At 45.0% G+C, this 72,089-nt stretch overlaps 1 protein-coding gene across 2 annotated transcripts; it reads left to right on the top strand.

Annotated features, from left to right (window-relative positions):
- Window positions 1-30,862: 30,862 nt before the first annotated feature.
- On the top strand, window positions 30,863-68,463 carry RHAG (Rh associated glycoprotein). Of its 2 annotated transcripts, XM_074991395.1 has the most exons (10): window positions 30,863-31,010; window positions 48,506-48,689; window positions 52,006-52,156; window positions 53,999-54,146; window positions 55,653-55,819; window positions 57,278-57,415; window positions 60,642-60,763; window positions 62,360-62,445; window positions 63,080-63,153; window positions 65,937-68,463. In XM_074991395.1, the coding sequence occupies exons 1-10, from the start codon at window positions 30,863-30,865 to the stop codon at window positions 66,009-66,011; spliced, it is 1,293 nt and encodes a 430-aa protein (XP_074847496.1). In that variant the 3' UTR covers window positions 66,012-68,463. The 2 variants fall into 2 exon arrangements, with proteins under 2 accessions (XP_074847496.1, XP_074847495.1); XM_074991394.1 differs by lacking the exon at window positions 65,937-68,463 and having other exon boundaries at window positions 63,080-63,546.
- Window positions 68,464-72,089: the final 3,626 nt, after the last annotated feature.

Here is a 72,089-nt window from a genome sequence, read left to right as displayed (position 1 = left end):
TCCAACCCCGCCTGGGGGACCCTAGGTTCCACTCCACCCATCCCCAGGGATGGGGCATGGCGCTATCCTGCTGGGGGGCAGCGGCTGATGGACTCTTCTGAGGGACATGCCACTGCTGTCCTCAGGGCCATGGTCATCTGGGTGTGTGGAGGGCCCTGGTCATGTCTCTTGTCCCCGACCCTTAACCCCAGGGGTGTGCACCAGGGGGGTATATACCTGACGCTCCGCTGCCACGGTTGGGGGACACCCATCGGGTAGACGCCCTGCTGGAGCTGCGGGAGGGGAGATCGATTTGCAGCCCTCTGGCGCCGGAGGCCCCCTCCTCCTCCTCCAGTATCCCAGGGGTGGGCTCCTGGGGGGGCCCCTGGGGTGCAGGGATGGGCTCCGGGGCAGACTCCGTCTGCAGGGCCTGCTGGGGCTCGTCAGCCGATGTGTCAAGGGTGGCCAGGGGGAAGGAGGTGCACCAGGTGCCCAGGAAGGCCCTGAGCTCCCTGTAAAAGGGGCAAGCAGCGGGGGCGGTCCCAGATCGGCTGGTCGTGTCCCGGGCCCAGGCGTAACCCTGCCACAGCTCCTTTACCTTACTCCTGACGTGGTCAGGAGTGCGAGCAGGGTGACCCCGGGCAGCCAGGTCCTCAGCCAGCCAAGCGAATGCATCCGCGTTCCACTTCTTGCTCCCCATTACCTGGAGCACCTTCTTCTCACCCCAGAGCCCCAGCAGGTCCCAGATCTCGGCCTCCATCCAGGAGGGGCCCCGCTGCCTCTTCCCCTGCTGGCTGGCAGGCTGGGAGCCCTGGGTCCCTGGGGGGGGGGTGCCCTGTGGGCGCCTGGGGGGCTTGCTGGATGCCATGGAGTGCAGGGTGGTGGGCTGGGGCTGCAGAGGGACGTGCAGGCTGGGCACGTGGCTGTGCTGCTGCCTGAACGCGCTCTCAGCTTCCTGCACAGGAAATAAGGGGGCATGGAGCTTTAAGGGGCTGCTGCAAGCAGCGACCATAGAGCTCAGGGGCTGGAGAGAGTGTCTCTCAACTCCTCAGCTGATGGCCGCCATGGAGGACCCCGCTATTTCGATGTTGCGGGACGCGGATTGTCTACACGTGCCTTACTTCGATGTTCAACGTCGAAGTAAGGCACTGTTCCCATCTCCTGATGAGAATAGCAACTTCGACGTCTCACCGCCTTATGTCGATTTCAACTTCAAAATAGCGCTCGGCGAGTGTAGACGCGGCAGGCGCTATTTCGAAGTTGGCACAGCTACTTCAAAATAGCCGGCTAGTGTGGACGCAGCTAATGAATGGTAACATACAAAGCATCCTTTGCAAACTAAAATTTGTGCAAAAATCCCCTAAAAATCCCATGAAAATATGTTTCCCTGACTCAGTTATAATGAAACAAATACAAAAATATCCAGGCAGGTGTTTCATCTCCAATGCATTCTCTATGCCAGTATTCTGAGATTCCTATTCCAAACGCCAGGGGCCAGTGACAGAGAGATAGCCATGTTAGTCTGTATTCTATCAAAACAAAAAGCAGTCATGTAGCACTTTAGACTAACAAAATAATTTATCAGGTGTTGAGCTTTCATGGGACAAACCTACTTCTTCAGATCTACAGCCTGACCAGAACAGACTCAATATATAAAGCACAGAGGTCCAAAAATTATCAAGGTTGGCAAATCAGATAGAAGAGCAGAGAGAGTAGGGTGTGGGGTGGGGAGGTCAAACATCAAAGTATGTGAAAGAGTCCTTGTAATGGGTCAGGTGATTGCTGTCCCTGTTTAAACCACGTGTTAATGTGTTGAGTTTGAATATGAATGTTAGTTCTGAACATTCTTTCTGTAGACAGTTGTTAAAGTCTCTTTTCTGCAGAACACAAACTCTCACGTTTTTTAACAGAATGGTCCACTCCATTAAAGTGCTGGCAGACATATTTGTTTATTGAACCTTGTTGGAATTCCTGACTTTTATATCTTAAGGAAGGCCCTTCCTCTTGTTTGGAATTGAAGTTTTTGGTTCTGTTGCTACTTGATTATAACACTTAGTTGCATTGAATTGCTTGATTAAAACGAGCAACGAAGGGTCCTGTGGCACCTTATAGACTAACAGAAAAGTTTAGAGCATGAGCTATGCTCTAAACTTTTCTGTTAGTCTATAAGGTGCCACAGGACCCTTCGTTGCTCTACAGATCCAGACTAACACGGCTACCCCTCTGATACTTGATTAAAACGATGTAAGTACAGAATAATCAAATTAGTGAGGGATCCTTTGTTCCATCTCATTCTTTTCATCCCCTCTAGTTGATCAAATTTATCTATTTTGAAGCTAATGTGTATTCTTGAAGTCCATTGACTTTGTCCGGAAAAGACTGTACTCTACTTGTTAGACAATGCTGCTTACACTTAATAGCAAGCATCAGAAGTCCTGTTGGAGCTTTGGGGCGCCTGTGCAAGAATCTAGTTTCTGTATTTAATTGCAGCTAGCAAGGCTTATTTAGGAGTGTCAATGGTGATGTAAAGATATTCACATTATAGTTTTTATTTTACTGTGTGCAGAGGGCCAATATGGAGTATGGAAGCATGGTACTGTCATGTCATATGAGTCCTAACTGGGACTTTTGCACATGAATCATGGTATTCTGAACAGTAGGCTCCTATATGTTTTTTCATGAAAGTTTCTGCCTTGTATATATTTTTATGTGGAGTGAAACAACAGAAGCTAATCCCCTCCACAAAGTGAAAAACTTCTGCCAAAAAGAACCTTGTTTTTCTTTGCAAAGTCCCTTCAGAACTGTCAGACAGTATTCCAGATGGTTTGATTCCTGATAACTTTCAAGAGTACTATGTGTAATCATCTCTGTTGGTAAAAGGGCTCTGGTACTTCCTTCCCAGAAGAATGCTTTAGGATGCGACTTTTAACTTCTTATGACAACTGAGCCAGAAAACAATTCAGGCCATACCTAGCTCATCTCTCATTTTCTCTGACTTGTATCACTTTACAGCTTCTACAATTTATGACTTTTTTCCCTTCCAACTGCTTTGGGGATGTGTGTGTGTGTTATCTACAAGACAAAAAAAAGCCTAATTATTGGGAAAAGTTAATACCAAAATGTCCTATGTACTTATTTTTGCCATGAAATGTTTAGCATTTTCGTTTTGAAGCAGCATTATGTTTTGAATGTGTTTTTTTTTAACCTTATCAGTCACTGTAGTGCCCTAATATTTCTTTGATGACTTCTAAAATGTATGGCTTTAACTCTCCAAGCTCTGTAGTTTTTTGATCTTCTGTCTGGACTCTTTAATATAGTATTTCATTTTCATGACCTAATGACAAAATGTGATCCAGGTGGAGCTCTGGTTTTTTACCTTTCCTTTCCTTTGGATTGTGACTTCACTATTATGGATGGGCTAAAGCTGTAAACATCAGAAATCCCCTGCCTTCAGAGGTATCCAGATTCAGCTTTGTGGTTTGATCTGTTACGGAGACAGGGGCACAACTGTGAAATTTGGATACGAACATTCTCACAAACTCAAAAAGCACCTGTATTGTTTCTTCATCAAAATTATGTATGAGAGCATTCAATTCAGTATTGCTACCTGCCTGAATGCATTGTCAAATCAAAGAAAGTTGGCAAAGGAGGTTGTTAAGAGACCCAGGAAAGGTAAATGATGAACCCGCTTCACAGGACCCTTGGGTGGGAAATCAAGAACCTACCTGGCTTGACCCACAATTAGGGTTTTTATTTTTCCCAATACTGAGTCTGAGAGAACCAGACCCTGAGTGGTTGAAAAGGTGCTCCAGGCAGGAAGGGAGGCAGGAAATTGTCACCTCAGCTGGAAACTGACAGTGACACAAGGTCAGCCTTCAGGGGGAATGGCACATAGACTGGCTGACTGAGAATCAGGTTTGGAAGCTAGCATACTGTAACTTCAAAACTAAGTCATGTCTGAGAGGGGACTGGACGGAACTGCCCCTACTTCTAGCAACTATGAATCTGAGTTGTCTGTAAGCAGGTGCAGTTAAAAAAATATAATAAAATAATTGAAACATTGTATCCAGTATAGTATTTTTAGAAATGGATTACCAGGACTTTCTTCTCTATTCACTGTTTACTAGAATATATATTTTATCTATTTGCCTTCTAAATAACTACATGCATGTCAAGTATCGGAGGGGTAGCCGTGTTAGTCTGGATCTGTAACAGCAACGAAGGGTCCTGTGGCACCTTATAGACTAACAGAAAAGTTTTGAGCATGAGCTTTCGTGAGCACAGACTCACTTCATCAGATCACATCTGATGAAGTGAGTCTGTGCTCACGAAAGCTCATGCTCATAACTTTTCTGTTAGTCTATAAGGTGCCACAGGACCCTTCGTTGTTGTTACATGCATGTCATTTTCCAGTGTGGATCTTTGATGTATTCATTAGTATGTATCAAGATTACAATACATAATTCTGTCTGCTTTCAGATGCTGACTCAATAGAAAAATTAATAGCACCCAGACTTTCCTTTCTAGTTCTGTTTGTACTTCAACAGGCACATGCTGAGAGATAACAGCAAGTATGGTAGAAAAGTAAGGCTTATCTGTGATAGCTTATGTAAGTGTGTTTAAGTTTTGTGGGCCCTCAAACTAAGTAAGCAAGGCATTTAAAGGATCAGTATTTTATTTCTCAAGTTTTGAACATATGCCTTAAAGTAATTTACCAGTCTGATGGTTTATGCTCAATTAGGAGCATTTTGAATTTTTGAAATACACCAAGGACTGTACCAACTCCCCTCCCAAAAAAACAGGCAAGCAGAAAACTCAGAGAAAGGAAATGACAGAGGGTTGTTTTTTTTTTTTGTTTTGTTTTTTGAATTGTCCAACACAAGTTTTCCAATCCCAGGTTTGGGAGACAGGAAATACTGTGTTATATTGTGTCTAATGGTTCACAGCACACTTTTGGGTGGTGCCGAGATATCTATGTTTAAGAAATAAAGCCATGATTTTGTCCACATCAGCACCTGCTTACTCCCCACTGTCACTGAAGAGATTGTAAACAAAGTGCCACAACTGTACGCTAACTCACCCACTGACCTCAACATATCATCGGTTACCATATATCATACCTCAGAGTGCTCATAAATCTCTACTTTGAGCACACTTTGGTAGACAATAGAGCTGATGAAACATCAGTAATACCATGTATGGGTAACACCAACTGAGCCAGGTCATCAGCAAGAGGGATTAAACCTACAACTGTAATGGCTAAAGCACTCTACTCTACCACATGAGCTAAAGGCCAGCTGGCTCTCAGTTAAGGCTGTGTAGCAGAGATTCCATTCTCCCGAGTACACAGCCTGAGTGCCTCTGGGGTTACACATGTTCTGTTGGAATATGCACGTCTGTTGAAGTCAAACTTGACGGGACTCTCTGGATGGATAAGTAATTAAAATATTTAAATGAGTCCCTGAATAAGGGAGCAGACTCACTGTGCATTCGATGCTGGGACCCAGATCAAATCCCTGCTACGAAACCCAGCCCAGATAACGCCCACCCAGGTAAGCCTCTGGACTCTGCCCTGAGCCTCCTGGAAAGGAGTGGCTAGCAGGAACAATGAGACTAGGACAAGGGTGGAAGGTTAAAAACAAAGTAACTAAAAATTTTATTCAGGAACACAACAAGATTAAAACTATAACAAGTAACAGTTTCTTAAATGCAGACTTTCTTATGCTCTATTGATACGTACATTTACTTTGGTAACTGTATCCATTTGGTAACTTGTTCTCAGATCTTGAATTGATTTTATTTTACGGCAAGATAAAAGGTTTTGGTTACTGGAATAAGGGGGGAAGGAAAGAGGGATTTAGGGATGAGGGTTGTCAGGTTTTTAGAAATCCCTGCTGTCTCCTTCCAGAGCCAGGGTGGGGGTGCTAAACCCCACCTCCGTGTGGGGTCAGGTTGCTAGCCCGACCCAGGAGGTTGGTACCCGAAGGCCAGTTGGGACTGTCCCTTTATGTTGTGGGGGTCCCTGGTACCCTCTTAGTGGGCCCAACTAAGTGATCCTGAGAGGCTTATGTTCTTCCTCAGGTCACTGGGGTAGGATTGACAGTTAGGGAGGCAGGGTGGCAGCGCCTTCTGCTGCAGTTTATTAAGAGGGGGTGAGCAAGGATAAGGGGAAAAGGACAGAAGGGGAAAGGGTTAGTCAGAGCTTCTACCTTATCGTTAAAACATTGAGGGTAAAACAACTATAACATTTATAACAACTTAAACTTAATAATAAACATTAATTATTAATTATATGTGCCGATGTTTGGCTACAATCTGCCTGGGATGTCCAGGCCCAGCCTCAGGGGGTCGGGCCCCCGGGCATTTCCCTCCCCTCGTCAGGGAAGGGAACAACGAAGGAGCAACCCTCCGTTCCCTTGTAGAGGGTCCCAAGTTTCCAGGTGGGAGTGGATATAGATAAAAAAGTAAAGCAGGTTTACGTGTCCAGTCCGGTTATGCTAAGTCCAGTCCAGTTAAAGTCCAGTCCGGTGAAGCGATGACAAGATGGCGGGCGGCGAGAGCGTAGGTGCTGCAGTGGTGGCAGGCTCTGAGCTTCAACTGGTGAGCGCGCAGTACCTCACCCTAAGGGTGAGGCCAGTTCGCCGCTCACCAGATCCGCCTTCGAGCTGCTTGTTGGCGGCGAGGTCAAAGGTGCCGCTGTGATGGCAGGCTCTGGGCTCTAACAGGCAAGCGCGCAGTACCTCACCCTAGGGGTGAGGCCAGTTCGCCGCTTGCCTGATTTACCTCAGAGCTGCCTTTGCTCTTTTAGTGCTGAGGTACAGTTATCACCACAGCAGGCAGGCCCTGCTGGGCGAAGATGGTGTTGTCTTAAAGAATCTTCGCAAAGGCTTCTTAGCCGGAGCGCTTTGCAAAGGCTTCGCCTTTGAGGCAGCTAGCCTAGGGGCTGGTGGACGCCTCAGGAGCCAGCACCTCCCCGTGCAGGTGGCGAAGTCGTATCCGCGCCAAGGGCTGGCAAGCGCTGTGCAGCGCCGCCTTATATTCTGTGATCTTATACATAATTCATGAGGCTATTTACATATGAGAGTTCTAAGTGCATGCTTTCAAACAGGTCCTCTGGGCCAGGGAAGCCTCTAGAAGCCGCCTCACCTGAATCCAATGAGGAGCCTGGATTTCAAATTCATGATTCTGAGGTGTTTGTGAGTTCAGGTTACCGGGGAAACCAACTGACACAGAGTGACCGTTACAGGGGGCTGCTAACTGGCAGCCTATGTACCTTTTAAGCCGTGTCTACACGTGCACGCTACTTCGAAGTAGTGGCACTAATTTCGAAATAGCGCCCGTCATGGCTGCACATGTCGGGCGCTATTTCGAAGTTAACATCGACGTTAGGCGGCGAGACGTTGAAGCTGCTAACCCCATGAGGAGATGGGAATAGCGCCCTACTTCGACGTTGAACGTCGAAGTAGGGAACGTGTAGTCGTTGCGCGTCCCGCAACATTGAAATTGCGGGGTCCTCCGTGGCGGCCATCAGCTGAGGGGTTGAGAAACACTCTCTCTCCAGCCCCTGCGGGGCTCTATGGTCATCGTGTGCAGCAGCCCTTAGCCCAGGGCTTCTGGCTGCTGCTGCCGCAGCTGGGGATCCATACTGCGTGCACAGGGTCTGCAACCACTTGTCGGCTCTGTGGATCTTGTGCTGTTTAGTGCAACTGTGTCTGGGAGGGGCCCTTTAAGGGAGCGGCTTGCTGTTGAGTCTGCCCTGTGACCCTGTCTGCAGCTGTGCCTGGCACCCTTATTTCGATGTGTGCTACTTTGGCCTGTAGACGTTCCCTCGCTGCGCCTATTTTGATGTGGTGCTGCGCAACGTCGAAGTTGAACATCGACGTTGCCAGCCCTGGAGGACGTGTAGACGTTATTCATCGAAATAGGCTATTTTGATGTCGCTACATCAAAATAAGCTACTTCGAAGTAGGCTTCACGTGTAGACGTAGCCTTAGAGTCTACCTGCCCCTGTAATGATGTTCAATGGCCAAAGGCTTGTTTCCCCTGGCCCACGGGGACGATTATGCCCGAGGGATAAAAAATCCCTGACAAAAATGTTTTATAATATCAAATCAGTTTGCCAGAAGTTTGTTTTAAAAAGAGGGAGTGTGGGAGCTAGACCTGCAGAGCAGTGTTGAAAGTGTCCCAGTCCATCTTTTTCGAAATGTCATATTGAATTTTTTCAGCTACTCTTCATATTGAATTTTGCTGTTTTATGCCACATCCTACAGGCTGAACCTCTCCAGTCTGGCACTGTATCATCCAGCAACATCCATAATCCAGCCTGATTTCATTTAGCTGGACAACCATTTATCCTGGGTTTGGCCAAAGCAGTCCCATAAAGTTTTTTACCACCAGAAGTCCTGGCTGTTAGTGTTATGTGCTGTTATTTAGGACCCTAAAGAGAGGTTCAACCTGTATTACAATATGATAACACTAAATATAAAAATCAAAACAAAATTTTTTTTGTTTTTGTCAAAAGAAATGTGATGCCAGTAGTGGGGCTGACAGCCCTGCCAGATGCATGAGCAAGATGAGATGGCCATGCTCAGGCGGAAGAAGTGGGGCTGGGCTAGCTTCCCCTAGGAAGCCCTCAGCCCCAGCTGCAACATGCCACACCTACCCACGACAGCCCTCAGAGGTACTCAGACCTTGCCAAGCATGGCTCCTATGTTGATTTAAACAGCCCATGGCTGCAACCACTGCTACTGCTGCACTAGCAGTACTAGCAGCTGGAAGCCCTGGGCTCTTTTGAATCACCAGGTCCCCAAGAAGTTGCTCTTTGCCCTGCTTCCCCCACCCCCCATTGGCAGGCCTGAATCCCAAATAAATTTATAATTGGAGATACACATATCTCCTAGAACTGGAAGGGACGTCAAGAGGTCATCTGGGCCAGTGGTCTGCCCTCTTGGCAGAACCTAGCACTGTTTCTGATATTTATTTGCCCCAACTCCTAAATGGTCTTCTTAAGGGTTGAACTCACAACCCCCCAGTTCAGCAAGCTGTTACTCAAACCACCAAGCTATCCCTCCCCTAATAGAGGTGGGAAGTTCTTTCATGGAGAATTTTGAAGTTTTTGGTTTTCCCTCTGGTTTGGCGCTAAACCAAACTTTAAAATTTTGCAATCCTTTGCAAAACAGAACTGTAATAATGTGGTACCTGTATACTAGAAGTGTGCAATCAGGGAACAAACTCCTGGCCTGTGATAGCAGCAGGATAGACCAGTGAGACAAATGCCTGGATTTCAAGGGTGAATGAGGTGAGCCTAGGCAGACTGACATTACAAATTCTGGCATCCTCCAGGAGAAAGATTCCACCTAAAACATGCAACAAGGCAAAATGTACAAAATTGGAGAATAAAGCCACCTTATCTAAATATATGCTCAAATATTGTGTCTGTGCTCTCAAACGACTCCTTAATTTACTATCTCTACCTTCAATGGAACCTGTTTTTTATACTGAATTTTAATAGGATAAACTCAGAGTACCATAAAAGTCTAGTATTGTTCCACTATGCAACACACAAACTATTTTTCTGGGTAGAATGCAGTTGCTCTGCAAAAAGATTTCTGTAAGATGGTTTAATTATGGATTTAAAAAAATACAAGTAATGAGACCAACTTCATGTGATGTAGAAATATGAACCTATTATCCTCCACACATTCTTGAGTAGTAGTTATAATATTTTTATGGGATAGTCAATGAGACTCATACCTGCTTTAGTAAATTTAAAATCCATGACATCATAACAACCATTTATTGACAAGAAACAGACAAAAGTAATAGTGCACTGCTGAACAGCAACAGTCTCAAGGGTTTTACATAGTATTCAGGAGAAAGAACTTATGTGCTGAAGGCTGAATGTAGACTAAAGGATGACATCTCCTAAAACAGTTTGTCTATCATTACCCATGATCACCCAGATTCAAGAATGCTGTCCCTCTCAGGAGGGAAAGGTTCTGGATACCCCTTGTGGGGAGCAGATTTCCCTCAGATACAGCATTAACAAAACAAAAAAGCAGTTCAGTAGCACTTTAAAGACTAACAAAATAATTTATTAGGTGATGAGCTTTTGTGGGACAGACCCACTTATTCAGATCATAGCCATGCCAGAACAGACTCAGTATTTAGGGCACAGAGAACCAAAAATAGTAATCAAGGTTGACAAATCAGAAAAATTGCTATCAAGAGCTACGTCTACACGTGACGCCTACATCAAAGTAGCCTATTTCAATGTGGAGACATCGAAATAGGCTATTTCGATGAATAACGTCTACACGTCCTCCAGGGCTGGCAACGTCGATGTTCAACATCGACGTTGCGCAGCACCACATCGAAATAGGCGCAGCAAGGGAACGTCTACACGCCAAAGTAGCACACATCGAAATAAGGGTGCCAGGCACAGCTGCAGACAGGATCACAGGGCGGACTCAACAGCAAGCCGCTCCCTTAAAGGGCCCCTCCCAGACACAGTTGCACTAAACAACACAAGATCCACAGAGCCGACAACTGGTTGCAGACCCTGTGCACGCAGTATGGATCCCCAGCTGCAGCAGCAGCAGCCAGAATCCCTGGGCTAAGGACTGCTGCACATGGTGACCATAGAGCCCCGCAGGGGCTGGAGAGAGCGTCTCTCAACCCCTCAGCTGATGGCCACCATGGAGGACCCCGCAATTTCGATGTTGCGGGACGCGCAACAACTACACGTTCCCTACTTCGAAGTTGAACGTCGAAGTAGGGCGCTATTCCCGTCCCCTCATGGGGTTAGTGACTTCGACGTCTCGCCGCCTAACGTCGATGTTAACATCGAAATAGCGCCCAACACGTGTAGCCGTGACAGGCGCTATTTCGAAGTTAGTGCCGCTACTTCGAAGTAGCATGCACGTGTAGACATGGCTAAGGTGAGCAAATCATAGATCAGAGGGGCACAAGGAGAGTGGAAGAGTCAAGAATTAGATAAAGTAAAGTATGTAAAAGAGTCCTTATAATGACACACATAATTGCCATCCCAGTTCAACTTCCCCCCGCCCTGCCTTCTGCCCCTCTGCTCTCTGATTTGCCCACCTTGATAAGCATTTTTCTGATTTGTCAACCTTGATTACTATTTTTGGTTCTTTGTGCCTTAAATATTGAGTCTGTTCTGGTATGGCTATGGTCTGAAGAAGTGGGTCTGTCCCACGAAAGGTCATCACGTAATTAATTATTCTATTAATCTTTTAAGTGCTAGTGGACTGCTTTTTTGTTTTGATAGTATATAGACTAGCACGGCTTTCTCTCTGTTACTATTCAGCATTGACAAAGTAAGCCTCCCAAAATTCTTCACATGACAGAGGGCGGCAAAGAGAGAGCTCTGGCCACATCCACACATGGCAGTGGTATACCGTGGAATGCTTAAAACAGAGGAATAGCCAGAGCCACAGTTCTCTACCTCAGCCTGGGCCTCAGCCTGAGGGCTTGTCTTTTCTTTCCTCCCCAGTCATCTTTTAAGTTCAGCCTCGTCCCTGTATATCAGGTAGACATCCTATTGTGATGGGCAGTTTACATGTGAGTTGGAGAAGAGGTTAAATAATTTTGACAAATGTCAGAGCCAGGGTTAGAACTAAAATGCTCCCCACAGCTAGTCCTGCTCACTAGGCTATGCTACCGAGGCACCTTTTTAAATAAAATGAATCCTTAGTGTGAGGAACATGGGCTAATTGTAAAATAGTAGCCAGGAGTCGTTTAACCTCTCTGCATCACTCTCCAGCTGTAACACAGAGATAAAGTGACACACCCTCGGGCAATGAAAGTTAATTGCTGAATATATGGGAGGATCCCTAGGTGCTGAGTGCTTTTCATTCTAATGTCATGTTTTGTAACCACACCTCCAGTACAATTATAACTCCCTTTAACTGCCAGTAAAGAAAACACTGGATACAAGAAGACAGAAGTAAGGAAATATCATGCAGCATCCACATTATGCAATGGTGTTTGAAAGTTCACTCAAGAGCAGTTTGGGTGAGGCTACCAAGCTCTCAGGGGACACTGTGGCCCTGTGGAGCATAAGAGCTACCTAGGTGGTGTTCAGCGCTAACAAAAGCCTTCTTAACTTGGATGTCAACAGCAAACTTTGTCAAGACATAATTTTGGGCCAGCTGAGTTAATAAATTGGATGGAAACATTCTAGGGCACCTGCGTGGAATTGCCAAATTCAGATACTCATTTTTATTGAATAGATTTTTTTAAAAAAAAGCATTGTTTTTAAATGGGAAATGTAATTGCTTTTATTTAGTTTTTTTTTTCAATTAAACCCATCAAATTTATAATTTCCGTTCATATTTAATTTTTTTGTTTTGTTTCCTCTTTGTATCAGGCCACAAGGACTTCCTGGCCACTGCTCCCTGCAGCTTCCCTCAGCCAGAAACAGTGACCCACAGCCAGTGGGAGCTGCAGGAGGCCATACCTGTGGATGCCAGATAAATAACCTGTCTGGCAGTCTGAGAGCAGCTTATCCGGACAAACTGTGTGCAGCCCAGGGACCACAGGTTGCGCACCACTGCCCCAGCCTAGTCTCATTGAAATCACCGGACGCTTTAACTTCAGAAGAAGCTGAGTTAGATCTACCAGTATAATTAAGAGTCTCCATCTGAGACTGAAATCTCTTTTATACTAGGCACTGTACAAACTCATAGCAAAACATAAAACCATACAGTGCAACTGGTCTTGAACTGCCATTCAAGGACCCAACAACTACTAGTCGATGCTCTTCTAGTAAAGAAAAAAACAAAAAAGCAGTCAAGTAGCACTTTAAAGACTAACAAAATAATTCATTAGGTGAGCTTTCGTGGGACAGACCCACTTCTTCAGACCACAGCCAGACCAGAACAGACTCAATATTTAAGGCACAGAGAAACAAAAACAATAATCAAGGAGGACAAATCAGAAAAAAATTGATCAAGGTGAGCAAATCAGAGAGTAGAGGGGTAGAAGGGAGGGGAGGTCAAGAATTAGATTAAGCCAAGTACGCAAATGAGCCCCTATAGTGACTCAGAAAATTCCCATCCAGGTTCAAACCATGTGTTCAAAGAAAGAGTGCTAAGTGCAGAGCCAGTCCTGCTCCCAGGCAAGTTCATGGAAAACTGCCACAGACTTTGGTAGCTGCGAGACTGGATCCTAAGCTTAGGGACTTCTTGTGAAGAGCTGCTAAAGTATCTGTTTGCCCTCTTACAAGGCCTCTTCTATCCTCCAGATGCCCAAGCTAAGTGGATTGATCAAACTAATAAACAACACTAAGCAGTGTCCTATAACCTTTACTAATCACTGTACTAGCAATCAGGCCATCCAAGACATAATCTTTTTGGACTTTCTGGGGGGTGTTGACAGACCTCATTAGGATTTATAAAGGAACTGGAAGAAGAGGGAACGGCTGGTAAATAGGTTGTAGTCTCTCAATTTGGAGGCTACAGAGATGCGTACCTTGCAGCTGTCCCCTGATAGGAAGGAGCGGTGAAGCTGGCAAACTGTGGGGAATCATAGGATGGAGGACAGGGCTAAGGGAAAGGCAGTAAGGCCCAGGAACAGACCTTTACTACTGACTAACAGGCTCCTGATCTCACCTGCAGTGCTCTGAGTCAGGGATGCTGTAGGAATGGTGAGTGCCATTTTACCCCCACCTGAAAATGCAACAGTCCCTGCTTTGACTGCTTCTCCTCCTACTCACTGGACTCTCTGGAAGGTTCCCTCTTTGCAGGCACCGTCTGGGTTGTATTTCCCCATATTATCAATACAATTAAAGTTGTCACTGAGGATTGGACTCTGAGATTTACCTCATAGGTAAAGATGTGACCCTTAAGGACCACATCTACCTCCTGGCTGTACCACGTTTTGTTGTTGTTGTTTGTCTTGTGCATATCACGCATCTGTTAAGTGAAATGAAAGGGTATTTTGCAAGAGGAAGAATGGCAAGATTTACCCTGTATCTCTTTAAATCTGCAGCAGTTCTGATATCATGTACCATGAAATGTTTCCCCCTCCTGTGAACTTCCTGAGCAATAAACTAATATGATGGATGAAGCTTTATTGTGTGAGAGATAATTGGCTGGTTATCAAGAAGCCTTTCTGAGACAGGAGCACTTCCAAACAAACCAGAGGTCACAGCCTGAACTGGAGAATTGGATAAGCCTTAAGTAAATAAATAAAACCACACACAAGGCAATTAACACCACAGAGCAAAAAGAATAATCAACTCAGCAGAAAAAGGAGTATATCTGGGGCAAGGAAGCAACACATGCCACTACTAATGGGCTGTCTGATAAAACAGGTTTTGATTAGAGTTTGTAGTCAGGAGGTTGGGGCACCCTGAAACAAGGAAATAAGAATGCAAGGGAAGCTGCAGGACCCCCGGGTTTCGCACACAGCTTCCCCTCACCCAGGGGCTGGACCTACTGTGGACCCACCACCAGGTCTGCCAGATCAAGGGCCCACCACCCTCAGGTCCTGCCACTTAGGCTATTTCTACACTATCCCCCACCTTTCAAAAGGGGGATGCTAATGAGGCACTTCAGCAGGTGCTAATGAGGAGCTGCCATGAATATGCAGCACCTCATTAGCATAATGCCAGCTGCAGTGATTTGAAAGTGCCATTTTCGAATCGCACGCTGCCCGTGTAGATGGGGGCCTTTTGATAAAACTATTTGGTTTTAGGAAAAAGGGGCTTTCAAAGACTGGGGGGTCCTTTCAAATGGCCCCATCTACATGGGCGGTGCACAATTCGAAAGTGGCACTTTCGAATCGCCGCAGCTGGCATTATGCTAATTAGGTGCTGCATATTCATGGCAGCACCTCAGTAGCACCTGCCAATGTGTTTCATTAGCCTCCCCCTTTTGAAAGGCAGGGGCTATTGTACACAGAACCTTATAGTCCACAGTGAGACAAACAGTTTGGGAGGGCAGGGTTGGGGGGGCTGCAGCCGTGCTTTCAAGGATGAGGCTTATTTTTCTTCCTCTTCTACTCACTGTCAGGGAGTGAGGGGAAAGTACACAGCTTGTGAGTATTCCTCTTACTCCCCAGCTGGTTAGGGAAGTGAGCAGAAGAGTAATTTATGAAAGTTGTATACTTTCCCCTTGCTCCCTGATCAGGGTGGGAACTGGGAGAAGAGCAAGCATCACAGTACAGGCAGCTGAAGCTTCTCTGCCCTCTGGAAATGGCCCACGGTCTCTGCAGCCCACCATCTCTGGAGTCCACTGCCTCTTGAGATCTCATCACCGGCCTGGGGCTCTGCAGCTGCCTCTAGCATTGTGTAGGGTTGACAGCTCTGCCAGACTAGACACAATTTGCAGCAATAGTGTCTATCCAGGAGAGATGGTAACCCTATCTGTGACCCAGCCTGGGGTAATGAGGCAGACAGAGACAATGGCATGGGGGTGACTCAGCACTCCATCATAAATACTTCTACCACCTGCCCTGAAACCACCCTCTTCTGCTGGCTCTGAGTTTTCTAGGAATACAGGGAGCCATTAAATTGTCTTTGGCTACGTCTACACTAGCCAAAAGCTTCAAAATGGCCATGCAAATGGCCACTTCGAAGTTTACTAATGAAGCACTGAAATACAGATTCAGCATCTCATTAGCATGTGGGTGGCCACGTCACTTCGAAATCGATGCAGCTCGCTGCCGCGCGGCTTGTCCAGATGGGGCTCCTTTTTTAAAGGACCCTGCCTACTTCGAAGTCCCCTTATTCCTATGAGCAGATGGGAATAAGGGGATTTCGAAGTAGGCGGGGTCCTTTCGAAAAGGTGCCCCATCTGGACCAGCCATGTGGCGGCAAGTCACATCAATTTCGAAGTGCGGCGGCCACCCGCATGCTAATGAGGCGCTGAATATGTATTTCAGCGCTTCATTAGTAAACTTCAAAATGGCCATTTGCATGGCCATTTCGAAGTTTTTGGCTAGTGTAGACATGGCCTTTTTGTTTTCATTTTGAGTATCTATGCACAAGAGATCCTAACAGCTGTTATTTTGGAATAACTTTGCTAGTGTCTACACAACTGCTATTTCAAAATAATTTTGAAATAGTGGTTGGCTTATTTCAAAGCAAGTAACCCTCATTCCACAAGAAATAGCGCCTATCTTAAAAGAGCTGTTTTGAAATATGGATTGTTAAGACAGAATGGAGCCTCTTTTGAAACAGGCCATAGTGAGTCCAATAGCTCTATTTCAAAACTGGCTTTACTGTGTAGACACTGTATTTTGAAATATCTAAGGACTATTTTGAAAAGCGTGTTTTGTGTAACAGCATTATTTCAAAATAAGCTAGTCTGGAAAACCTCTTCCGCCATGTCTACACTAGCAAAACTCTTCAAAATAGCCATGCTAACGGCCATATCAAAGATTGCTAATGAGGCGCTGAACTGGCTATTCAGTGCCTACTTAGCATTTGCATGCTTCCAGCCACAGCACTTTGAAAGCGCCGCTTCTGAACGCGTGCATCTCAGCACTCCTACACGGGGGTCCTTTTCAAAAGGATCCAACACATTTTGAAGTGTGGGACATCCTCACACAGCTGAGAGGAATAAGGGGATTTCGAAATGTATGGGGTCCGTTCAAAGAGGACCCCCGTGTAGCCGCACTGAGCCACAGGCATTCGAAAGCAGCGCTTTCGAAGCCCTGTGGATGGAAGCATGTGAATGCTAATGAGGCGCTGAATAGCCAGTTCAGCACCTCATTAGTAATCTTTGAAATGGCTATTAGCGTGGCTATTTTGAAGATTTGTGCCAGTGTAGACACAGCCTTCCAGAATAGCTTATTTTGAAATAACACTGCTGTGTAGACATACCCTTAGGCCACATCTAAACGACAACTTGCTTTCAGAATGGGTATGTAAATGCAGCAGATTGAAAATGCTAATGAGGCACTGATATGAATATCAGTGTTTCGAAATGAAAACTAACTGTGTAGGCAAAAGGACACCCCAATTTTAAAAGCATCCTTCCTAATTTTTTTTCAGGAAGAAGGGTGCTTTCAAAAACAGGGCTTCCTTTTGAAGGAATTCTGTCTATACAGTTAGTTTGCATTATGAAAGCAGCACTTTTGACACAGCGAGTGTCTCTCATTATGCAAATGAGGTGTTGAATATTCATACAAGTACCTTATTAGCATTTTCCATCCACTGTATTTACATGCCCCTTCTGAAAGGGAGGGGTAGCACAGCTAGTGTGTGCCATGTTGGCTTTTTAGAGCTCTAGTTTTTTTAATCAGATGCCTTACGAGCTCCTATGTTTAGTAAATCAGCAATATGCCTTTTATCATACAAATCTGTAGTCTCAGATCATTGGGCCATATGCGTTCTTGGCCATCAGGTACATGGGACTAGAGTAAAGTCTGATTATTTATTTTGCTCCAGTTCCACTGCTATCCCAGGCTGGTAACAAGACTAAGGATGTTTGCTGTGTTCAGAGTGTACATGAAGCTGCCTCACTTCTTTTTTTGTAATTTCCTACAGAAAGTGCACGTGATCAACAGAGTGGTTTCAGCTACTGTGCTTTACTCAACTGACTTAATTATGGCTGCACAGAAACATGTTTGTAGGAAGGTCAGACACGCTGGAGTGAGGGGAGGACAGTTGCCCCGGGTCCACATTTCAAAAGGGCCCGGAGCTCCAGACACCCACCACTGCCAAAGTAACAGCGATGATGGCCAGAGCTCAGGTCCCCCTTGAAGTACCACAGAGCACTGTGCTGCGACTCTGAGGGAATATAGGAAGGGCCCCATGGCTGACTGTCCTAAGCCCCACCTCTTCTGTGCTTGGCCCCACCCCTTCTGTGGGTGAGGATTCCAGGACCTTCTATCTTTCCCCTGTGCCCACAGTGGCTGTGGGTGCTGCTAAGCAGGGTGTAGGCAGAATAGAAGTCAAGGCAATCTACAAAATATATTTAGAACACTTTTCTTAATTACCAGGAAGTACACATTAAATCATGGACTATCTAGCAGTGTGGCACAATGCTTTTGAACCGACTAAACAAATTTATTACTTCCTTGCAAAGAGTCAGACAAAAATTCCATGCAAGAATGCAATCCAATATAATAACTAAAAGAGAGACCCTTTTTCAACCCAAGTGAGACTGGAGGTACTTGAAGCAATTAACTCCTTCATCCAACATGCAACTATTATTGTTTTTGAGGATGCCTGATTCACAAGAACACATATATAGAAGTTTTAAAGTTTATGTTGGAGATTTGTTTTGGGATCTGTTTTTAACATTCTGAAATTTCTGTAAATGATGCCAGAATTATTAATAATATTTGTGCAGAATATTTTAGTCACAATCCTTGAAGGTTATAGAAAACAGTATAGGACACCCACAGTTTGAGTCTCTCTTCAGAAAAAAGTTGGCATGGAATCTTTTAGTTTATATCAGGTCTCCAGGAAACTCTACAGAAATGGGGAGAGGATTGTAAATCTAACCATAACCTGAAAACTTTTCTATTTATCTTTAACCTCGTTGCTTTACCTGCAATACAGCTATTCAGAATTTTCCTACACTAAGCTGGCATGTATAGAACAGATTAAAACATATCTTGGAATGTTAAGATAAACAGCAGAAAGCATAGTCTGCATTTTCTTGTGTGTGGGTATCTGTGTCTCTAGCCCTATGCTAGTTACAACAGTATTTCAAGGACCAGTTGGTTTTGTGAACAGGTTGCACCAGTCTGTGAAAGATACAAAGTTCCCATTCCATATCACCTCAGATAGGGTGTGTCTACACTACAGCTCTGTTTCGAAAGAACATCTTCCGAAAGAGAACATCGAAAGATGCTCTTTTGAAACGGATTGTCCACACAAGTCAGCGGGGACCAAAGTTCCCATCTGTTATTTCGAAAGACCCCCCAGCACAATTTCGAAAGAGAGCGTCCACACACTCCAGGGTGCTCTTTCAAAAGAGAAGGGGCAGAAAGCGCCATGGGCAGGGTGGTATGGTGGATGAGCCCTTCCAGGATTGCCGCCCGCCGCCCCCTTAAAGACCCGCCCCCCCAGGTCTGTATCCAGGCAGAGAAGAGAGAGAGAGGGGAGAGAGAGTGAGAGAGAGAGAGCGTGGAGCAGGAATCCCGGGCCCTCATGGACCCCAAGCAGTGGCACCCCAGAATCGAGGCCATGGCCAGCACACTGGCCACAGTCCTGGCCGCTGTGCTCTAGCGGCTCTGGGTGGCCAGTCTGCTACCCGCACTCCCAGAGGCCGTCCTCAGGACAAAATGTCCCCAGCCTGTCCCCTGGGTCACCCGCCGCTTGTGGAGCTTCCTCACAAGCAGTGACTGGTGGGACTAGCTCATGCTGGAGGCCTGGAATGATGACTGGTGGCTACAGAACTTCAGGATGACCTAGGGGACATTCCTAGAGCTGTGCCATTGGCTCGCCCCAGTGCTCCAGCACCATGACACACGCATGAGGCCAGCAGTCCCCCTACAGAAAAGAGTGGCATTCGCCCTATGAAAGCTGGCCACCCCAAACAGTTACTGATCCGTCAGCCACCAGTTAGGGGTGGGCAAAGCCTCCATCAGGGCTGTCCTCATTGAGGTAAGCTATGGCTGGGTCACAATCACACTACATGTGGGGAACTGGGGGCAGGGGGAGCCCCAGCAAGGGGCCCTATCAGAGAGTGGTGGGGCATCCCCCACCGGGGGCAGGGGTGGGGAGTAGTGGGGGGTGGTTGTGGAGGATGTAGCCCAGGCCACGCTGATAAGCTTACCTCCTCATCGACCCGCAGGTTGTCCGTGCCATCAACAAGGTGCTCCTGCGGCAGTTGATCAGCATCAGGGACCTGGATGACACCATGCAGGGCTTCCAGGAGCTGGGCTTCCCCAACTGCTTTGGGGCCCTGGACAGCAACCACATCGCCATCAGAGCCCTGGAGTGCAGTCTTGGGCCTATGTGAACCAGAAGGGCTACCACTCCGTGGTCCTGCAGGTGCTCGTTGATGCCAACGGACGGTTCCAGGACATCTCCGTGGGGCTGGTCTGGCTGTGTCCATGATGCCAGGGTTTTCAGGAGCTCAGGACTGGATGCAGCATGGCTGAGGTGACCTTCCTCCCCCAGCAGGAGCTGTCCGTCGGGAACACAACAATGCCACTGTGTATCGTGGTGGATGTGGCCTACCCCCTGCAGCCCTGGCTCATGAGGCCATACATGGGGCACACCCAGCCAAGCCAGGACTGTTTTAATGAGCGGCTGAACCGGGCACACAATATCATGGAGCAGGCGTTCGGCCGCATCAAGGAGCGCTTCAGGTGTCTCCACACAAGACTAGAAGTGGGCCTGGCCAATGTCCCAACAGTGGTCAGGGCCTGTTGCACCCTACATAACCTCATGGAGGCCAAGAACAAGCCCTACATACAGGGGTGGGCTGCCCAGCTGGGGCACAGGTATGAGCAGCCCCCTGCCACCCCATGCTGCCTGGCCCAGCAGGATGGGGTGCAAATCTGGGAGGCCCTGTGCCAGGCTTTTGAGCAGGGCGCATGGTGAGCCCCGCCACCCTGCACACACACACCACTATCCTGCACACACACACATACCACCACACTTCACACTCCCCCCCCCACCACCACACATGCACAAGAGACAGGGTGGAACACAGAAATAAACATTTTATGTAAATAACGCAAGTCCTTGACAACTATTTATGGGGGGGGTGGAATGGCTGGTGGGGGCAGGGGGTAACTATTTACAGGGGTGGAGAGGCCCCAGGCAGGCAGGATCCCAGGAGGGGGGCAGCTTAGTCCCCCAGAGGTTCAAAGGGCATATTCTCTTTTGCCCATGCCCTGCCCCTCCCCCCCCCAGTGTCCAGGGACCCCATCCGGGTTGGGCTGGTGCTGGTGCCATGGGCAGGTAGGGGTGCACCTGGGGCAAGGTCTCTGCGGGCTGTGCAGAGTTGGCATGGGGGGAGCAGAGAGTAGGGGCCGCGGCCTCCCCCATCAAGAAGCATGTGGGCCAGGTGGATGAGGTCGACCAGGGGCAGGTGGGTCAGGATCAGGGCAGTGAGGTCGGGCATTTGGGGTGGTTCACTGCAGGTGGTGGGGTCGGAGGGTGGACCATGGAGTGGAGGGAGGTTGGAAGCGGGGAGGCAGAGCAGGGTACAGGGGAGGTAGGAGCATGGGAGGTGGGGGAGCGGGTGGGTGATGGGTGGATGGGGGATGGTGGGGTGGGGGCAGGAGGGGCAGCTGTGGGAGCGGGTGGCCAGGTGGCCAGCCATGGCCTTGGTCAGGGTGTCGAGGTTGGATGCCACCTGGCCCCTGGCCTGTTGCTCCATCTCCAGCCACTCCCTCAGCACACTGGCAAGGTCCCATAGTGGTGCAGTGTGGGCAGCCTCCCCTGTCTCCTCCTCCCCACCCAGGTGGCGCTGGTGGATGGCTTGGCGGCAGGCCTGCTCAGGGACAGGGCGGGGTCTGGGTAGCTCCCCCTTGCCCTCGGTGGTGGGGCTGGTCTGGCCACTGGCTACAGGAGCTGTGGAGACAAAAGAGGAGAGTGGGGGGAGGCAGGGCCATGAGTCGCACTGAACCTTGTCCCCTCCCCCCACTGGGTGCCCTGTGATGCCCAAGTCCCAGGGTTCCCTGCATGGGTGCCAAGGGCACAGGCTATCCCATGCTGCCCCCCCCAGTCCCTTCACAGCCACCGGTCTGTGCGCTGTCCCACCCCTGTGAGGCTGAGCGCCATGTGTCGCCTCCCCATCTGGGCCAAGGGAACGCGACAGTCTGGAGTCCACAGGCCCCGGGGTGGTGGGCATGTGGTGGGGGGGGGGCTGCAGTAACCCTGGGCAAGACTGGATGCCCCCTCCTTAGTCCTGAGGTGGCTGGTGTGTGGGCCACCTACCTGTGGGTCCCTCTAGGAAGTCAGGTGAGGTACGGACTGATGGGGCCCGGCTGGACGGCACAGATGGGATGTCGATGACAAGGGCCCCCTCACTTGAGCCCTTGTCATCGGTGGTGGTGTCCACCCTCTGTGGGCACCTGGTGCTGGACAGGGGTCCAGGATGGTCCTCCTCTGTCCCCATCTCCCGCTCCAAGCCCAGGACCTTTGTGTCCAGCAGCATGGCCAGCGGTCCTGCCTCCTCGAGCCCAAGGAGGTGGTCCAGGTCTTCATACTAGGGGCAGCTGGTGGGCGCTGCCCCGACCACCCAGCCGTGTCCCAGGCCCTACAATATCCCTGGCGCAGCTCCTTCACCTTAGACCTCACCTGGTCCGGGCTCTGGGTGGGGTGATCCTGGCCAGTGAGGCCTGTGGCGAGGCGCTGGAATGCCACCGCTTTCCTGTGCTGGATGCCAGTCTGGTGCAGGATGGCTTCATCTGTCCAGAGGACAAGAAGATCCTGCACCTTGGCATCAGTCCAGGAGGATGCCTGGTGCTTGGGGGGGTTAGATCCCCTCCTGGGATGAGCAGGGATGAGCAGGGGTCGGGGGTGCTGGCCATGGTGCCGAGGGGGACTTAGGGCTGGCTGGAGCATCGTGGCAAGGAATGGCTGTGCAACAGCATGCGCTGCCTGCTGCCTGCACACTCTCAGCTTCCTGCCTGAGGGCTTCTGGGAGCCTGCATTCTGGAACGCAGCCGGACACTGGAGCCATAGAGCTCCGCTTGGGCTGGAAGCAGTGCTGCCGCTTGCCAGCTGATCGCAGCCATGGAGGACCCGCTCTTTCGAAAGAGCAGGCTGCGGACTGTCTACACATGCGCTCTTTCGAGGGAGGACGCTCTTCCCATCCCGGGAAGGGAGGACCGACTTCAAAAGAATGGGGGAGTTCTTTTGAAGTTAATTTCAAAAGAGCGCCGTGTGTGTAGACGCTCCGCGGGATCTTTCGAAAGAACTCGCTTTTTCATTCTGGATTTCGAATGCACTTGCTAATGTAGACACACCCATAATGTCTATCCCACCCTTATGCAGGTCAGACACCTTCCAGATGCCTCAAGAATAAATGTTCACTAATATTGAATAGCTTATAAAAATCTGTACCAAAGCCTCTCATATTTGCTTGGTCTTCAGTGAGTGTAATTCAGTGTGGCCCCACCCATCAAGATATTGCAAATGCTGCAGATTGAAGCCTCTGGCATATAACGTAAAGATAATGTTATCATTTGCTGTGTCAAAATTCAGAGCAAACAGCATTGTTTTGTTTCAGGGGATTTACTATTTTATTTTAAAAAGGGCATTTCCTGGGGTTTATTGATTTTAAAAAGTACAAATTAGCGGCCATGGAATTAACCCAAACTGACTAGTGCAGCTAGTCTATGTGAGACTAGTGTCTTTTTTTTTTCCATTATAAATGTATTAAAAATGACAACACAGTAGAATGACACAAAAAATGAATGATGATTACGAACACCATCAATCTCCAAAAGAGAGGATGATGCTGTCACCTTATGTGCCATTCATCTGTAGATTCCAATGCCAGACAGGATCTCAGAGACCATTGTCACTGATCTCCTGTAGAATGCAAACCATAGAAATTCTCCCAAAGTAATTCTCAGAGCAAACCTTTTAAATCAAGACTGGATGTTCTTCAAAAAGCTGAGAGCAATGGAGAATCCACCATGTCCATTGGTAAATTGTTCAAAAGGTTAATTACCCTCACTGTTGGAAAAGGTATTCCTTATTTCCAAACTGAATTTACCTAGGTTCAACTTCCAGCATTCGGATCATGTCTTACCTTCTCTGATAAACTGAGAGTGGACCACAAGTGCCCCTTCATGGACATCAGTGTGGGAATTCACCCAGGAAGGCCCTTTGTCCTGTGATGTAGCAGCTCAGATTAGATGATCACAGGGGTCACTTCTAACTGTATATTCCATGAATGCCAATCTCAGATTTTCAATATCTCACTATATAATATTCTGCTTGCTGTGCACACTTTTAGGGCTTATAAGTATTTTAATGTGTTTGTAACCTACACACGTAGAGGTGTAGTTCATTGGCCCAAGTACTGGCATCCAGTCCACTCAAAGAGACGAAGAAAGGGTCTACTTAGTTGAGAGCCTGGGGTCTTTTAGCTCAAATTTTGAAGGACCCAGCACTAAACTGTCAAAGTCACAAGTCTGAGTCTGCCTGTTGGCAGTTATAGGTCAGTAAAACTGAAAGCATGACATCTAAATGCTATCTAGCTGTTGTTCCATGCACCATTTTAATTTCAAGAGTGTGATAGTAATGCAAATAATTATAACAACACTCTTAGGAGTGGGTCTTCAGGGATCCACTCCTAGCATGCAAGCCTTATCATTGTACCATGAAGAAAACATTTTAGGAACTAGCTTCTAGGGATGGATTATTCTCCAAAGGTAATACCAGCTACAGGGAATGATCTCAACACTGACAAGCTGAAAGCAGCATGTATTTGTAATGGAAATATCTCCAGAAACACCAGTCTTCACTCTTCAGGCATCTTGACATGCTAGTTCCAGAAATAGGATTATTTAGCTCAACTTGATTTTGGTGTTCTCAGCGCACACTGTAAAACACCAGGTAAAGGAGTTTAGAGAGATTCTAAAGATGTTCACATGGGAAGTGAAATGAAGTGGCTCTGATAAGAATGTGCTCTATCCCTGAACAACAAAAAGAAGTAATACTGCCATAACCATTATTTCTGCCTTTTAGCCCTAAGGAAGCACCTTTCAACCAGTGGCACAGAGTAGTACTTATCAAGAGAGGTTTTGCTGGGTGGTCCCCAGAAAGCACCTCTGAAAAGACAGGATAAACTAGGATGAAGCTGCCTCTGAGGCTGAGGGAGGGCTTTAACTGATTGCCATGTGGCAAATGCAAACTGGTCCCCAATTTTACAGAAAGGCAGCCTGAAGTCTAGAGAGTTTAGGTGAGTTGCACAGTGCCATGCTGCTAATCACTAGCAGGCATGAAGCTAGAAGTCAGGGGTACCTGGGCTGAATCCACAAAGTAAGATTGCTTCTAACAAGTCTTTGCCTTTGCCTGTAATCCTCCTAAATCAACAACTCTCCTTCCCTAAATCTAGGTATGGACCAAGAACTGCAATCTTGCATTGGGAGGGAGGTGGGCTGGAAGACCTGATAAGTTTTTTCCACACTTAGTTTCTATGTTTCAATTATCAGAGGGGTAGCCAAGTTAGTTTGTATCTTCAAAAACAACAAGAAGTCCTGTGGCACCTTATAAACTAACAGATATTTTGGAGCATAAGCTTTCATGAGCAAAGACCCACTTCACCAGATGCAGACATTATGTTTCAATGTCTGTCTCATTACACAAAACTTAAAGCACTCCCCTATCCACAGTTTCACAAAGCTGCTGCTGGTTCGCTTTGATTTTCACTGCCTGTTTCAGAGCAAGACTTGTCTAGGGAGCTTTCCACTGATGACAACATAAGGAGGTTCCTGTCACACCCACCTGAAGAGTTCAGATAAGACTCCCCTTGGAGGCGGCTGGGAACTAAGTGATATGTTGTAGCAAGAGGAACATATCCCTATAACATTGAATAAGCATTTATTTTAAGCCTGATTCCTATTTATCCTGGGAGTGCTTTGCACTGCTCTGGCAGAAGGAGGCTTAATGGAGAGTTTGAGTTATATTATACTTACTTTGAGCCATTTTCCATTACTTGGATGTTGTAAAGCAGTTTTTATATAAATGAGAATTGGAGGTGTTTTCTCTAGTGAACAGCTTGCTATGGCTCTGTGGATTGCTGTGACATACTCCTGCCCATGCTTTTGTTCCGTCAGCACATTCCTAACCCAACAAGAGCAAAACATAGGGCAGTGACCTCTTTTAATATCCGAGGAATTGTAAGATCAGGTAGCCAACAAACAGTAACAGAGAAGGAGGCTTGAAGGTCCAGGAGTATCTTAATAAGACTAAACATTTTCTGCAACTGCAGCACAAAAGTGTCATATCCCTTATCAATACAGTAGGGTCTCAACATTCATCAACTTAATGTTTGCTAATTCAATTATTCATTCATGACCACTTCCCCTGGGGCCCCAGGCAAGAGCATTGGCAGCTGCCGCTTCCCCCAAGCCTCTGTGCAGGAGTGTCGGCAGCCACCACTTCCCCCGGGGGGCTCCAGGCAGCAGGGCCGGCAGCCAGGCTCTAGGAGGAAGCCATATTAATTAAATTTATCATTCATGAGGGTTCTCAACATGGAAACTTTGCAAATATTGGGACTCTACTGTATTTCTCAGGAATAAAACAGACTCTTCCTGCTGTTGTTAAAGTCAACAGAGTTCAGTAAGAGCAAGATGATAATGCTACCCAGCTCTGCTGCAAGTTTTTTCAGCAGTCAATTCCAAAGAGTTTTACCTAGGAGGTCGGTTCTGTTATTGGGAAACTGAGGCACAGACAGGCTATGTAGTCTGCCCAAAGACCCCCAGAGGGCAAGGAACAGAGCCAGGAATAGCAGCCAGGTTTCCTTAGCCCCAAGCTGTTCTATTCACTAAGCCATATTATCTCATGTTCAAAAGCTGCCGTGCTAAACGTGGGTATCAAATACATGAAGTGTTCTTATGCCAAGGCGCTGCTGACTGCTACGGGTCCCAGTTCCGGAGGCCTGAAACACCCTGAAGTGATTTAAGTCCTTCCTTTCAAACCCAGTCCAGAGGGTATTATGGTCAGCTGGTCTTGCAGCTGTCTTACCTGTGAAGTCCTATAAGAGCCAATCCTGCCCCTCTTCTGACTGAACATCCACAGGAAGCTATTCTGCAGCTGGCTGACACCCAGCTCTACAACTCCTTCCGGAATGCCTGAGGTGAGCACCTGGGGAAAGAGCAGATGACTAAAAACGAGGCCAGGCAAGCTGGAGGTGATGCTAGTAGGAAGAAAGAAACAAATGGAAGGACCCTTCTTCAGAACATCTAAAGAAAGGGCACTGTTGACCAACAGGGACCCACACAACAAGAAACAGTGGCTGGGCATTAAAGCCAGACAGATTCAAATGAGAAATAAGGCAAAAAATTTTCACAGTGAGTGTGAGAGTTCAGAACGTTGCTACAAGAAGGTGATTACAACCCAGAAATTGCAGAATTGTGATAAAGCATGAGACCATGGAAGTATAAGGGACGGGTATCAAAGGTAAACTGAAGTACTAGAGCTGTTCGCACTCTGCATTTCAAGTTCTACAACAGATTTTCATGCAGATCCAGCATGGTCAGGGCCAATGTTATGGACATTAATGAATTGATTAAGACTTTATTTAAACGTGTGGATTGTCATTCTCATCTTATAAGTTAGTCAGCAGCTGTTTCATATCATTTTTGCTGCACAGTTATTCATGGAAATAGCAGAGGAGTAAATAGCAACTCATACATCGGAAATTCTCTGAGGTGAATTTTCATTCAAATAAAAACTTGCACTAGAATCCATGAACTTTCCAGGTACTGGCAAACTGTTTCTCAAATATTCCAGTGGCTGTGAATATCCCTGAAGTAGTAACATTGCCCCCTCAAACCTCAGTGAACCTCAGACTTTGTTCTTTTATTTGAGAAAATTTTTTGGCGAATCAGAATTTTTGCCATTCCAACATCTTTATGGACTGATCTATTTTCTCTCCCTGAGCTCAGAGAAATAAAAAGGAAAAAAAAACCTATAAAGTCACATAATTCTAAATCAAAAGGAATTTTTATGCTCATCCAGAGTGACCTCCTGTGTAACAGTCATAGAACATCCTTAAATAATTCCTGCTTGAAGCAGAGCATAATTAAGTTAAATAGAGAAATATAAAATATGTTTTTCTTTAAAACCTTTGGGTGTCAGTAATCTAAGCCTTACTTACAGTAAAAAAAGGACTTTTTAAAAATATGGTCTGGGTCTACATGTGCCCCTTCCTTTCGAAAGGAGCATGTTAATAAGCAGGTTCAAAAGATGCTAATGAGGTGCTGCAATGAATATGCAGCGCCTCATTAGCATAATGGCATCCGCGGCAATTCGAAAGTGCAGCTTTTCGAATTGCACACTGCCCGTGGAGATGGGATCTTCCGAAAGGACCTCCCCCAGTTTTCAAAAGCCCTTCTCCTATCTGGTGATCGGAAGAAGGGCTTTCGAAAACTGAGGGGGGTCCTTTTGGAAGGTCCCGTCTCCACGGGCGGCGCGCAATTCGAAAAAATGCACATTCGAATCACCACGGCTGCCAATATGCTAATGAGGCACTGCATATTCATTACAGCACCTCATTAGCATCTTTTGAACCTGCTTATTAACATGCCCCTTTCAAAAGGAAGGGGCACATGTAGACCCAGCATTAGTGTTTAGATTCTTCCCCCTTATCATAGAATCATAGAATACTAGGACTGGAAGGGACCTCGAGAGGCCATCGAGTCCAGCCCCCTGCCCCAATGGCAGGACCAAACCATCCCTGATAGACATCTATCTAACCTGTTCTTAAATATCTCCAGTGATGGAGATTCCACAACCTCCCTTGGCAATTTATTCCACTGTTTGACCACCCTGACAGTTAGGAACTTTTTCCTAATGTCCAACCTAAACCTCCCTTGCTGTAGTTGAAGTCCACTGCCTCTTGTTCTACCCTCACAGGCCAAAAAGAACAAGTGTTCTCCCTCCTCTTTATGATACCCTTTTAGATACCTGAAAACCGCTATCATGTCACCCCTCAATCTTCTCTTTTCCAAACTAAATAAGACCTATTCTTTCAGCCTTTCTTCACTGGTCACATTCTCTTGAGCTTTAATCATGGGAGACCATAACAAATGCTTTACTAAAGTCTAGGTATACCACATCTATGGCTTCTCTCCTATCCACAAGGCTCATTATCCTATCAAAGAACGCTATCAAATTGGTTTGACATGATTTGTTCTTTACAAATCCATGCTGGCTGTTCCCTATCATCTTACCACCTTCTGAGTGCTTGCAGATGATTTCTTTAATTACCTGCTCCAGTATCTTTCCTGGCACAGAAGTTAAGCTTGCTGGCCTGTAGTTTCCTGGGTTATTCTTATTCCCCTTTTTATAGACGGGCACTATATTTGCCCTTTTCCAGTCTTCTGGAATCTCTCTTGTCTCCCATGATTTTCCAAAGATGATAGATAAAGGCTCAGATATCTCCTCTATCAGCTCCTTGAGTATTCTAGGATACATTTCATCAGGCCCTGGTGACTTGTAGACATCTAATTTTTCTAAGTGATTTTTAACTTGTTCTTTTTTTATTTCAACTTCTAACCCTACCTGTTTCCTACTAGTGTTCACTATGTTGGGCATTCCTTCATCAGACTTCTCAGTGAAGACCAAAACAAAGACGTCATTAAGCATCTCTGCCATTTCCAACTTCCTTGTTACTGTTTCTCCCTCCTCACTGAGCAATGGCCCTACCCTGTCCCTGGTCTTCCTCTTGTTTCCCTTTATGCTTGTAGCTAGTTTGAGCTCATTTTGTGATTTCTAATCTTGCTCCTGCATTCTTGTGTGGTTTACCTATATTCTTCCTTTGCAATTTGTCCTTGTTTCCATTTTTTATATGATTCCTTTTCATGCAAGATCTCCTGGTTAAGCCAAGGCGGTCTTTTGCCACATTTTCTATCTTTCCTACGCAGCAACTTAGCTTGCTTTTGGGCCCCTAATAATGTCCCTTTGAAAAACTGTCAACTCTCCTCAGCTGTTTTTCCCCTCAGTTTTGCTTCCCATGGGACCTTACCTACCAGCTCTCTGGCTGTGGCCACACTTGGCCAAAACTTTGAAATGGCCATGTAAATGGCCATTTCGAAGATTACTAATGAGGCGCTGAATTGAATATTCAGCGCCTCATTAGCATTAGGATGCTTCTGGCCATTGCACTTCGAAAGTGTGGCTGAGAGGAATAAGGGGATTTCGAAAGGTGCAGGGTCCTTTCGAAAAGGACCTCCATGCAGCTGCGCCAAGCTACACGCTTTCGAAGTGCCGTGGCCGGAAGCGTTCTAACACTAATGAGGCGCTGAATATTCAATTCAGCACCTCATTAGTAATCTTTGAAATGGCCATTTACATGGCCATTTTGAAGTTTTGGTTAAGTGTGGCCACAGCCTCTGAGTTTACCAAAATCTGCCCTCCAGAAATCCATTATCTCTATTTTGCTGTTTTCCCTTCTTCCCTTCCTTAGAACTGTGAACTCTATGATTTCATGATCACTTTTACCCAAGCATGATCACTTATGCAATTAATCATTTAAAAGATTTTCTGTTCTATTCTAGCACACTTTAGAGTGGCAAAGGAGAATCAGGGGGCGCCTCTTGTATTTAGTAAAACCAATTCTCTGTGCCATCCTAGTCCTACAAAGAGGCAGGGGAGGGGTAGCTCAGAGGTTTGAGCATTGGCCTGCTAAACCCAGGTTTGCGCATTCAGTCCCTGAGGAGCCCATTTAGGGATCAGGGCAAATAGATGGCAGGGATGCTGCTTGGCCCTGCCAAAAGAGCACAGCAGTGGACTAGATGACCTCCCAAGTTCCCTTCCAGTTCTAGGAGGTGCATATCTTCAGTTATCTATCTATTGATTAGCCATGCTTCACGTTTCAGTTCTATCTTGCAGAGATGAGTAAGTGCTACTGCATTTTTGGAGTAGATAGCTATGTATGCCACATTTCAAGACTGCTCTTTTTTACTTCTTTAAGTACCATAGTAACATTATCTATGACTAGAAAAGGACTAGTGGAGAAACTTTACACTACATATTATATAAAACATGTAAGTCGCCCTGCTTGTTTCATCATTTAATAACATTTCAGACCCAGAAACAGCCTGTGGAATAGGAATCAACTGACTGAACCATTCTATTCCCCTCCCCTGTTGGGTGTGACACTTGGGCCAGTCATTTCTTGGCAATATCATCTGGCCCCACTGAAGTCGAGCAGCAAACCTCTCTCTTTATCAAGCCGCTGCAGCCTCGAACACTCTCATTATGCCTACAGCCTTTACAACCAACATGAGGTTCAAATTCTCTGTCCTGGCGATTTTTTTGGAGGTGTCAATTATCATTTTATTTGGGCTCTTTGTAAGATATGAGGACAAGCAGAGCACCACAAAGGATGAATTATTTCTCTATCCATGTAAGTATTATTGTTTGTAGATCAGAGTCATATTTGGAGAAGCTGAAACTGTAACAGTGTGTGATCATGAGCATTGTGCAGGAATTCTGTTCAAATGAATAATATTGTTTATCAGCATTTTAGTTCTGTTTATTCTATATAATTAGTGGCACCAGGAATTGGGGAAGGGATGCAGTTACCACCTAACTAACCCTAGTTCTGCAAGAATAGCTCTGGATCATGGCATTTGGGAAAGTTATCACATATGATCCTTGTTCATTTTTGTTTTTTAGTTTCACTTTTTAAAAGTTTGAAGTCATTTTGGTCGGTTCTTTCGTTAGACCCTCCTCCTTCCCCATCAATATCTATTGTGTGAATGTAACTATTGAATGTGGCCTTAAACTAACCTCTTCAGGGCAGAAACAAAATCTTCCTATTTATGTAGAACACCTAGCAGATTGGAGCCTTGATGTACTTCAGAGCTTCTAGGACTAGTTTAATATGGATATTAACCAGATCTGCTAGTGCAAACAGCTACACCTGTGTAAAAGTATCAGAGGGGTAGCCAGGTTAGTCTGTATCTGCAAAAACGCCAAGAAGTCCTGTGGCACCTTATAGACTAACATACATTGGAGAATAAGCTTTTGTGGGCAAAGACCCAAACCAACCCACATGCATCTGACAAAGTGGATCTTTGCCCATGAAAGCTTATGCTCCAATAAACCGGTTCGGCTATGTCTACACTGCAGTCTGCTTTCAGAAGTGGAATGCAAATGACTGTGATCGGAAATGCTGATTAGGGGCAGATTTACACATCTTGGGCCTCATTTGCATATTCTTGCACAATCTCGCTTCCAGAAGAGCCTTTTCTAGAAGCAAAAACAGCCATGTAGGTGGGGTTCCATCAAAAACAAACTCCATTTTCAAAAGAACCCGTCTTCTGATTTTGGGTGCTTTCTAAAAGAGGGTTTGTTTACAAAGGAACACCATCTATGCAGCTGTTTTATGCAGCTTTTCCAGAAGCAAGGTTGCACAAGAATATGCAAATGAGGCTCAAGATATGTAAATCTGCCTCTTATCTGTATTTGCAATCTCGCTCATTTTCATTCTGCTTCTGAAAGAGGACTGCGGTGTAGAAGTGGCTTTAGTCTATAAGGTGCCCTGGGACTTCTCATTGTTCTTACACCTGTCTGGAATCCCACTGGATCTGGTGGAGGATGTAACATAGAATACGCTATTATGGATCTTTGATTATCTAAGTGGCCACGTGTGGGCTGGTTGGCTCCAATATTATTTTTTCCTGTTGCTTTTGGCTTAGCGCATAAAGGTACAGATGTACTTGTTTCTGCAAATGGAGCCGCAGGAGTGGAATTTCTGACATGATTGGAAAGAGGAGACAAGGGAGACTTATCTAATTGATTTTGAGAGGATGCTCCAAACTCAGGAGGCTTCAGAAAAGGAGGAGGATGAGACTAAGGGGCTGTCAAGACAGGCATCCTAGCTGACATGGAGAGGACATAGCAGTGAAGGAAGTATCTGAAAGCAGAATTGGCCTGTGCCATTTGCAGGGGACCCAGGATGTAGGGAGTTCTAAGCAAGGATAAGAAGAGTTCCCATAGAGCTGTGTGTAGGGCCCTACCAAATTCTTCACCAAGAAAAATATGTCAAGGACCATGAAATATGATCTCTTCTACCTGTTCCCCACCCATGAAATCTGGTCTTTTTTGTGCATTTCCCTGTACTAGCCAGAGTTCACGGGAGAGACCGTCTTTCTCAAATTGAGGGTCCTGACCCAAAGGGAAGTTGCAGGGGGCGGGGCGGTTAAAGTTTTTTTAGTGGGTCCATGGTATTGTCACCCAGACTATGCCACCCATACTTCTATACTGGGGCTGACAGTTGCTCAGCCTTCAGAGCTGGGCTTCAGCCAGCAGTTGCCACAGTCCCGCTGTGCAGCTCTGAGGGCAACGCTGCCACGAGCAGCAGCGCAGAAGTAAGGGCAGCAGTAACCCAACCTTCCATACAACAACCTCGTCACAACTCGATTTTGGGGAAAGAGCCGTACAGTTACTCTATGGCATTTCAGATTTAAATACCTGAAATCATGACATTTACAATTTTAAAATCTGTTGAATGTTAAATGGACCAAAATGGATTCTGCATTTGGTCAGGCCCTAGCAGAGTGATCTAGAAACTTCTCCTCTAGCCCCTAGCAGAACCCCTTTAGCTAGGGCTGGGATTGGGGAACTACAGGACTACATATAGCTGTCCTGCACCAGTGGACTTTTCCCCCAACTATTTGCAACATCTAGAATGGTGACTTTTAACTTATTCCAAAGCCTCTGGGATGGATCGTCACCAGGTATACATTCGCTTGGCTTTGTTGATAGCAGTATTTCTGCAACACTGTTCTCCCATTGGTCTCAGCTGGAGTCACTGTTCAGTTATTTTGCACCCCAGAGAATCCCTGTGGGGCTGACACTGTAAAACACAGTGCTGTTCCAGTGCTGTTTCCAGTACAGACAGAGAAACATAGGGCTGAAGGAACGTTACAAGGCAAAGGTGGGAAAAGTACCCCAAAAGCTACTTGAGTAAAAGAGCAGCTGCCTTCACCTCTGGATACTTGAGTACAATCTAGATGTGACACGTGTGTGTTCTTTTTCTGACATAGTTTTCCAGCAGGGGACTGGTGACTTGTACTTAAGTACATCCCCCTAAAGCAGCTGTACTTTTACTCAAATAACTTTTTGGGTAATTTTTCCAGCTCTGTTGCAAGGTGATCAAGTCCAGCCACCTGTGCTGAGGCCAGGCTCACTGACGGGGGAACAAAAGGGGCAGTTGCCCCATGGCCCAGATGTCCTGGCCCCTTTGAAGTGCCACAGCAGCTTTGCTGCAGACAGCTGTGGCGGGGAAAGAGGGGCAGCACCATGATCCCGGCAGCACTGAGGGCCAAATGGACTAGGCCCCACCCCTTCCACCTGTTCTATCCATTCCAGGGCATGGAGAAGAGGCCCCCCTCCCACCTTGCCCTGGGCCCCAAGGTGGCTGTCAGTGCCGCTGACTCAGGCAGCACCAAGTAAACTTAGACCAACCCTGACGGGTGCTTATCCAACCAGCTCTTGAAAACCTACAGTGACGGGAGTTCCACAATCTCCCCTGGGCATCAATTCCAGAATCTGCTGTTAGAAAGTTTTTTCTTAACATCAAACCCAAACCTCCCTTATGCCACTTAAGCCCATTGTTTCTTGTGCTGCCCTCAATGGACATGGATAACAACTGATCGTCTTCCTCTTCATAAGACCCCTTAACATATTTAAAAACTGTTATCTGGTTTCTCACCACCGTGCCCAATCTTCTCAAGACATGGGGTACTGGGATGCTACATCTAGACATAATTGTTTGAATTAAACAGAATTCTCTGTTCTGTTTCTTCGGTGATTTAACAGACTGCAAACAATAGCAAGTAGAGAGTCTTGAATGAGCTCTCCTCTGACATCTAGTGGTGAGCTCTAGAAGAGACCATCAGGAACTGATCTTGTTTGCATGGCGAATAGTAACAGAGATGTAGCTGTGTTAGTCTGTACTCCAACAAAACAAAGCTGCAGAAATGTTGCACTTTAAAAACTAACAAAATGATTTATTCGGTGATGAGCTTTTGTGGGACAGACACACTTTTTCAGATCAATTTCCTGAAATTGCAATGGGCCTGCCCCACCAAAGCTCATCACCGAATAAATCATTTTGTTAGCCTTTAAAGTGCTACATTTCTGCAGCTTTGTTTTGTTTGCATGGACACATCCATGCTGATCAGCATGATGGGACTGAATGCCCTAGTGTTCACTTTTAGATCGTTTTGAATCTCCAGTGTCCTTGTTATTGAGGCAGGAGTAATAAAGCATTGTTAGGCTTGTTGTGTGAATCCAGGACAGCAAAGCTATACCTGGGGTAGACCAATAGAGAGACTCACCTCCAACTAATGGCACTTGCTAGGCAGGGCACATAGATGCCAAAGCCTAATGAGTTAAGACTGGGTGGAGAGAATGTTTTCTGTTGCAGGTTGTGGACCTGTCTAAGCTGTTTAGTTGTTTTTTCACTTTTTCTTGTAGTATGTTTAAAGCTAATTTTTATTTAATTATGAGTTTTGTTGCATGTCACACAGCCATCACAGACATTTAGATGCTATTTTTGGACGGTGTGCACCAGCAGTGAGGCAGCTATACAAATGCTAGCGGCTACTTAAGTAGAGAGTCCTGAAGATATTCTAGTCAATATCTTTAGGGTGGCTGGCAGAGAAGGGTGGAGCAGAGCCCCACAGAGATGCATGGACTTGGCTGTTGCAGTGATTAGTGAGTACCCAGGCATGGGAGTGTGTAAAGTGCCTCCTAACTCCTCCATTTCCACCTGGGCTGGAAGGTGAATATCTGAACTCTAGGTCTATACTGACCCAAGTCAGCAACTGTGGATGGGCTGCAGAGATGGAACAGGTACATTAAAGGGGCTTTGGGGTTGCTGCACTTAAGAATCTAAAGGAAAAGGACACTGCCCAGCTTACTTGGGGTGGGGCTTTGGCTCTGGTTTATGTTTGTGAGCACTGGCTGTGGTGTTTTCCCGCATTAATGCAGTGTTCCTTCCTTTTGTTACAGGTTTTTGCTATTTTCTGACTCTGCTTAAGAGAGAGGAAGTATTGCCTCTTAGAGGTGTCTTGAGGGTTGTGTGTAATTGTCCCAGGTCACTAGGTGGGGGCTTGAGCTTAGTTAGTTAGTTAGTTAGTTATTGTGGGGTTGAAAAGGAACCTCTAGACACTGATCCTGGCCCTTGCTGCTGCCGCCAACCCTGGCTGGCAGAAGAGTTACATAAATGATAGTCTGATAGAACAAACCACAACCTCCACCAGAAAAGAAAAATGCTGTTCTGGGTGGGATCTCTGAGGGATGCAATTCCTGCACTGTTTCTCATGGTTTAGATTGATTGAGAGTAGAAAAAAGTAAGAATTTAGTGATATTTTGATGCAACTTTCCACGTTGGTGTGTAAAAAGAGTTACACATTAAATGCATTAAGTCAACAGAGTTCTACCAAGAGTTAAATCCACTATATCTTGTTACACTCACATTGAATTTTACCAGAAAAAATGTAGAGCTGCATAACAACCCATTCCAAAACTTTTTTTTCTAGAGAAGCTTTCTATTCATTTCTGTTGAAGCAGAGCAAATAGCCTGTTTCTCCATACAAGCCACTATCAATGTTTTCAGGCAGTTTTTAATAGATTTAACCTCTGTACAGAATTTATAGAATAGCATTGCAACAGTCATAATATTTAATACATGCTGTGCATTTTTATGGCTTACAATTTCAGTCCCTGATCCCAGCAAGTCTTTCATGGTACGGTAGAGAAATAACAATAATATAATAGTGATAATAATGAATGCCTGTAAAGCAGATAGAAGCTTTTTTCCTATTGATTTTGACCCTTACTTCTCCAAAAAGGTGGGAAACAAGAACTGGATGTCTATTTGATCATCTGTGACTGTCATTCTGATATGAATACAGAACCCATCAACTTTGTTTTGTCTCTTTCACTCAAAAGAGAGTCAGGGACCATCTAGAATAGTAACAGAGAGTAAGCCATGCTAGTCTATACATTATCAAAACAAAAAGCAGTCAAGTAGCACTTTAAAGACTAGCAAAATAGTTTATTAGGTGAGCTTTCGTGGGACAGACCCACTTCTTCAGACCATAGCCAGACCAGAGTCTGTTCTGGTCTGGCTATGGTCTGAAGAAGTGGGTCTGTCCCACGAAAGCTCACCTAATAAACTATTTTGCTAGTCTTTAAAGTGCTTCTTGACTGCTTTTTGTTTTGATCAGGGACCATCTGTAAGTGAGCACTTCTAGGCTATTGTATCTGCTGAATCTGAGGAAAACTATTCCTTATGGGTTTCCTCTGAAAGGTGCTGGAAATGTCATTTTTAACTCAGGGATTAAAATCAGATCAAGATGCTTTGTGAGATCCTTAATTTACTATTCCTAACATTGGCTAACTAAAACCCATTGCCAGATTTACTATATACAAGTGGGGAAATTTTTCTAGGCTTGCTATTCACCTTTGGAAAAGTTTCCACTGGAGACTGGGCCTGAAATTGTAGCTGCAGAAGCAAAGCCAAATAGCTGCAAAAATTAAGGAGGATGCCTGCTCTCTCCGTAGTGGGATATTTTGGAGATGGAGATCAGATGAAAACACTCGATTTAATTCCATGGCAGGTTAGGCTATATTATCATAACAACGGTCCCTTGTGACCTTAAAGTCTAAGAATTTATGAGATTAATGTTTTGCCTGCAGGATGGTGAGTCTGATCCTGAAAGGGGAGGGACTTCAGAATGATTATGAGCTGAAGTAATAAGCTTGAGGACCTAAGTTATTCACACTGGAGCTATGGAAGAGTGTTTGTTCCACAAGAAGTAAATCATTTAGATCCTGTAGTTGAGATTTTCCAAGCTAAGTTCTAGGGGATTTAGCTACACATCTTCCATTGAAATAAGTAGGAGCAATGTGATTCTTCAGTCTGCTAGGCTGTGTCTACACGTGCCCCAAACTTCGAAATGGCCATTTCGAAGTTTACTAATGAAGCGCTGAAATGCATATTCAGCGCTTCATTAGCATGCGGGCAGCAGCGGCGCTTCGAAATTGACGCGCCTTGCCGCCGCGCGGCGCGTCCAGACGGGGCTCCTTTTCGAAAGGGCCCCGCCTACTTCAAAGTCCCCTTATTCCCATGAGCTCACGTGTAGGCATAGCCCATGGGAATGTGTAGACATAGCCCATGGGAATAAGGGGACTTCGAAGTAGGCGGCGTCCTTTCGAAAAGGAGCCCCTTCTGGACGCGACGCGCGGCGGCAAGGAGCGTCAATTTCGAAGTCAATTTGCATGGCCATTTCGAAGTTTGGGGCACGTGTAGACACAGCCCTAGCCAGTTTAGAGAATAATAAACTGTTCCTTGTGCTCAAAAGAAAAGCAACTTCTGGGTGCAGAGCGGAGGAGAGGACAAAAGAAATAGAATTGCAATTCATCTAACGCAAGTACTTTAGTCAGAGATGGTCTTGGTGTCCAGCAAGCTGGGCGGTCGCTGGAGGCTGCCACTTTCAAAGGGCCACCAAAAAGCCAGTCTGGCACATTTGTCTCGGCTGCTGTCTTGGCAGCACACTCTGAACTGAATTTAGTCACGTTTTCATGCAACATTCCACTTTGGTATGTACGAAAGAGTGACACATTACATGTACTAAATGCGTTAAATACTTCCAGGCCAGCCCCAGCCGCACTGCATGCACTCCTGGGTGGGCGCTCCGCTCTGGGCAGCCTCCCCGCCCCCATTCCTCCCCATGCTGCACTCTCCAGAATTGGGCCAGCCGCTGGGTGTAGATCTGGGGCAGAGTGCTGAGCTTGGGCTTATTATGGGGGCTGCCATTTTCAAAGGGCCACTGAAATTTGGCTGGGGCCACCAATTGGCTACGACTCACCATGGCTTTAGTGCATCTCTTTATCAAGGCTGCATAGAATTATGTACCAAAAATAACTGTACTCAAAAATAGAAGTGTAAAAGTTTATAACCTAGAATGTCCACTCAGTTCTACTTCTTCTTCAGCAAACTGCTCAAACAAGTTTGGTTACATTTGCAGGAGATAATGCTCCCTTATTCTGGTTTACAATGTCACCTGAAGTTGAGAACAGATATTTGTAAGGCAATGTTCTAGTCAGCATTGCATGTAAATATGTTGCTATATATGGTAAAGATTCACATGTCCCTTTGTACTTTAACCAACATTCCAGAGAATATGCATCTGTGAGGATGAAGGCACCTACTGATAATAGTTCAAATCAGTGAGGACCATCACATGTTTGTTTTCATCAGCTGTGTCAGAAACCACCACCAGAAGGCTGATTTTCTTTTTTGGTGGTTCACATTCTGAAATGACCACATCAGAATGTTTCTCTTTTAAGATTCCTGGAAGCAAGTTCCACACCTTATCCCATTCACATTTTGGAAGGCTCTTCAGATTTTTAAACCTTGGGCTGAGAGCAGTAGCTATCTTTAGAAATCTCACATTGGTATAGGTTGAACCTCTATAGTCCCCACACCCTTGGGACCTGACAGATGCCAAAGGAGAGAATTTGCCAGACCACAGGAGGTCAATATTGCCTAGCACATTACCAACCCTACCACTGTTGACTGAGAGCTGGGATTGATGGCTGTAAACAAACTTTATGGGACCACAGAAAACTTGGCCACACCCATGATAAGTGGTCATCTGGCTAACAAAAAACATTCTGGATTACAGATGTTGATGGACAAGAGAGTGCTGGACTAGGGAGGTTCAGCCTCTCCTTTGTATTTTGTCAAATCTGCAGTGAAAGTGTTCTTCTAACAAACTTGAGCTGGGTCATCATCTGAGACTCTAATAACCATGAAATATATGTCAGAATCCACGTAAAACAAGAGCAGGAGATATGCAAATCTCCACCAAGGAGTTGAGTCACAAATTTCATTAACACATTTTTTAACCAGTGCCATCTGGAAAGGTGAGCAAAGCAAGTGCAGATGTATGCAGAGAGGTATGACTCTTCAGCACATTTGGTATGTATATATCTTGCAACACTGGGTATAAAGGTGCCAAGTAGATTCCTATTCTCACTTTCTGTTGCCACCATAGATAAGAACTGGGCAACAGTATCTCCCACAATGTAAACAAACTTGATTTTCTTAGGGATTGGCAGAAAAGGAAGTAGGAGCTTCTTGAATAGTAACAGAGAAGGAGCGGTGTTAGTCTATATACTATCAAAACAAAAAAGCAGTCCAGTAACACTTTAAAGACTAACAAAATATTTTATTAGATGATGAACTTTCATGGGATAGACCCACTTCTTTAGACCATAGCTGTACCAGAACAGATTCCTGGCTACCGTCTGAAGAAGTGGGTCTATCCCATGAAAGCTCACCACCTAATAAATTATTTTGTTAGTCTTTAAAGTGCTACTGGACTGCCTTTTTGTTTTGATAGAAGCTTCTTGTGAGCAGTCTTGTGAGCTCTAAAGTTTTACATTGTTTTGATTTTAAGTGTATTATAGAACAAATAAATCTACATTTGTAAATTGCACTTTAATGAGAGATATTGTAATATGGTTTTTGTATGAGATGAATTAAAAAGTACTATTTATTTTATCATTTTTACATTGCAAATATTTGGAAGCAAAACTAATACTAGAAAGTGAGCATTGTATACTTTGTGTTATGTGTTGTAACAGAAGTCAATGTATTTGAAAATTTATAAAATCATCCAAAAATAAGAAATTTAATTTGTGTGATAAAAATTAATCAGAATTAATTGGTTTTAATTTTTATTGCATCACTTGAGTTAACTGTGATTAACTGATAACCCTCATTTGTAGAAAAGCATCAGAGTGTAGCCTGCATGTAGATCCCCATCCTGTGGTGTGAAAAGTCCAGGTCAACGCTTGTGTCCCTTTGATGTCAGTGGGGCTCCATGAAAGTGCTGTGTCTTTCTGTGCGCATTATATTGCAGGATCAGGACATAATAAGACAATAAGACCATAATAAGACAATACATGTAAATACAGCCTTTTGATCAGGGACCTCACCTACGTTATTAATAAATATTTAATTTTAAGGGGCTCACCAATATAATCTTGATTCATCTAGCTACATGGCTATGACTTTCTCAATGCCATCTTGGGGTATAAGGTGGTAAAGCAGACTCAATGGTAGTTCGAATAGAAATCACATACAAATAATACTCTTGGACTAGGGCTATGCTGTAGCCCTAGCTCAAAATAAGCTACACAATTTCCATTGCACAAATTGCATAATTTATTTTGAGGTATCTTATTTATTTATTTCAAGGCATCTTATTTTGAATCTAGTGCTGGCTACACTGTACCAGAGTTTGCAATAAGTGCTTATTTTGAGCTTCCCAGCAACACTCGGACAACAATGATTACCAGGAACAAAAACCTGTGCTTGAAATAGCCCTACTATTTTGAGCTCCGTGTTTGGTTGTGCAGTTTCTATTTCGGGATACACATGCATCCTGAAATAGAAACAACAGTGTAGCGTTAGCCTTGGGGAATGGAACTCTAAATCAAACATTCATGGTGGCCACTAAGGCTGCGTCTAGTCTACAGGTTAAAATCCAATTTAAACCACTTATCTTGACCTTAAGACATCACTGTCTTCAGTGTCACTGTCATTATCTCGATGTACTTGGTCCTAATATCAATAACAGAATGTCAGTGTTAAAGGATGGGTATGGCTCCAATCTCAATTTTAGAATCTCGAATGCAGGCTGGTGTGGAAGTGCCATGTCTGGAATTCAAATTCATCGGCCTCCAGTTTGTATTCCACAGAGCTACGCAGTGACCTTCACATGTCCACTTCCATCTTGGTTCAGAGGGAGAGGGTCACAATTTGATTTGGTTTCTGCATTGACTAGTGCTGCAACTATAGAGGGTGCGCAGAATGTAACAATTCCCTTGGCTTTTATACTTCACCCCAATGGTATCAATTGCTTCGATAGCGATCTGCATTCTCTTAAGATTAAGTTTTTTGCTGAGATTTTATCCAAATAATTTTCATGCAATACAGATATAATGTATGTTCAAGGTTGTTTTTTACAAAGAATCTTTCTGGCTATATAATTTTTAATTTTGTAATACTTCAGTGATTTCACAATGAGCTGCACCGTGGACTCATCAGGATATTAGATGCCCCCACCGCAAACCCCGCACCACGTTGTGGCTATGCAGTGCAAGGGTCGTTCTTGCATAATAATAATAGAAACTTCTTTCCATTTACATTTTCTCCTGCATCCCCCACATCCCCTCCATTCCCTCCTCAAGAGGCGCCCCCCTCCCGAACCACGTGGCAGCTAAGGTGTGGGTGGGGATAGTGCTTTCACAACAGTACTAGAAAATGCTTTCCATTTACATTGTATCCTGCACCCCCACATTCCCTCCCTTCCCTCCCTGAGAGGCGCCACCCAGTCCGGAACATTCCATCACGCGGCTTCAACCCGAATCCACAAAAGGACGTGCCGAACTGCTGCCAGGCAACTTGCACATGGTGAATGTGCTGTAGCGACTGTTGGGAAGTCTCCCTTGATGGCTAACATACTGGGGGGCTTGCAGCTGACCGGGGGAAAAGCCAGGGATCCCTAAGTGATTCCTACCTCTTTGTCTACAAAATATTCACTGCAGGGACTTGCAGCCATCCTGGGAATGAATGCCTGGGCATCCACACTACTTGAGTGCCTCAAATGTTCTCCTGGCAGTTGCATTATCTATCGCTGCAGGAAACATATTTGGTGCAGGGGCTAGCAGCCAGTCCTGGGAAATGAATGCCTGAGCAGCTATGCTACTAGGGCACCCCAAATGTTCTCCCAGCCGTGGTATTATCTGCCTCATCAGGAAAACTATTTGGCGGGGCTTGCAGCTGTCCTGGGAAATTAGTGCCACTATATTTTTGTTTTTCATAATCACAGGAGGATCTGAATTACAGACAGCCACACCTGTAGGACTCCACTAGTTCTTTTCTATCATGTTTTGTGGCTAAGTTATTAGTTGTACTATGTACAGCCGGTAAACTGGATCTTGATATATTTCCTGTGCTGTCTGATTTATGCACAGGCAGTGGATTTAGTGAAGCAGATACCATAGAACTATCACCTAGTTTTGCTGTTGACCAGAAAGATTTTTCTGTGCAACAGAAAGCATCCTCCGGGGACTTTTGAAGCAGAGCCCATTTTTCGGAAGGCAAATGGTCATTTTCATTTACACTAATGAGTGCCAGTGTCAGTGTAGCCCCTAGGTATGCCCATGCAAAACTTTGAAATTACTCTCTTAAGAGAAGAAAAATCTTTCTCCAGCCTGACTGAATTGACCTGATTGCTCCTCTCTTGATGTTCACAGCACCACATTAACTGCTAATTGGGCACAACCTCCGTGACTGCACAGACCTTGACTCTGGCCCTCCTCTTGACTGGGACACTGTCCTTTTCATAAGCCCATATATTTAAACCCTCCTCTGTAACCCCCCACTCACGCATCTGATGAAGTGAGTCTTTGCCCTCCAGAGCTTATGCTCCAAAATATCTGTTAGTCTATAAGGTAGCACAGGACTTCTTGTTGTTTTTCTCCAGCCTGCCTTTCTTTCCTTGCTGACGGAGAGAAAAGATATTTGGTGGCGGGGGGGCTTGCAGCTGTCCTGGGAAATGAATGCCTGGACAGCTACACTACTGGGGTGCCTCAAATGTTCTCCCGGCTGTGGCATTATCTACCTTGTCTGGAAAAATATTCAGGGGGGCCTGCAGTGGTCGCAGGAAATCAATGCCTCAGCAGCTACTGAATTGTTTAAAATTAGAAGTTTTTCTTCAAATACAAGACAGTCTACATCTGAAGAATTCAGGTGCCTTGCAGCTTGTCATGGGGTTATGTAAGTACTTGGGGCCTCCCATGGATTGATGGCACCATTACATGTTCAGTGTAGTTGTCGTGTGTACTCAAACCTTTCTTTCCCTGCCAGTTCAGGAATCTCTAACTGATGCCCACCTCCTCTAAGATATTCAGGTGCCTTCAAGCCAGTGTGGTGTAACACTAAAAACTATTCTATATTCTGGATATATTCATGCTTATTATGCATTAAAAGAATGTTTTTAACATACCAGTATATAACAGATTTCTTTGGGTAGCTTGTGAAACCCTTTTTTTTTTCCCTCTGAACCTAATTTGTCTATCGTTGTGGTACTATACAATGAAAAAACTATGTCAACCTAGCCTGGCTGTGCTTTGAGAGCCAAGGTCCTAAAATGAAATGGCTTATTCCTGTTTAAGTTTAGCACTGGTATGTCCAGATGCCTTCCTTGCTGATCCAATGGCCCATTACGGTTTCAGTGTGATCTTCCTTGTATGTCCGCTTCCTTGTGCCTTGCTCAGCCATGCAGGTGTGCAGGAAGAAGGTCACAGAAAGCCAGCAAATTCTTGGTAGAATTAGAATGTGAATAGAACTGGAATTCATTAGCACCTAGCCCTGCAAATATAATGGGCAGAGACAATGTTAGACTTCCTTTGTCTACAACATCACCCCACATAGGTAGCAATAACCTCACTACCTATGCGTTGCAATCGTCACTCATGAGCACTCAGGATACTCATCCTTCTAGTACTTGTCAGGGTCCAAGAGAACACCAGCATAGACCCACCAGGAGATTCTTGAACTCATTGCTATTTGGGGAGATGAGTCAGTGGTGGATAGATTTCAAGTGGCCAAAAGAAAAGTGTCAATATACAAGCATATGTCACAGAAGATGACTGCCTGAGGTCATGCCAAGGACACTACCCAATGCTGGGTCAAGGTGAAAGAACTCCGGCAGTCCTATCAAAAAATCCAGAAAGACAAAAAGTAGTCAGGAGCAGCACCCAAGAACTCCTGGTATTATCAACAACTGCACTTGCTTATGGGGACAGGCCACATCATGGAACCAGGCCTCAGTTACAGTAGTTGTGGTGACCATGGACTGGAGTTCAGGGTGACCCAAGAGGAGATGGTTGGCATGCACCAAGAGGGCAACAGAGAGGAGAATGGGAGCTACAAGCAGGGGAACAAGGAAGTTATTCCCAGCAGCCCAGACATCTTCACATTAGAGCTTGAAACTGTTCCCTCTACCCCGGTTTCCTACAACCAGGTCAACAGCACCATGCTTACCAGCAACCTGGTCCCCAAGACACCAGGACCAAGCTGTTCCCATGAGTATTTATTGGGAGAAGCAGGTTGTGTGTTGGTTATAGACATAGCTTTGGGAATGTGAATGGGTTCATTTTGGTTTTGGATCTAAACAACCAGATAGTGATAAGCATTGGAGTTTGGACTGGTTATTTTTCCCATGGTGTGGGCAACATGTTCCTTTCCAGCCTTCCTGCCTTTTTTAGTGCCTTTTGCAGGTGGCCATCCCTATGGCTTTCAGCTGGCTAGACTCCTGCGATGGCTTCGAACCCTTGCCTAGCCTCCAACACTGCCTGAGTTAGTTGCAGCTTTTCTCCCCTCCCAAGTCCCTTTCCAGCCTGCTTGCCTTTTGGGGTTTTAATGGCAGGTGGCCAGTTGCTGTGTTACAGGCTCATTGGGCAGGAATCCACAGTGGGGACATTAGTTTTCGAAAGATTCACACTGGTCAATAAACATCTGAACCTTGCTTTTAAATGTCCAAAGGTGCATTCTACTGCCATTCTGCAATGGCTGAGTCTTTTGGTAAAGTTTTCCTTGTTGGGGTCCAGGGCTCCTATGTACTGGAGAGGAAGCAGGGGTAGGCAAGGTCACGCAAAATAACAATAGGCATCTGCACATCGCCAATTGTGATTTTACGGTCTGGGAAAAAATCGCCGTCCAGCAGCTTTCTGTACAGTCCAGAATTTCTGAGTATGCGCATGTCATGAACTCTCCCTGACCATCCAACATTGATGTTCATGAAACAACCTTTGTGATCTACCAATCCCTGCAAAACCACTGGAAAGTACCTCTTTCTGTTTATATACTGAGGGGCCTTTTGCTGGGGGGGCCAGGATGGGGATGTGTGTGTCATCGAATGCCCCACTGCGGTTAAGGAAATCCTGCACAGTGAAGCCATCTACTATGACCTGGACGTCTCCCAGGGTCACAGTTTTCTTGAAGAGATGGTGACAGATCGCATGGACCACCTCCATCACCACAGCCCCCACTGTAGATCTGCCTACCCTGAATTAATTTGCTACTGACCAGTAACTGTCAGACATTGCAAACTTCAACACAGCAATTCTGCACTGTTAACACCAGCCTCATGCTTATGTTGCTGCACTTCAGGGCAGGGGACAGAACTTCACACAGGTCCATAATAGTGGACTTCTGCATGCAAAATTTTGCACTCACTGCTGGTCATCCTAGGACTCCAAAACTATGTGGTCCCACCAGTGTGTGCTGGTCTCTCATATCCAAAACAACCACTTCACGGGCAGCAATGAATCCATGGCAGCCAGCAGCAGTACAGCCTGGGAAAGCAGTCGAGTGACTTGGTCTATTGGGTCAAGTGAATTTTCGATTACCATGATCACCAGTACAACCATTATTAGAAACAGAAGTAGGATTTCCATGTCACAGAACCCTCATTACGCAAATAGATTGTCTGAAAAATTGGATGACAGCACAGGTGGACGACGAAACAATGAATGCTGTGAGATGAAGCAGCTGTGGGTCCATGCTTGCACTTGCAGAGAAAATGCTGGGGAAAATGCCATCTGCAGTGTGTTTCACATGATTCCTGGGCACTCAGAATTTTGGGAAAGTGTTTTGCATTAGAGGATTCGGACATCAAACACCCCCCCAGCAACCTGGACTGGGGCACAGGTACCCAGAATGCATTGCTCACAAGCTTGAATTTGGATAAGGAAATAAAGACATGGAAACTCGACTGGGAAACTCAGTGGGTTGACTTTCTAAAACATTTGTAGACACTTGAATCGAAATTATAAAAAGGAATTTAAACAATCAATTCTCATAAACATTGATTTTTAACTCATAGTCTAGGTGCAGCATAAGACTGTGTCTAGATTCACTCCTGCTGCTGGCAGCATGATGCAAATGAGGGTTCACAAAATTGCAGATGACCACTCATTTGCATAATCCGGCAGAAAACAAGCAGAGTAGATGTGGTTTTGCCGGCAAAAACCCCCTCAGTCGCCAGCCCATTGTTCCTGAAAAATATCTGGGATAAGGAGCTGGTTGCAGAGGGCGATTTTGCTGGCAGAACCATGTCTGAACTGCTTATTTTCTGCTGTGAATATGCAGGTGAACCCTCATTTGCATCATGCTGCCAGCAGCCAGACTGAATCTAGACACAGTTTAAGATTATGTCTACACAGCAAATTTATTCCGGAATAGTTTATTCTGGCATTCATATACCAAAATAAACTATTCTAGAATAATGCATCTACACTACAGGGAAACCCCAGAGTAAGCAGAACTTATTCTGAAGTAGTGTGTCCGCAAACAAAAGAGCCTATTTTAGATTAGAACCCCTGGAAACACTGCTTCCAGGGGTTCTAATCCTAAATACTATGGATGCACAGAAGAATTATTTCAGAATAAACTATTCCGGAATATCCCCTATTCCCTGGCTGTGTCTTCACTGGCGCAAAACTTCGAAATTGCCATTTGTTTGGCCCTGTCTATACAGCCCGTTCTGAATTACCTGTTTCAGAATAGGCATTGTTCCTCATCGAATAAGGTTTGCCATTTTTAAAATAAGCCATCTGCTGCTTTGAAATAATTTCAAAATAGCGGTTGCTTTGTGTAAGCACTCACAAAGTTATTTCAGAATAGCGTCCATTTTTTCCAAAATAACTCTGCTGTGTGGACATAATCCTCAAAGAATAAGTTGTTTCCTAGAAATTTTCTGACAAGGAGGTCAAACTCAGATTGAAAATAAGCTGTTCCTATTCACGGGCTGTGTCTACACCACGAAGTCCTTTCAGAAAATCAGGCCCTCTTCCACAAAAACAAGTGGAGCATCCACACACAAAATGCGCTCTCTTGAATTTCTTTCAAAAGAGCGCAGCTGTTCTTCTGCAGGCCCTGTTCCTCTCCCAAATGAGGAAGAGCTCCTTTTTTGGAAGAAAGCATGTGTAGATGCTCCGGGAGCCCCTTGTTTGAAAGAGTAGTTCTCATGGTGCTGGACTTTTGAATCCCTGGCCTGCTCTTTCGAAAGAGTGGGAGCTGTGTGGACAGTCTCTGTCAAAAGAGCAGATTGCTCTTCTGAACCACTTTTGTGTGTGTGGCCATGCGCTTTCAAAGAAGAGCTTCTGGAAGAGATCTTCTTTCAAAAGATCACTGTAGTGTAGACATGGCATAAAGGGGCCTAGATCTGTGGTGCAGAATTTTCCTTAAGAGGTATGCAAGGCACTGTAGAAGAGTTAAGTCTGGGGCAGATTGTTTGTTAATTGGTGAACATTCACATTTAGGTAATGAATTTAGGTTACAATTTTTAATAAACTATTTAAAACAAATACTTTAACATTTTCATAAACTATAGTACAAAGATCTCCCCATGCAGACATGGAAAAAGAACCCTAAAAGTTACTTGAGTAAAAGTGAAGATGCTTTCACTTCTGTATGCTTGAGTACAATGTAGGTGTGACATGCGTGTGTGTATTTTTACTCAAGTAGTTTTCCAGAGGGACACCGATAACTTATACTTAAGTACATTCCCCCTCAAAGCAACTGCACTTTTACGCAAGTAACTCTTTGGGTACTTTTTCCACCTCTGTCCCCAAGTTTCAGACAGCAAGGATGTTTGGGTGGGTCCCATCTATATCTCGGTATCAGCGTTGGCTGGATGGTGCATTTCTCCAGCAAACAAAATGCCAGCTTTGGTAGTGAAAGTATTTCATCTACATTCCTCCAAATGCCTCCTCTTACTGGGTCCATGTTCATTTTAGTCTTTCAGGACGTCCACGTGATGATATTTGTTGGCTTTGGTTTCTTGATGACCTTCCTGAAGAAATACAGTTTCAGCAGCGTTGGGATCAACATGCTCATTGCGGCACTCGGTCTCCAGTGGGGTACCCTTATGCAAGGATTTTGGCACATGAAGGAACAAAAAATTAATATTAACATCAAAAGGTGAGTGTAATGCTCCCAGACCCGATGGTGTTCCCAATTATTTCCATGCCAAAATCCCCTGATCAGAGTAACTCAGGATCAGCTCAATGGGCCTGACCCAATGCCCATTAAAGTGAGGGCGGTCTTCCCACTGATGACAATAAGCTTCGGATCCAGCCAGTTAATAAGCAGCAAACTGCAGTGATAATATATTATAAATAGTAAATATTTATATGCAAATGAGCTCTCACAATGGTTCATTGGAGTCTTTTCACCCATCTAAGGCCATGTCTACACTTCCAGGAAAATCGACTCAGTCAGGGTTAATCGTATGGAGTTTGATTTCATGTATCTGGTGCAAAAACACTCCCATTGACCTCCCTCAGTGAGGACAGTCAATTTCAGATATGTCGATTCTAGCTATGCAGTTGCCTTAGCTAAACTTGCATATCTGAAATCGACTTACCAGCCTGGTGTAGACTAAGTCTATATCTACACTAGAGAATAAAATTTATTTTAAGGGAGTTAAGTCAATTTTATAATGTGCCTACCTTCACTACAAACACCATTAGGTCGATTTTAAGGGGTCCTAAGGTTGACTTTTCTACTCCAGGTATTTCACATGGAGTAACATCAAATTCAAATTTGCAAGGTTGAATTAATGCTAGTGAAGTCACAGTGTTATTTAATTCAATTTTATTGGCCTCCAGAAGTGTCCCACAATGTCCCCAGTATGTCTGTTCTGACTGTTGCTTTCATCTCTGCAGCTCTCCTGGTAAGTAGGAAAGAGAAAGCAGGAATCAGCCTGGGCTCACAGGCTCCTCTGTGCACCATGTGGCTTCAGAGCTCTTCAGCTGCTCCCCCACCACGCAGCTGCCAGGTTCTCCAGCTGTGTCCCCACCACATGGTTGCCAGGATCTCCAGCTGCGGGCTGTACCATTCAGCTGCCAGGCATTCTGGCTGCCCCCTACACCATGTGGCTGCCCTCCACATCACGCATCTGCTGGGCTCTCCGGCTACCCTCCCTCCACCACGTGGCTGCCCTCCCACCACACAGCTACCAGGATCTCTAGCTGCGCCACATGGCTGCTCGGTCAAAATGAAATGACTCAAAATAACATTATCAAAATGAAGCATTTCAACAACACCAAAAAACAAATATTCAATAGCTCCAAATTGAAACTTTTCAGATTTTTATTTTTGCATTTCACGTTTCTCAGGACTGGCCTGCTAGCCTTGTAATGGTGTGTGTCGGGGGCAGGACTGGCCTGCTAGCCTAGTAATGGTGTGTCAGGGGCAGGCTGTGGAAAAGTGGTGTGAAAATGCATTTGGCACTTTGTTTTCAATGGGAGTGGGGAGTGAAGCCAATGCACTCTGGGATGATGACATCAGACATCCACAACCACTTGCGGCAGATTTTTTTCCCATAACACTCTGGCACAGAAACCCAGAATGCAATGGGGGTTCAGGAAATGTGGGATAGCTACTCATAATGCACTCCTGATACAATCGAACTGAGCAGAGATAATGGGGACACACTATGTCCGAGTTTCTAAACAGGTGTGGACGCTCACCATCAACTTAATAAAATCTAGTGGTATAAAGTTGATTTTAATAAATTCAGCTTTATTTCGTAGTGTAGACGTAGCCTCAGCCTAAGACATAAGGAACCTCCCAGGCCTAGCCAGTGGCTCTCACCTCTGACAGCCTGTCTTTACTGTTGCTATACCTGCAAGGCTACGTCTACATGTGCCCCAAACTTCGAAATGGCCATGCAAATGGCCATTTCGAAGTTTACTAATGAAGCGCTGTAATGCATATTCAGCGCTTCATTAGCATGCGGGCGGCAGCGGTGCTTCAAAATTGACGCGCCTTGCCGCTGCACGGCACGTCCAGACGGGGCTCCTTTTCGAAAGGACGCCACCTTCTTCGAAGTCCCCTTATTCCCATGAGCTCCTTATAAGCTGTAGCCCTGTGGTTAGGGTACTTCCCTTGCACGTTTGAAGCCTTACTCCATGGCAGGGCTTGAGCTTTCCACCTCCCAGGTGAGCATCCTAAACATCAGGCTGGAGGCTACTCAGCAGGAAGGATGGTCTTGATCACTACTGGCCAAACTATTCCACTTTGTACAAGTGATTGACTATTCAGTGAAGCAAGGACTTGAACTCAGCTCTCTTGACTGCCTGCTGAGCATGTTAATTACCAGGCTGTGGCTATTTTACCCTCAAACTTGCCTGTTGAAGCTGTTCCACTTTATATCACTAAGTGATTGCATTAAGCTTGAAAGCAAGAATGACCATGGAGTGGTGACTAATGCCCTCAGGTGAGAAGCAGGTGATAACAGTCAGGTTTTCTCTCTGTTTGATTGAGGAGGGATTTGAATCCACATCATCAGCTGCTTAGGGAAGGGCCTTAGTCACCAGGCTACAGAGTCATTCTCACTGTCTTACTCTTTTCAAAGAGAGACAGATTCTGTGTGAGAGAGAGAGAGTTAATGGGAAAACCTGACCACTACCCACTCCAAACTAGCCCAAAGCTGGTTAGGATGCTCACTGAGGAAGAGAAGAGATTTGGATTCAAATCCCTGATTCAGAGCAGGGAGTCAAACTTCTCTGTCTTCCACTCCCAGACAAATGCCTCAGCCACAAGGCCAGTGGTTATGAAGACAACACCTTTCTGAAGTTTGTCTTTTCCAAGAGGCTGACAAATTCCGGTTATTTTTGGAACCAAGTCTGGTTTCTAGTTTTGGAATGCTCTGGCCAAACCCAAACTCAATGATTAGCCCAGCTTGAATGAACATATCTTTATTCCATCCCAATAACCAGGTAAGGCTACTCCCCTTACAAGGCCTACTAATACACATTTATCCTGATGACTGTAGGAAGGGGGCACATGTAGGTGGAGTAGCATTTCAGAGCTGAGGCATACCCAAGAAGAGAATTTCACCCTGAACAAGTGAGTTACTCATCTTACAATTGCCTTTGGAAACTCAGCCATATCAATGCTAGATAATAACAATCAGATCACAACAATCTTATGTGTCCTCAATAGACTTGTTTCATTTGACTTTTTCTGTATGATTTCATCCCACGTGGCAAGCATGGAGTCTCTGCAGGTATATAACCTTCCTTGGAACCTACTATTTGTCCCACAGTATCAGTTGGGACCCGACTTTGAACGTGTTCTAAAGTGTGTTTGTGTTTAAAGAGCAGAACACACTCTGATTATGTCTCATTCCTTGAGAGTACTGGCCTCACAGCGTGTGTTGAGATGAGTTTGGGGTTTCATTTAGTTTCTGGTCTCATTGAATTGGTTTTGTTTGTTTTCTTACATTCAGTATGGTAAATGCAGACTTTAGTACAGCAACAGTCTTGATTTCATTTGGAGCCCTCCTGGGGAAAACAAGTCCAGTCCAGATGCTGATCATGACCATTTTGGAAATCACAATCTTTTCGTGCAATGAATATCTTGTTGTGGACATACTACAGGTAGGAATCATACCTTTATGGAGCAGGAAAAACTATTATTATTCAGGGCCATCAACAGTAGAGGCAAAGGGGAGAGTTGCCCTGGGGCCCAGCAATTTAAAAGGGCCTGGTTCGAAAAGGAGAGGCCGACCCCACAGAGAATGGGTAGATGATATAGTAGATTGGTGCCGAGCTAGTTTACAGAACCTAAGCCGCTCCACACTGGACAGGGAACAATGGAAAGGAATAGTGAGAGAGGCATCAGACACCAGCAGGCACTGAGCCCATGGTTATTGATGATGATGATGATGGGACACTGGGTCCTTTACAACGCCACCAGAGCCCAGGCAGTACTGAGGGCTGGTTGGGGGAGGCACAGAGCGATTTAGTAACTTGCCATATCTGACCTTTCAAAATAGACGACACCCCTGGGAGGGAGTGTATCTGTATCAGTATCTACCCATTCACCCTGTATTATTGTACTGTATATACTATAGCACATTAATACAACGTGAGTTGGTAGATACAGATACACTCCCTCTCAGGGGTGTCCTCTTTTTTTCTACAGTAACCCTAGTGGGCAGCTCTGAGGGCTTGCTGCCCAACCCCCTCCCCCTTTTGCCTGAGGCTCCACCCCTTCTGGGGGATTCAGAGTCAACCCCCCACAAACATTTTCCAGGTCTCAGGGATGTCTGTTGCCAGCCCTGCTCTGATCTCCGTCAGTTATAGCACACAGTTCTCTCTGCGTGGAGATTTCCATTTCCATTGCTCTATCATAGGGTCAATCAAATCTCTCCCTTTGTTCTTCTTCTCTTCTGCATCTGGCTTTTCCTCTCTGGATAGCTCATTGCTTAGCTTTAAACTTAGATACTGCTGCAGTGTGTATAACACAACTTTGTCTTCATCACCTCAGTTGCCAATTGTTTCTCCTGGCTAACTCACGGCTACTGCATAATTTGTGATTACTGAATGCTTCAGAGTCCTCTCCTGAAGTCTCTTTTTGGGTAAAAGATGATAGCCATATCTTATGTGATTGACAAATGACTTTCAAAGATCAGTTGATTTGCAGGTCCATAAGGCACGATTCTGGTTTTCTGCATCAGAAAGCCCAAGCGCAGTTTTGAAAGCAACAATGCCATCTCACTTTGGAGAGAAAGTTTCATGCCTGGTATGAAACTTCTTCACCTGGATCCCTGGAGATCTTCTGACTCCTTTTCATTGTCTTTAGATCAGATGTTGCTTTGCTATCTAAACTGGAGATCTTTGAGTCATCCATTTCTGACTTGAAACTATCTTTCTCCTCCCATGTCTCCCATGTCTGTATACAAATACCCAGCAGCTCCTTTAGAATGTGCAACAGCCTTTCTTACAGATGCCAAATAATTCTCACAGCTTATAATATATCGGGTAATTTTAAAGAAAAACTAGAGATGCTTTTGAGCTATGGAACTTCCATCCAACTCCAGGTTTCTAACATGCAAACATGGGAAGGTTTTCCAATCTGAGGTTTTGATTCACTTGCTAGTAAAAGAGAAGTCAAGTTCCATATGGGACTAGGACTGCAAACCCTGCCAAGTTTCAGGGATGTTAGTGCCTGTGTCTGCTTGGTCCATCTCTTCAACTGAACTGTGTAGCATTGCTATAGACAGTCACTAGAAAAATGTGTGGTTTAAATGGTGCATAAGAGTTATGATCCCTTTTTAATCCTTGTGTTATTCTGTATTACCCCAAACTTCTGTCTCTACCACAGAAGGTGCATAATGAGACCAATCCAAATTCCTCCTTTATTAGAATCATGTCCCCTCCCTCTTCCTAATATGGATGGTGCCAGATTGGGGATTAATATTTTTTTCCCTGTGGCAGGCCACTGACACTGGAGCATCAATGACTATCCACGCTTTTGGAGCCTATTTTGGATTAGCTGCAGCCCGAGTCTTGTATCGTCCTGGTCTGAGTGGAGGGCATAAGTATGAAAAGTCATCCTATCACTCAGACATATTTGCCATGATTGGTGAGTAAGAAAAGCATATTGTCGAAAGATGGAGAGCACTGGTTAGGCGCTTCTTTTCATTTGAGACACTGTAAACGATAACACTGTTATACTAGAGCAGGGGTCAGCAACCCCCAGCACGTGTGTCCACAGTGACATCTGAGCTGATTTTCATGAGCATGTGAAATGGGAGCTCAGCCCCACCCTTCTTTCTCCATGCAGCCAGGAGCATGCTCAAAGCCATGCCGCCTGTGGGTTAACAAAAGACCAGCTAATACTGACAATCACCACCTAAACAATAAAGCTCTGCATCTTACTTTATTTGTTAATGAAGCTGTTGTGAGTAGGACGATTAGTGACTTCAAAAATATCACCAGCACTCGGACCCTCAAATTTCAGCACTCCTCCTCGGAAAGGTTGCTGACGCCTGACTAGAGACAAGTTCTTTTCCACAGACCTGGAAGTGGGCTTCTTTTCTTCTGCTGCAGATGTGTTTTTCAATACAACCCAAAATAGTTTGGATTTTCATTGTAAAAAAAAAAAGACAGAGAGAGGAAAGAAAATTTCAGTGGTGGGTACTCAATAGTCAATTTTCTATATATGTAAAAAAAAAAAGTTTCAATGGAAATTAATGATTTAGCATCCTGCTAAGTAGGAAAGTATCAGTACTGTGTTCATTTTATAGCTAGAGAAACTAATACCAAAAGAGATAATGGGCCAGATTCTCCCACTTTTATTCATGTTGAGGAACCTTTCTCTGCAAATATCGCCTGTGCTTCCTCTGAGAGTAGTGTCTTATTCAAGGTGGCTGAGCGCAGCAGAATCTGGATCTGATGCCGCAGCTACACTGAGCTGTGCTGCCAGCATCTTGATGAAAATAAGCAGTCTCGAAAATGCAAATGACTGTTCATTAAATATCCACACAGTTAATTTGCATGTTCACGTGAGATCGCCCTGCTGGCAGAGGCTGCTGCCAACAGAAAGCAAGAAGTGTGGATGTGGTTCTGCTGGCAAAAACACCCTTTGTCAGCAATGCCTTATGCCAGCAGAACCACGTCTGTACTGCTTGTTTTCTGCCAGCAGCAGCCTCTGTCAGCAGGAAGATCTTGCACAAATATGCAAATTAGCCACAGAAATGTGCAAATGAGCGACCATTTGTATTTTTGAGACTGCTCATTTGCATCAAGCTGCCGGTAGCATGGCTCAGTGTGGACACAGCCTAAGTGCCTGAAGCAAAACCAAAGAGCATCTTTTTGGGAGAACCAGCACACAAGCCTCCAGAATTCCCATCCACCTAGCAGGAAGGTGGAGAAGGGAGCTCCTGGTGGTGCAGTGTGGGATCTTTTGTCTTCCTTTTCATCTGTGGTATCAAAAGTTTCTGCATAATAATCCATCATATTTCCAATCCTCTGATCATATGTTATTGTACTTTCCCATTAGCCTGCTCTGGGCTAGCCTGTTCTGCTAAATGGGGTATCTGACATTGAAACCACTCCTACAATTTAATGGTGTTTTTCTTTTCTGCAGGTACCCTTTTCCTCTGGCTGTTTTGGCCCAGTTTTAACTCTGCCATTGCAGACCCAGAGCTTCTCCAGCAGAGAGCGATCATTAATACTTACTTTTCTATGGCTGCATGCACACTCACAGTCTTTGCCTTCTCGAGCCTGTGTGGACACAGAGGCAAGCTGGATATGGTAAGACTCATGGCAAAGACCTAGGTGTACTATTTAATCTACCAGAGAAGTACAATGATAGAGTCACCCAAAGGGGCTGGTTCAGAAAACATAAGAGCTGGCTGTAGCCTTTAGTACAGTCCCAACTAGGACCCTTGTTTATGGTTCAAAAAAGGTTAGGATTGCATTGTGCTATGTGTGTAACCTATGCCACTCTGCATTTTTCCCATCTCCCTCTAATAGTTCTGATTCAGTAAGATTATGCAACTACTACAGCTCCTAATTATGGGACTTAATCTGTCAGCATGAGCTATAGCACTGAACGGCCAGGTTTCAAACCCCAGTGTTGGTCCAAGTGGCTACAAGGGTGGGCTATGTGTGGGTCGGCAGTCGACACCTGTACCCCTCGATATCTTGAAGAGTAAGGGAGGTTGATGGGAGAGTTTCTCCCATCTACCTCCCTCTGTGTATATGGCTAGGTAAGTTGATTGCAGGTAAATCAATTCTAGCTACTCAATCACCATGGCTAGAATTGCATATTTGCAATCGACTTATGCACCTAGTGTAGACCAAACCTGGGAGGGGTAAGCAAGGACTTCATTGGGGTCAGTAACAAAGGTGGTTCCTCCTCATGTCCTCTGGGGCACTTGCCAACACCACCACTACCACCAGTCCCTAGGGCAGGAAGGGAGTTGGGGTCTTGGCCCACTCTGCACTGTCCTAGTCAAGCGTACTGTCAAGTGGTAGTTTGAGTTGGTTTCTTTTCAGAGCAACAAAAAATCCTCAGTTGGCTGGTCCTAGGCATTCTGTGCTCTAGGCCAGTACTACTGAGAGGCAGAAGGGCACTCAAAAGGGCAAGCCACGTCCTTCTACCTCCCTGGAGCTGACCACTAGGGTTTAGTCCACGCTGGAATTATGACTTGTTGTCCCTGCTGCGGCCCTTATGGCTTTGGTGGACCTTGTGGGAGCGGACATCCTTCTCACCCACAATGTCCTAACTGCTGGGAACAGAACAGTCAGGTCCTGGCTAGTATCCCAACTTCTGCTGCTGTTTCTCCCTCTAGTGGGCAGTTAAAGGTCTCAGACTGTGACTTCCCTCAAAGCTGGCCTGCCTGGTTGGGCAGCTGCGCAGGCACTGCATCTGGAAATTAAGAAGCCTAAGTAACTAATCATGTCACCTACTCTCAATGCTAAAATATGGATATAGTGTGAATCCATATGTTTATGTATCCAGTCCCTATACACAGAAAGGGACCATACAGAGCAGCAATTCTGCTGTAGAATCAAAACTAGGCCTCTGCTGGTCTTCATTCATTCCTCAACTGCCTCAGCCTGACATCGGCAAATAGGAAATGCAATTTAAGTTTCACTGAAATAAGTAACAGGCAGAGGAAGCTTACGCTGTTAGTCATTCCTATGCAAACCTTTCCTCCATTCCATTGCTGTCATCTTATTCTTCAGGATTTGTGTTCTACCTAGGTTCACATTCAAAATGCCACCCTAGCAGGAGGAGTAGCAGTGGGTTCCTGTGCTGACATGGGCATCTATCCATTTGGAGCTATGTTAATTGGTAGCATTGCTGGTCTCACGTCCATCATCGGGTTCAAGGTCTTGACTGTAAGTATAAAATAAAGCAAAAATATTCAGGACCTGGTTCTGTTCTCACTTACACTGGCTTCAAGGCACTGTAATATCGTTAGTTTCACTGGAGTTACTCCTGATTCACTAGACAGAAAGATCAGAATCAGGCCTGTACTGCACATAAACAGCAAGGTCTAGCCGGCAATGTGGCAAGGCATTCTATCTGTTATATGAAAATACACTTATGAATATGAAATAAATGACCTACATTTTATGCAAAACACCTTCTGTAAGACATCACTGGAAAAATTATCATCCACTGACTATGATTTTCCCATTTGCAGACAAGTATCATCTTTGTCGCTCAAATTAGGAATATGGCATATAAACCTGTGTAATTAATGTAGTCTTGCTAAGTGAGAGACATTAATCGTACTTCAGAACTAAAATGACCCGTTAGCAAAGAAACAATGAAACTTGTCTTTTCTGGGCATGTGTGGGTCAGCCCATGAAGTATAGAGACAGAGGTCTTGTAGAGACTTGTGACTATGTCACCTGATACTAGAAACTATTTTAAACCAATAAAACAAGAAAAGCAGTCCAGTAGCACTTTAAAGACTAACAAAATAATTTATTAGGTGATGAGCTTTCATGGGACAAACGCACTTCTTCAGATCATAGCCATACCAGAACAGACTTAATACTTAAGGCAGAGAGAACCAAAAATAGTAATCAAGGTTGACAAATCAGAAAAATATTATCAAGGTGAGCAAATCAAAGAGCGGGGGGCAGCTCAAGAATTAGATAAAGCCAAGTATGCAAAAGAGCCCCTATAAAGAGCTAGAAAATTCCCATCCCAGTTCAAACCACAAGTTAATGTATCGAATTTGAATATAAAAGAGAGTTCAGCAGCCTCTCCTTCCAAACTGTTGTGAAAATTCCTCTGTGGTAAAACGGAAGCTTTCAGGTTGTTAACAGAATGGCCCACTCCATTAAAGTGCTGGCTGACAGGTTTGTAAATCAGGAGTGTTTTTATGTCTGTTTTGTGCCCATTAATTCTTTCCGTAAGGCCGTTTCTACACAGGCCACTTTCTTCGAAAGTGGCATGGTAATACATGACCCAAAATATGCTAATGAGGCACAGATGCAAATTCCCCATGCCTCATTAGCATACGGTCATGTGATTTGGAGTCCGGAAGACCATTCTTCCGGACTCCAAAATGCCATTTAGAAGTGCGGCCCCTGGGGGGGTCTTCTGGAAGGAAGTCCTTCTTCCGGAGGCCCCTTCTTCCCAAAAATTTTTGGGAAGAAGGGGCCTCCGGAAGAAGGACTTCCTTCCAGAAGCTCCTCCGGGTCTGTGCTTCTACATGGCGTTTTGGAGTCCAGCAGAACGGTCTTCCAGACTCCAAATCACATGACCGTATGCTAATGAGGCATGGGGAATTTGCATCTGTGCCTCATTAGCATATTTCGGGCCACGTATTACCATGTCACTTTAGAAGAAAGTAGCCTGTGTAGAAATGGCCTAAGAGACTTTGAAGTCTGTTCAATATACAAAGCATCTGGGCATTGTTGGCACATAATAACATATAAGATGTTAGTTGAGGAACATGAGAATGTGCCTGTGATTCCGTGAATAACTTGGCTAGGTCCAGTGATGGTATCTCCAGAATAGATATGTGGACAAAGTTGGTAACAGGCCTTGTTGCAAGGAAAAGTTCCGGGACTGGTGTTCCTGTTCTGTTATGGCTATGGTCTGAAGAAGTGGGTCTGTCCCATGAAAGCTCACCTAATAAATTATTTTGTTAGTCTTTAAGGTTCTTCGTGACTGCTTTTTTGTTTTGATAGTATATAGACTAACACGGCTCCTTCTCTGTTACTATGTGGTATAGACTGTGGTTGTTGGTGAGAATCCTCATTAAGTTGAGGGAGGTTGTCTGTAGGAGAGAACAGGCCTGTCACCTAGGGCCTTCTGGAGTATGGCATCCTGATTAAGGATAGGTTGTAGGTCTTTAATAATGTGTTGCAGTGATTTGAGTTGGGGGCTGTAGGTAATGACCAGTGGTGTTCTGTTCTTGGCTTTTTTGGGCCTACCTTGGAGTAGCTGGTCTCTGGGTATTCATCTGGCCCTGTTGATTTGTCTTTTTATTTCTCCTGGTGGGTAATTCAGGTTTATAAATAGTTGTTATCTAGGGGAGTAAAGAGATTTGTGTGTTTACCCTGAGAAAGAGAGTGAACATGAGCTTACCTTGTATAAAACTTTATGCAGATTAAGATGGTTGTCTGGGGTTCAGGTCCAATTGAGTCTCTGCATTTGGGTGCTGAAGCAAGTCCCTTTAGCAGAGCCTTCCTAGAGATGAACTGATCTCAGTGTCTGTTTTATACTGAAAAGGGCTGTGACCCCATCTCTGTGGCAGTGCTCTAGGAAGTGTGCAAGCCTGGCTTGGCAGGACAGACGTGAGGGGTGCCCATGAGGGAAGAAAGGTGGGCCTTGTGGTATTTTAGTACTTATGTAACTGTCTCAAGTAACATTCCCTCTAAACTTTTCTATGTGTGTGTGGATTTTTTTCTATCCATGTGCAGAATGAATTTTTATGTGCACGAAGACATGTGCAAATGTGTATGTACCACCACAGAAACATAAAACCTAGCTGTGTGTACTCTGTTAATCAACTGGAAGGCATGTGAATTTCTCGGGAAAACACTGGACCCAAGGGTGCCAGTGACTAAACCCTTCACAAATATGCTACATGTAAACTTAGGCGATTTAAGTATGTTCTTAATTGCTATCCATAAAGATCCCAGACCCCAGGGTGATGAAGGAATTGGGTAGGCATTAGAACTGGATGAAACTCACAATTTTCCTGTAGTAGGATTCTAAATGTAATTTCATTAACATTGATATTTTGATGGAGACAAAACCGTGTTTTCCAACAGCAAAACTTTCCACTGGAAAATGTGTAGCCAGCTTTGGTTGTCATGTAGCTACTAGTTAGCCCTCAGCCTTCCAATTCATAGCTGAATTGTTCAGAAACCTCATAGGACAGCTGCATTATACCACAAGCCAGTTAATATTGGGATTTGTTCCTGTATAATTGCTTTACAGTGATGGGGAAGACCTCAGTGTCAATCTCAAATCCTTTTCTGTATCTATGAAATATATTTTAGTATTCATGTTCTCCCCCAATTCATTTGCCTAACAAGTCTGGTCAGTGAAACCTGTCAATCATATACCTCAGAGTATATTTTCCCTTCCTTTCAGCCATTGTTTGCCTCTAAACTGAAAATTCATGACACATGCGGCGTCCATAATTTGCATGGGTTACCAGGTTTACTGGGAGGTCTTGCAAGCATCATTGCAGCTGCAGCACAAGTCAAATGGAGGTGAGTGAAATAGGTAAGGTGGAAGAGAGGTGCATTCAGTGAAGTTGCATTCTACATTGTTTTCTTTCCATGTTTTATTCAGAGATGCTTGTTACCCTGTTGGATATAGAATTACTGGATTATGAACCAAGACAGTTTCCCAAAATGCCTTTTATTCTCCTTCAGCACTTTATTTTCAGGATCAAACTGAATAAACTGAGTCTTCTCATGCAGCCTTGTATATAATCATTTTATATAATAGATTTCATACAGTTTATATTAATTATAAAACCCAGGGGCCTGGTGTTCCCCTCATTTTACAGTTACATTTTTTCTACATCCAGGTAACTCAAAAGTCTTTGCAGTTACTGCTGATTTTGTAAAGGAGAAGAGAGTCAGACACTGTCCTGTGTTAAACTTAAGACTGTAAATTAAGTACTGAAAAGTGAGGAAGTGTCAAGGTTGCATTCACAGTCTTACCTCCGCCCCCTGGGCGAATGTACGTTCAGGGACTGTGATCCTGAGTTATCTGTTTGGATCTTTGAATCAGGTTTCTAATGCAAATCCTTTGGACTGCAAGTTTGAAATACATTTTTGGCTATTATTCTGCAACAGTCTGTTTAAAAAAAATCTGTTTCAAGGAACATCCCTGATGGAAAATCCATTTGTTAACACTTGCACAAGACAAGCACAACAGGAACATGAGCACTGAGGAAGTCACCTTGTGCAATCAATCCATCAGCCCTCACAGAGAGAGGGCACCAATTACAACACACTGTTGGACAGGCTGTCAGTGGCACTGGACACCCAATCAACATAGAATTCCACAGCCCAGACCCCTGAGCTCATGTGACCTGCCAGCCTTCGCCTCCCAAGTAATATTAACAGGGGACAAATGAGACCAAGCCCAACTGGACTGAGAAAGTAAATCTATTGAAGTTGCAAGAGTACTCGCTTTTTTATTACATAGATTTAATCACTGTTTCTTGTCAGAAGATGCTCTCTGGTTTGATTTCAAATATTTTTAAATACAGGTTGAACCTCTCCAGTCCGGCACCCTCAGGACCTGACCGGTGCTGGACAAGAGAACTTGCAGAACCACAGGAGGTCAATATTGTCTAGCAGCATTACCCCACTTCCACCCACCCCTACCCCTACCCCTGGCCCCTCATCCCCTAGTTCCAGTAGCTATGGATACTAATAAACATGTGTATAAGATCAGAGTACCAGCTCTGGAACAACAGTGGTGCAGGTTGAATCTATCTAATCTGGCACCCTCAGGACCTGACCAGTGCTAGACAAGAGAACTTGCAGGACCACAGGAGGTCAGTATTGTCTAGCAGCATTACCAACACTTCCAGTTCTTATTGGTATCTTAAAAGACATTTAAGGGTAAATCACAGCTAAATAACAGCATCAAACATGGAGAGCCAGGGCTGATGGCTGGAAACAAACTTAATGGGACCACGGGAAACTTGGCCACATCCATGATAAGTGGTCATCCACCTAACTAAAATCATGCTGGATTACCGATGTGGCTGGACAAGAGAGTTCCAGGTTAGAGAGGTTCTATCTGTATTTTAATCTTTCACCGTTTGTCTTTTTTCTCATTTTCAGGGAACCGGACCCTCCTTCTGCTCCCATGCAAGCTGCAGCACTGGGTTGTACCATTGGGATTGCTTTGGTAGGAGGAGCATTTGCAGGTCAGTAAGATGGAAACAGCACCCAAAGCCTGTGCCAACTATAGAGATGCCCAGGTAGGACTTTGTGGTGCAAACAATTTCAACCAAAAAAAGGATGTATTTTACAGCAAGAAGAGATCACTACGAGTATCTACTCTTACCCCCACCCACTGCTAAATGTTCAGTAAAGAATTTTAAAATAAGAATCACATTGTGAATCTTCTGATTTTATTGAAGCTGCTGTCACTGATATACATCACATAGCACGTTAATTATTTTTCTACCAATAACTAAGGAAACTTCAGTAAAATAAAAGTTTGGAATAGTGAATAATGTAAGAGCTGTTTCTACAAATACCAGGGGATGAAGTCAGATAAGTTAGGTAAATAGTTTTAGACTGGAATGCCCAACTATCTCGCTAGGTGCACGCACACAGTCTCTGCAATCATCAGAATCTGATTGTGGAATTGTAATATAGGTTTCTGGTGTTTTTGCAATATATTTGTGGGTGCACAATAGGAAACATATCTCCTCCAAACCAGCAACACTTCTAAGAATCCTGCATGTATATATTCTCCGTGGGGGGAAATGCTGTATAAAAGGTAAGGGTTACAAAGTGAAGCTCTTTGCAATTCATTGCATTATTCTTCTGCAGGTGCAATTCTAAATTTGCCTTTCTTGGGACAAGCACCTGATGAGAACTGCTTTGATGACTCTGTTTACTGGGAGGTAAGATCTTATTGTAGAATCACAATCCAACTCAGTTCTGCTTACCAAGTGGGAAAGGACTTATTGAATCTTTGTTAAACTGGGGAAGTCACTTACACATGGAGCCAAGCTTCAAAAATCCTGCCTACTCTTACATTTAGGGTTTCTCAGGCCCACCTCCAAAGCTGCAAGACTTTCAATGATGAAGCTGTGAAAGTGAATGGAGAAAAAGTAGAGAGATGGACCCTGTAGAGACAGTCTGCAAAGGAAACAGCTCCTGAAATCTATGGTTGTCACACCTGAGGAGATGGTCACTGCTCATGGCTTTGAAAAACAAACTTCCTTTTTCCATAGAATAAAGAGAAACCTTGGTGACAGGGCTGCAGGGCAGGGGAGGCAGGTGCCCAGATGAAAATCTCAAGCTTTCAATTGCAGCTGCGAGCAAGGCCTCAAAAGGCACTCAGCTAGAACTCTTCAGTTTTCAGTTCACTTCCTGGCTCTACCTTCATAACAATGGGGGAGTCATTAACTGTCAGCATGTCCCAGTTCCCCATCTGCAGAATGAGCATAGGCAGAAAGCCACTTATCTTCTCTATCCGGACTATTTAGATGGCAAGCACTTTAGAGTAAGGAGACCCTTATGTGGGTTTGTACAGCACCTTGCACAATGGGGCCTTGATATCAGTTAAAGTCTCTTGGCAGCATAATCTCACAAATACGATCAATATAGTGCCCTTCCAACTCATGAATACACTAAAGACTCCATTCAGGTGAGAGAGGAGTGTTTAGGCAACCAGAAATTCCCTAGCCCCTTAGAAGCTGGCATAGTCTTCAGCTTCTGATGCCTGCTCATGAGCACTTACCAGAGCTTAGGTCTCCATCAAATTATATTGTGGGGGGGGGGTGTGAGCACTAGCTAACTGGAAGAAGAGAAAAATACATGAATGTTGCGTATTAGTTTGAGCCCATAAAATGCAACAGAGGAAGTGAGGTAAGTTCCATGCAATATAAGGGCTTTTCTATACTGTGGGCTCTAGAGCAGCACAGCTTCATGCTGCCACTGTGCTATTGCACTGCCACTGGATAGATGTTCCTCAAATCAGGATTTCCCATCTCCACCTCCCCGAGATAAAGTAGCTGGGTCAGCAGAAGAATTCTTCTAACAACCCGTGTCTGCACCATGGGCTGCACTGGCTTCATTACAACACTTAGAGGCTACGTCTACACGTGCATGCTACATTGAAATAGCTTATTTCGATGTAGCGACATCGAAATAGTCTATTTTGATGAATAACGTCTATACGTCCTCCAGGGCTGGCAACGTCGACGTTCAGCTTCGACGTTGGGCAGCACCACATCGAAATAGGCGCTGCGAGGGAACGTCTACACACCAAAGTAGCACACATCGAAATAAGGGTGCCAGGAACAGCTGCAGACAGGGTCACAGGGCGGACTCAACAGCAAGCTGCTCCCTTAAAGTGCCCCTCCCAGACACAGTTGCACTAAACAACACAAGATCCACAGAGCCGACAACTGGTTGCAGACCCTGTGCATGCAGCATGGATCCCCAGCTGCAGCAGCAGCAGCCAGAAGCCCTGGGCTAAGGGCTGCTGCACACGGTGACCATAGAGCCCCGCAGGGGCTGGAGAGAGTGTCTCTCACCCCCTCAGCTGATGGCCACCATGGCGGACCCCGCTATTTCGATGTTGCAGGACGCGGATTGTCTACACGTGCCCTACTTCGACGTTCAACTTCAAAGTAGGGTGCTATTCCCATCCCCTCATGGGGTTAGCGACTTCGATGTCTCTCCGCCTAACGTTGATTTCAACTTCGAAATAGCGCCCAACACGTGTAGCCGTGACGGGCGCTATTTTGAAGTTGGTGCCACTACTTCGAAGTAGCGTGCACATGTAGACACGGCCAGGGAGTGAATTTTGTGCACTTCAGAGCAACGTAGCTAGGTCACTCTGTCTTTTAAAACCAGCCCTAAGCGTATGTGACTCATGGCTATTTGCTTGCTAAGAGCAGGAGAATGCAATAATGCACTTGGAACTGCAAATCACACCCATCTCCTGGAGGCTTTTTTGAAAATCACAGCTGAAGTGTTTGTTCTATAAGTTATAGCATATACCTCCTTTGGCATGGTGGCTGTGAGTCTGTCTTCCAGTTTAAAAAGACAGTCAATAACTCAGAACTGTGGATGCAGTATAGGCATATGGGGTGAGCTAGATCATCTTGTTAATCATTAAATGCAGGAGAACCGGGATCTTCATGATCTGGGAACTTCAGTGTATGATGCACATTGTTAAGCATGATCCCACTCTGGCTGGCATGAGATTTAGCAGCCTGTTGAAGTTTGGCAGTCGATATGAGTAGAAAAAATTGCTTTTGTAACACTTGGCAGTCACTTGATAACAACAAGTAGGACGTCTTCATGTCACCCTACTACTTGTGATGACTGATCTGCCCAATTCTGGAGCTGCAAGTCTTATCACAGAAGTGGCAGGTGGAGGTAGGTGTTGGAGGGGTGTAGGGCATTTTCTTCTATTCTTTTCTCCTTCTGTGCCTCTCCTCATCTGTGCTGTGGCAGGACCTCTCAATGTACACCACTTCCTCACGGATTATTGGTCTCCACTGGGGGGATGGTCCTGGGCAAGATTCTCCCAAGTGTCAACACTGATGATGAACTTTTTCATATGTGTTTTCTTCATGTCCTTCAATTCCTCCCCCTTTATTGCTAATGGGGGAAAAACAAGTCAAATGTCTTTCTGTGGAATTAACCTTTTGTCTGTTTTTTGTGCCAGGTTCCAGAAGAAACAGCTCTTGCTGCTCAGTTCAGTGACTCTGGAGATCACAGAACACTCAATGTTAATGTGTAGGATGAATTCTCCATTGATAACTTCTCTCCTAGTGGGGATGTTTCCAGTTTCTAATGGAAAGAGATAACATCTAAATATCACCCAGAGCATGCATTGTTTTCTGTACATAAAAAGAATATTGCTTTCTAAATTTGCCATTAAAACCAAACAAACTTTTTTCAGAATATGTCCTCACTGACAAATAGAACACATGCAAAGCAAACAGAGTAGACAATCTTTGCAATACGTTTATCTCAACTAAAAGATGCAGACTGGTAGACAGTATTCTTTCTTTGCATTTTAACCATCCATCATCAGTGAGGTTGTTTTAGCCCACACAGGGCTCGTCTACACTAGCCCGTCCTTTGAAGGGGGCATGTAAACGAGCCCAATCAGTGAATAGCAATGAGGTGCTGTGCTGCATATGCAGAACCTCATTAGCATAATTCTCACCACGCAAACTTTCAAGTTACTAATTGCAAAGCGCCAGCAAGCAGTGTAGCTGCAGGCACTTTGAAGTACCTACACAGCTGCAAAGTTTCTTCAGTCTACTCCTACTAGACGCTAGTCATTCAGAAGCTGAAGGGAAATCAGATGATGTTATTTAGAGTTGCAACAGATGTTTGACTAAAATATTCCATGTGAGACTACTACGAGGACTTCCTTACCTCACTCTGACTAACAGATGAACCTTGTTATGGATTACAAACCGGAGAAGTGACAGTAATCAAAGTATTGGGAATTTATAGATAATTCTCAATATGAAAAATGGGTAACACTGAGGTATCAGGCACTGCAGTAGAAAAATCAGGCTTTGAGGCTGGTAGAGAAGGTGTCAGCTGTTTCCAAGACTTCAGGCACTAGCTAAAAAGTGAAAAAACTTGTAAATGGATAGGAGGCCAGTTCATCTGTGTTTATTTTGCGCCAAATAGGTACTAATCATATATGAATATACTTGGAATCTATTAAATGCTTTTAAATTGGTGCATGCCTGAGTTTTACTTGTAATGTTTGTATTCTATGCTGTAAGAAAATCTGTAATTTTTGGCTTTATAACTTTGCAAAATGTTTCCTCTGAGCCTGTGAATCCAAAAAATGGAATTTCTTTCTAACCCAGTCCATACAAAAGAGCTGTCAAAATTTAAATATCAGAGGTGTTGCTGGGTTAGTCTGCAACTTCAAAAACTGCAGGCAGTCCTGGGGCAACTCAGAAACTAACACATTTATTAGATCTTGAGCTTTCATGGGCAAAACCTACTTCATCAGATGAGTTGCAGTGGAAATTATGGAATCTGGGGTTTATATAGCAACAAAAATCAAAAGATGCCTGTCATTAATAGGACCAGTTAATGAAGCAAATGAAGCTGGATATATTTCATTCACTGCATGTGAATATAAGAATGTAAGAATGTGAATATAAAGGTGGAGACATTGCCCTTTTAATACATTAACTGGTCAAGATCATTATGTAAGCTTAAACCGATGGTGGTAAGTTTGTAAATGAATAACAGTTCAGATGGATTTGAAGTAACCATTCTTCCACAAAAGAATTGTATCACCCAATAGCCGTGTCTACACGTGCACGCTACTTCAAAGTAGCGGCACTAACTTCGAAATAGTGCCCGTCAAGGCTACACGTGTCGGGCGCTATTTCGAAGTTAACATCGACGTTAGGCGGCGAGACGTCGAAGCCACTAACCCCATGAGGGGATAGGAATAGCGCCCTACTTTGACATTCAACGATGTTCAGCGTCGAAGTAGGGACCGTGTAGTCGTTGCGCGTCCCGCAACATCGAAATTGCGGGGTCTGCCATGGCGGCCATCAGCTGAGGGGTTGAGAGACGCTCTCTCTCCAGCCCCTGCAGGGCTCTATGGTCATCGTGTGCAGCAGCCCTTAGCCCAGGGCTTCTGGCTGCTGCTGCCGCAGCTGGGGATCCATGCTGCATGCACAGGGTCTGCAACCAGTTGTCGGCTCTGTGGATCTTGTGTTGTTTAGTGCAACTGTGTCTGGGAGGGGCCCTTTAAGGGAGCGGCTTGCTGTTGAGTCCACCCTGTGACCCTGTCTGCAGCTGTGCCTGGCACCCTTATTTCGATGTGTGCTACTTTGGTGTGTAGACGTTCCCTCGCTGCGCCTATTTCGATGTGGTGCTGTGATGCAGAAGTACTCATCCCAATTCTTTAAATGCTAGAAGAAGAAAATAAAAATACTGGTCATTATTTTTTTAAATCTCTTCAGCTGTTTGAAACCTCACGGGGCCTCACTGAAACCAGAGATGGCTAGGGATTATTTTTCCCGGGTCTGCCCTGAAAGATACTCTGAATTGACAGATTACTAGAACTGTCACTTCTAGGATCTAATCTAGATGATGACTCATTTGAGTGTACATGTTTGCTTGCTTTAACCTGTAAATAATGCTCTTATTTCTTTTTCCCAGTTAATAAACCTTGAGACTGTTTATTACAGGATTGGCTACAGACATTGTCTTTCATATAAGATCTAGGGTACAAACTGATGTGGGGCCAGTATCTCAAGGGATTGAAAGTAGCCTACATGTGGTGTGAGTTTTGGTGTAAGTCACCATTTTGTCACAAAGCTGTGTTTGTCTGAGTCACAAGATAAACTGGAAAGTCTAGGGATACTGCCTATGGTCCATGAAAGCGCTGGCATAATGATCTAGAAATTCGCATCTGTCACTGGAGTGATGAAACCTAATTTATACACCTCACCACCAGTTCTTCTGAAGTATCCAGCACTGAAAAATGTAAAGCAGGAGACTGGGCTGGACAAGCAGATATGAAAATCCTCTGTGCCCTGTTTTACGTATAAGCTTTTAGTTCTAAAAGGAATGCCCATTTGCTGTAACACATTTCATACTCTTCTCAGAAATGCAGATGTTCGCTTGTGCAGATAACAACATAAGAACATAAGAATGGCCATACTGGGTCAGACTAAAGGTCCATCCAGCCCAGCATCCCATCTGCCGACGGTGGCCAATGCCAGGTGCCCCAGAGAAGGAGAACAGAAGACAATGATCAAGTGATTTATCTCCTGCCATCCATCTCCTGCCCTTGTTCTGAAGGCGAGGGCACCATACTTTATCCCTGGCTAATAGCCATTTATGGACCTAACCTGCAAAAATTTATCAAGCTCTTTTTTAAACCCTAATAGAGTCCTGGCCTTCACAGCCTCCTCGGGCAAGGAGTTCCACAGGTTGACTGTGCGCTGTGTGAAGAAAAATTTCCTTTTATTAGTTTTGAACCTACTACCCATCAATTTCATTTGGTGTCCCCTAGTTCTTGTATTATGGGAAAAGGTAAATAATTTTTCTATATTCACTTTCTCCACACCATTCATGATTTTATATACCTCTATCATATCACCCCTCAATCGCCTCTTTTCCCAACTGAAAAGTCCCAGTCTCTCTAGCCTCTCCCCATATGGGACCCATTCCAAGCCCCTAATCATCTTAGTTGCCCTTTTCTGAACCTTTTCTAATGCCAATATATCTTTTTTGAGGTGAGGAGACCACATCTGCACGCAGTACTCAAGATGTGGGCGAACCATAGTTTTATATAGGGGAAGTATGATATCTTTTGTCTTATTACTGATCCCTTTTTTAATAATTCCTAACATCCTATTTGCCTTACTAACTGCCGCTGCACACTGCGTGGATGTCTTCAGAGAACTATCCACTATAACTCCAAGATCCCTTTCCTGATCTGTCGTAGCTAAATTTGACCCCATCATGTAGTACGTGTAATTTGGGTTATTTTTTCCAACATGCATTACCTTACACTTACCCACATTAAATTTCATTTGCCATTTTGCTGCCCAATCACTCAGTTTGCTGAGATCTTTTTGTAGTTCTTCACAATCCCTTTTGATTTTGACTGTCCTGAACAACTTGGTGTCATCTGCAAACTTTGCCACCTCACTGCTTACCTCATTTTCTAGATCATTGATGAACAAGCTGAAGAGGATCAGTCCCAGGACTGACCCCTGGGGAACACCACTAGTCACAGATGGTCCAGGTCCCACATGTTATGCCTTTGTTGATTGCATGAAATACTCTGTTGCAAACTATTTGATTTTTAAATCAGAAAATGCAAAAGAAATAATACAAATGTCGAACATGTAAAGATCTTATCAATAGCCTGTGTGTAACCCACACACCTATGTGTGATTAACTGTCCCAGGTAGTGGTACCTGGACCACTTTGCAGAGAAAGGATAAGTGTCCTCTACAGCCTAAGCTGAGCACCAGCTGGCCTTTAGCTCAAGCTGTAGAGGTGCCAGCATTAAGCTCCCGAAGTCCTAGGTTTGTGTCTGTCTGTGGGCAGTTCTATGTGCATATTTCAGAACCACAAAGTTGTCATTACATAAAAAAAATGTCATGAGCGTAGAGCCAAAGCTTTACTGATAAAGATCCCGGATGCAGGCCAGTTCAGCAAACCACAGGCACAATGGGTGAAATTGGTCTCTGTACAGAGAAACAGCTCAAGACTGCCACTGAAGACTCATTTAAACCCTATTTTGAGGACTTCAGTAGGACTCAATCAACAGTCCAGGACTGAATTTCAGGCACTCTGAGCAGGGCTCCCCTGAATTTTTTTCCATCCATGAGCAGAATAAATTTTATGCAAACTGAGGCATTTGCATCTGTGCACCTTCAGTAGAAACTCATGCTGCCAGCTGTGGGAGGTTGTGGGCTCTCTGCTAATCAGCTGTGTGTCACCTGAATCTCTCCTGGGCAGCTTACAGGGAATACATGGCTGCATGGGGCACCACTTAATTTGGGGGACCAGTGGTATGAGAGGGACACCATGCAGGCAGGTAAGAGCAGGACCGGGGAAGCGGGGTCATAGACCTAAATGTGTGACGTGTTCTCAGGGAGGGTCAGAAGTAGTAAAAGTACCCTAAAAAGTTAATTGAGTAACAGTGCAGTGGGTGGGGCGGGGTTTACTTAAGTACGAGTCACCAGTGTCCCTCTGGAAAACTACACACACATATCACATCTTGATAGTACTCAAGTATCCAGAAATGAAAGCAGCTGCACTTTTATTCAAGTAACTTTTTGGTTACTTTTTCCACCTCTTGGGAGGATCCTACTGTGCTGTAGACTCTGGGAAGAGGTGGAGGAGTTCCACAGGGAGTCTCTTCTACTGACAACCATGATGAGGTGAATCAGGCCAGTCAGAGCCTCTGGCAGTGTCCTTTGTTTGCTGCTTTGTTGGTGTGGTCATAACAGGTCCTTCTCCTCCTCATCCCCAGGAAAGTGGAGGTCATGAGTCCCCAGCTCACCCCCAAACCAGCACTCAGCACAGGACACCCCCCCTCATGGAGCTCCTGCTTCCCCACCACTGGAAGGTAGGGGCTTAGCTACTTGGGCTGCAGCTGGCTGGTGGTAAAATGGGGATGTAAAAATGAAGGTGTCTCTTTTCCTCCACATTGAATCTGTCCAATCAGAGCGGAGGGCGGGTCTCCCTATTCCCCATCCCCACTCACTGCCTTTCCTGTCCCCCACTATCCCCGTACCCCTCACTCACTGCCGACATCCCATGATGCCCTTGCATTGCTGTTTCCCTCGTTCCCCATCCCACCTCAGCCCAGGACCATATTGGTCTCTAGGAGAAAGTCCAGCATAGGGATGACAGTTTAATAGTATTGTGTAGGGCCCCCTAAATCCTAAGGACGGCTCCATCCCAGTGAGAAAATTGTGCAGAATCAAGGCTACGGTAATTGCAAGAAAACACAGCTCAGTAAATTTAAAGGAATTTAAATGAATCAATAAAATATTTTAATCTGCAATTCTGGCTATGTTGACATAGTATTCTAAGAGCTAGGAAGGCGTACTGGGGCATATTGGGAAGACCACTTATGGAATGAGGGGTCCGGTACTGCTGTCCACACTTTAAAAAGACATTGAAAACTGGGAGATGGTTAAGAGGGGCAAAGTTGTGCATCCAGCTTCCCTGGGCATTTTGGAAAGTCAGCACTTCTGGGTGTGCTGTATCCTTCACTACAGCCTAAATGGTACGTGCCTAGGTTAGCAGTAGAGTTCAGGTGTAGTTCAAGACATTGGCATGACCACATTTTTTT

This window comes from Carettochelys insculpta, chromosome 3 (genome assembly GCF_033958435.1).
Source record: "Carettochelys insculpta isolate YL-2023 chromosome 3, ASM3395843v1, whole genome shotgun sequence".
Lineage (NCBI taxonomy): Eukaryota > Metazoa > Chordata > Testudines > Carettochelyidae > Carettochelys > Carettochelys insculpta.
This window is presented reverse-complemented; position numbering and strand designations above follow the sequence as displayed.

Bases quoted from the DNA above. Each gene is read 5' to 3' on its own strand.
- RHAG (XM_074991394.1), top strand. From the start codon at position 30,863: ATGCCTACAGCCTTTACAACCAACATGAGGTTCAAATTCTCTGTCCTG. The intron at 55,820-57,277 runs GTAAGACTCATG...TGTTCTACCTAG, and splicing joins ACAGAGGCAAGCTGGATATG to GTTCACATTCAAAATGCCAC. The intron at 62,446-63,079 runs GTCAGTAAGATG...ATTCTTCTGCAG, and splicing joins GGTAGGAGGAGCATTTGCAG to GTGCAATTCTAAATTTGCCT.